The 72,089-nt window shown below is 35.8% G+C and overlaps 3 protein-coding genes and 1 non-coding gene across 5 annotated transcripts; 2 read left to right on the top strand and 2 right to left on the bottom strand.

Annotated features, from left to right (window-relative positions):
• Positions 1–19,092: 19,092 nt before the first annotated feature.
• On the bottom strand, positions 19,093–19,166 carry TRNAT-AGU (transfer RNA threonine (anticodon AGU)). Its single transcript has one exon. It is a non-coding gene; the product is annotated as a tRNA-Thr (tRNA).
• Positions 19,167–23,495: 4,329 nt separating this feature from the next.
• On the top strand, positions 23,496–25,807 carry LOC145001933 (protein DEHYDRATION-INDUCED 19 homolog 4-like). 2 transcript variants are annotated; one of them, XM_078961262.1, is made up of 5 exons: positions 23,496–23,784; positions 24,442–24,578; positions 24,684–24,761; positions 24,850–25,118; positions 25,557–25,807. In XM_078961262.1, the coding sequence occupies exons 1-5, from the start codon at positions 23,715–23,717 to the stop codon at positions 25,669–25,671; spliced, it is 669 nt and encodes a 222-aa protein (XP_078817388.1). In that variant the 5' UTR covers positions 23,496–23,714; the 3' UTR covers positions 25,672–25,807. The 2 variants fall into 2 exon arrangements, with proteins under 2 accessions (XP_078817388.1, XP_078817389.1); XM_078961263.1 differs by having other exon boundaries at positions 23,497–23,784; positions 24,460–24,578.
• Positions 25,808–30,039: 4,232 nt separating this feature from the next.
• LOC145002149 (heat shock protein, putative (DUF789)) lies at positions 30,040–32,551 on the bottom strand. The gene is made up of 6 exons (XM_078961446.1): positions 31,964–32,551; positions 31,293–31,504; positions 31,008–31,215; positions 30,834–30,919; positions 30,657–30,748; positions 30,040–30,530 (listed from the first exon to the last, which is right to left on the bottom strand). Exons 1-6 carry the CDS (start codon positions 32,210–32,212, stop codon positions 30,301–30,303), a joined length of 1,077 nt encoding a protein of 358 aa, XP_078817572.1. The 5' UTR covers positions 32,213–32,551; the 3' UTR covers positions 30,040–30,300.
• A 1,764-nt stretch (positions 32,552–34,315) lies between these two features.
• LOC145001712 (major strawberry allergen Fra a 1-2-like) lies at positions 34,316–35,042 on the top strand. Its single transcript, XM_078961060.1, has 2 exons — positions 34,316–34,531; positions 34,630–35,042. Exons 1-2 carry the CDS (start codon positions 34,342–34,344, stop codon positions 34,914–34,916), a joined length of 477 nt encoding a protein of 158 aa, XP_078817186.1. The 5' UTR covers positions 34,316–34,341; the 3' UTR covers positions 34,917–35,042.
• Positions 35,043–72,089: the final 37,047 nt, after the last annotated feature.

Raw genomic sequence — 72,089 nt, forward strand, 5'->3', positions numbered from 1 at the left:
TCATTCAAAATAATAAAATATCGTAAGCATGTTATTTCTTTTATGGAATTAAACAAAATTCTCTGGCTAACCACCTTAAAAGAATTATTCATATATACTATAATGTTATAGTATTAATATTCTACAACTTCCAAAACCTTTTCAAAAAGTAAAAAAGTAAAGTAAATACAATAAAATAAAACTAAAGTAAAAAGTAAGTCATAGACATGGATATACGGGAATCTACTGTGCATTTGAATACGTTATGTTGAATTTCTTTGTATAGAAAATGTTAGTATTAATAACATACTTAATCGTCTCGAGTAATATATGATATAAAACATGAATTGGAATGTTTTGTATACATATGAACAATTTTACGTATATATCCTTGTGTTGCATACGAACCTTTTGAATGGAATATGAAGATTATAACTAAAATCCTCATATGTTTGATGAAAGTACGATCATAATATATATATATATATATATATATATATATATATATATATATATATATATATATATATATATATATATATATATATATTAGTTTATAACCTGTGGAAACCACGGTTATAATATTAATTAAACTTTTATAGTAAAAACTTAAAATTATTAATCAACTATTTTAAATAAATTATTAATTAAGAGATGTTTTTATTCATTATATGAAATTATAATCGTTGATTCAAATAAATATGTAAAATTATTTTTTAATATATATTAGACATTTTTTATTTGTGAATCAATGAAAACAATAATATAAATTTAAAATTTAAATTTAAAATTTAAATTTAAATTTAAATTTAAAATTTAAATTTAAATTTAAAATAAAGAATAAATACATTGACAAAGAGCATCACATTAATAATGATGTCTAATAAATTTAAAATAGAGAATTAATAAACTGACAAGTGTCATCACATTAATTAGGATGTCTAATATGGTGACACATGACAAAAACAACTACTTTTTTATTAGTATATATATATATATATATATATATATATATATATATATATATATATATATATATATATAGGAAAAGGAAATATACATTACAGTCCCACCTAAGCTTAGGTACTAAACCTCATTAAAATACATTGCTTTACTATATAAAGATTACGGTTAATGGATTCACGATTAATACTTCAAGATGTAAATTCAAGATCAACACAAATAGGGTTCAGGGTTTAGGGTTTAGGGTTTAGGGTTTAGGTTTAGGTTTAGGGTTTAGGGTTTCGGGTTTAGATTTAGGGTTTAGTGTTTAGGTTCAGGGTTTAGGGTTTAGGGTTTAGATTTAGGGTTTAGGGTTTAGGGTTTAAATATAGGGTTTAGGGTTTAGGTTTAGGGTTTAATAATGTTCACTTGGGTGAAATAATAAACGATAATTGAGGAAAGAAAACATGGATGGTAAAACGATAATGAAAGAAAGAAATGTTGTGGAGGATGATATATTTACCCAGTGAAACCAAACAATGTATATCTAGCATGTTAAAACGATATATTTGGAAGTTTAGTACCTAAGCTTAGGTGGGGCTGTAATGTATATTCCCTATCCCCTATATATATATATATATATATATATATATATATATATATATATATATATATATATATATATATATATATATATTAGTTTATAACCGGTGGGAACCACGGTTACAAAATTAGTTAAACTTTTATAGTGAAAACTCAAAATTATTAATCAAATATTTTAAATAAATTATTAATTAAAATATATTTTTTTAGTTATATAAAATTATAATTGTTAATTTAAATAAATCTTATAATTGTATTAATTTTATTATAATGTTATTATTTTAATATAATTAGAGTGGGAAATTTAAAATTGAGAATTAATATGTTAATAAATGATATGCATTAATTAGGAAAACTAATAGGATGACACATGTCAAAAGTAGAATAGAATATATATTTATTAAAAGGCCTAATAAGATGACACATGTCAAAAGGAGATTAAAGCTATTCTTTTATTGTTATAAAATATTCATTTATGATTCCGTTCTTAGAATCAATAAAGGAAACAAAAGCCGCGATTTTCCAACCTGAAGTATCAGAAATATTCTTTCGCGATCAATTTTAATCAAATTCCCTGAAGCATAACGCGTGTGGATCCACCAATGTAGGGGATGACATTTCAACTCACAACTTGATGCAATTTCTTACTTTGCTTCCAAGGCCTGCCACAGAGGATTAGTCGTATCTTACCACCATGAGATCATCAATCATGGGTTGGGATAACGTTCATGATGGTCTCTTCTTACTCTGACTGCAAAGAATCATCTTTATCATAATCACAAATCTTCTTAAGCACTTGAAGCTTACTTTCCTTGAATATAAATTCATTTCTCCAAAGTTCCTCAATCCCATGGGTGGTTATCCACCCCTTAAGATGACTATTTTTACAAAGCTTGATTTACAGGAAGTTGCACGACTCCAGCTGGCCACGGTGGGTACTGTATGTTAGAAATGTTACACGCGTCATAACACTGCATATACATTATACACACCAAGTCTTGACTTCACCATCCAGTTTCCCGATTCACAAGTTGTTGCAATGAGTTCCATAAATGTCGGTCCTTTGAAAGATGTCCAAGTTTGTAATATCCATAAAATTCGAGCGAATTTAAAACTTTTTAAATCGTTTAAAACCATTTGGTTATTACGATTTGTTTTCAAAATAGTTTAAACATCAAAGTTCCCAGAAATCATAATCATCAATCAAGGAAGTGTACGGTCACGCCTTCGCCTTCCCGCGGTCATCCGTTGAACCTGAAACAATAAACTAAAACTGTAAGCTCGAAGGCTTAGTGGGTTACCCCCAAAATACCAACCTCGTATAACCATAATCATATCATATCAACAAATACAGAAGATCATGCATAATGAGCATTCAGTCTGACTGGACCTCCTCGCTGAGCCTACAGCCTATCTGGACCGCTCCCGAGCCTTCAGCATGACTGGACCACCTCGCAGGGTCTACAGCCTATTCGGACCACTTGTCGGGTATGTTAGCCTACAGCATAAAGCTGGACTGCCTAAACATAACCCCCAATCAAACAAACATGTTGTGACAACCCGAAATCTTCATTCGGTAAAACCCTAGAGTCAATCATTTCAAATTATAAGTCAAGTTCACTTTTATTGGTTTTTAGAAAATTTAAAGTTCGTTTGATTATTTTAATAATTAATCTTTAAACGAACGGGTGAAAGGATGTGCCAACTCGAGTCTTGAAATTTCAAAATCCGCGAATACCACGTAGCTTAGAAGTTCACGGCCAAACTTTTATGTTTGGGGCTTAATTTACCCCAAAAACTATAAACTCATGCTTAAGCATGAGTTTACTCCCCAAGACACTTCATTTCTCATTTGTAAACTCAAGAGTAAACTCCAAAACTCTCTCAAGTATCATCCATGTTTTTGTTCAATATCTTCAATCTAGTAAGTGTTTCGAGCTCTTTCAAGTTAGTATATCACTTAAACTAGTGATTTTACATCTTTTCATCCATCCATTTATATGTTTTTACTAGATTTCCAAAACACCAAGAACACACACTAGTGTTCTTGGGCCCTTAGCAACTTTTCAAGCTTCTAACTAGTAAGTACTCCAACCCTAGTGTATTGATCAGCTTATTAACTTATCATACATCAAGAAAATGTCCCAAAAACACCAAAATCATGGAGTTTACGGTCGAAGGAGTTCTTGGATCGTGAACCCCAAATAAAGGTGCTAAAGTGTGCCAAAGTGTGCTTTATCTTACCCTAAGCCTCGGGTATTAACTTAGAATCCTTCCGTGATGTGTATAGCACATGAAAACCACCAAAATCCCTCACTTATATGTGTTTACGGTTTGGGGATCTCCTAAAACCATAAACACCCCAAAGTGGGTATAAATGGCCCATACTCCTTCCTTTTGCCTAGAATCTAACCTAAGCTATTACCTTGAAGTGTTTAGAACTTGAAAACATCAAAATACCTTAGTCCATAAGAGTTTACGGTAGTAAACTCATGGAGAAATGGTCCATAGACCGTAAACTCCATTTAGGAGTGTATTGATGCCACAAAACACTTCCTAAGGCTTAAACATGAAGTATGAATGCTTGGATTGGCTTAGAAGACTTCAAAACAACAAATGGTCAAAAGATTATGAGCTTACGGCCGTAAACTCAAGAGTTTACGACTGTAAACTCAATGGGATATGGTCTATGGGGAGTAAAGTCATATTAGGGGTTCCCTTGAACCCTAAAACCCAATAGCCTTGCCCTACAACACTTAGGTGCACTCCATAGCACTTATAACACTTATACAAAGTGTTTATCATGCCCTAGGATGTCTTACCTTTGTTTATTAGTTGTTTAGAGACTAATTGGGTACACATGTGTGATATTATATGTTATCTACGATCATAGAGTGTGCACAAGTCTTCACTTGACACCTAGCAGTCCTACATCTTCAGTTCATCCGTACCACTCACTACATGTGAGTTCATACCCAATGTTTTAAATGTTTTTAAATACTTTTATGAGGGGGGGGGATACAAGTAGAATCATGCTAGTTATTATATCAATCACATGTGATTAATAAGCAGCATTCAAATGATTTACTACTCATTAGCTGTTTTACCAAACAGTTTTCTTCACATGATTTTCATAAACGTTTTATATGTTTAAAACTCCTTATTAAAATGTTCTTTATACACTGTATGTTTCATTTCAAACTCATTTACAATTGTGTTTCAAACGAATGTTTTTTTATACTTAAACTGTTTTATCAAACAAATACTTTCAACCCGTTTTATAGGTTGACATCAAGTCGACCTTTACTTCGATAGTAATCATGTTCAAAGGTGTTACAAAACTTTATTTTATGCTTTTATATTGTCAATTTCATGCCTATATATGTATAGTTATATAATAAATGTTTAAAGGACTTACGAAGGCTATCCGCTCAATTTCCTTTTCACCGTTGAGATGTGGTTTGGTGGGTATCAGGTATCCGTCCGAAGGTCGTTTAAATATTAGTTATGTATCATGTGCACATATATAGTCATAAAGGTTCATCCAATCAATTCAATACCCTTGGGTAGCAAGGGTATACTTCCATGTTCATACGTACATGTTATATTACTAGTACGCTACAGTAGGCGTAGTTTAGGGTTTTACTAATACTAATACTAGAACAATGAATCATACAAAGAGTCAGTTCATGCATGAGTCAATACTTGCTAGATAGAGAGAACACACAATACAGCTAGTATACATAGAACATTACAATACTTGCTAGATAGAGAGAACACACAATACAACTAGTACACACAGAACATTACAATACTTGCTAGATAGAGATAACATACAATACATCTAGTACACACAATACATTACAAGACTATACAGAGAGAACATACATGCTAGACAGAGGGAGAACATACAATACAACTAGCATACATTACATTCAGTTATGTGAGCCGTTAAAACGGTCATGGCACTACCTGCCATGACTGTTTTTGTATCCAGAATCTCCTTAATTGGGGAGCGTATGAGTTTGCGTATAGATCTATACTGGATTGACTATCGTACACCTTGTTGCTCGCTACAGTGGGACTTGCAAGTCTACGAGTGCCAAATGTCATTTCTTACGACGTCTTACATCGTCGTTTTACTATTGAGTCGGTGGCAGGATACAGGCCGATCACATGTTACTTTAAATTTCATTTGGTTTAAGGTAGTTAGTGCAGCAGTAATCACTTATTGTAAAACTATAGTACTTTATTATTTCCCCATTACATTCACTTCGTGAACATTCACATGATGCACGGTAATGTAAATACTATATTTTTGGTTAATGATAGTTAGATTTGGGAAAATACACACTCTTACAATAGACACAGTTAGATACTAGATGCCTTGGTAGAAGGCTACATTTAGTAGGAAGCATAGGGTTTTCTAGGTTATTTAAAACTTTTACATACTCAGTCTTACAAATACATTATTACAAATACAAACACTAAAATACTTATGATCTCACCAGCTTTAAAGCGGATACTCTCTTTCAAAATAACTTGTATCCTCAGGTCAACAGTAGACAGGTACCGATGCAAGGTTTAGAGAAGATGAAGCTCGTTCAAGACTCATCTTTCATTTTGATTTATACTGTAGTGTCTATTAAACAAGTCAGAACACTTGTATTAAAATTATATTATTAATGCAATGGATGATGTTGTTGCTTGTTTACTACTATTCATTGTTGTAATATTGTACATGACGTCCTCCGTCCCAAAACGTTTCCGCCGTCCTCAGTTTTGGGGTGTGACACATGTGCACATAAATATCATACGCTAGCTCATATCATATAACAGTCAAACTGATCTAACAGATCACTAATCATAGCAACATCCCAATGACAGAGATAAAGACCTAACCGGTCACTAACATAACATCATCCTATAACCAGGACACCGACCTAACCAGGTCACTAAGTATAAGCATATCACCATCCTAACTACCAGGGTGTAATCAATAAACATATCATGCCATAATCCGGATACAAATCCATAAAGGGTCGGCCTTGGTGCCTTATACCCTATTGATATAGTGAGGATAACTCATCTCGCACTACTAATCTGAACTGAAGAATCGAACTCCCGAATCGTTGCCTCACCAAAAATTCAGAACAACTGATCTCTCGACTCCCAAAGCTATCAATACCAAAATATCACTTAGTTCAAACAATAATCCTCCTTAGGGTAAAATGTCCATTTACCCTTAGTCCAACTTGGTCCATATATAAGGCTCAAAATCATAATATAAACAGCCCACCATTGGATGGGCTTCCCAAACCCACTAGTGGCCCACTAATGGCCTAATTTGCTAAATTAGGCCCAATCCCTCTTATGGGCCTTACTATAACATCCCAAAAACACAGTCTGAAAATTTCGTTTAATTAAATAACAAAAACCATAGTCGATAAACCTCATATAAAAATCATAAGCAATGTATCTCAAAATATTATAACAACTGTCAAGTATATCAGAGTATAAACATCCCATGCTGAACAAATGGTGTGTGCAATGCAATCTTCCCAGGCTTCTCTTTTGAAAACTGAGTACCTGAAACCAAAACTGTAAGCACAAAGCTTAGTGAGTCTCCCCAAACTACCACATACCATACAATAACATATAAAGCACATATTGGGCCTTGCCCACTGCATCAGACCAAAGTCTGAAACTAACCAGGGCATTGCCCTCTACATCGGACCGAAGTCCGGAACTAACTAGGACCTTGTCCCCTGCATCGAACCGAAGTCCGAAACTAACTGCATCGGATCGAAATCCGGGACTGACTGGGACCTTGTCCCCTGCATCGGACCGAAGTTCGGAAACTGACTGAGCATAAGATAGCATAACATAAACATATCAACTAGCATAAACACATATACTGCATACTGTATCAGACCGAAGTCCGGAACACATAACACAAAGACATGCTTGAATCACAAAGACATCAAGCACATTGAACTACTGCATCGAACGAAAGTCCGAAACTACTGCTAACTAGACGGGTCGACATTGTGGCCATAGACCCATTCCTACTGGAAGGAAAACTCACCTCACACTGTTGAAGTCCCACAGACTCAATCCCACACTGCTGAAGTCCTGCAGACTCGACTCCAGCTGCTAGATGACAGATTCTCGATCTGTCAACATCAAAATAACACCCAATTAATAATTGGGTTCCACTACATAACTATAATTACGTACTTTAAATCATTACTACATTACCCCAAGCTTGGCTTACCCAAGCCCAAGGTCCAATCCAAAGGCCCAAAGTCAACTAGGGATCAAAGCCCAACATATGGCCTGATTTTCTAAATTGGGCCCAAAACTCTACATGGGCTTCCCTTAAGGCCCAATTGTCAAGTCCAGTCCAGCATGTCCCATTCTAAGGGCCAAATATCATACAACTCTCTAGGCCCAAACTATGGCTCATCTATGGCCCAATTTTCCAAATTGGGCCAAATCCTTCATTAGGGCCTTACCCTAAAGCCCAACTAAATATTCTAGTCCATAATTATTCTTGGATGGCCCATTATTGGCCCAATTACCAATTACCCAATTGAAAAGCCCAACTTAAGGCCCATTTGACATTAGGGTTTCACATACAATGATAATTAGGGTTAAGTGTTTCTCACTTAACCCATTAAGGGCTTAACCCATAAAGGACTTAATCCATTAAGTCCATTATTGCTTAGATTAATTTATATCAATGATTATTATTTAATATTTCACTTATTAAATAATTCTCGTGTGTGTGTTCCATAAATTCTCAAATATTAGGATTTTCTCAACAAGCCCATTAAGGAATTGATCCATTAATTGCTTTACTCTACTAGATACATGGCATGGAATAATTTGGGTTTAATTCACAATCCAATCTCAATGGCCCAAAAGTGGGTCCAATAAGTCTAAGGCCCAAATACTCATAGTTAGGGTTTTCCACCCAAACATGGCCCAATAGGCCCAAAACCAATCTCTAAGCCCATTAGGGTTTGCTAGTGGGGCACCACCCACTACCACCTCGGGTAGTGGTGGTCAATGGCGGCTCACGGTAGCGACCACCACCTTATGGTGGTGGTTTTGAGTTTCATTTTTATTAAAACCTTTTCTAATTACAATTACAATGCCCAAATTCGAAATATCACACACACTAACTATCATGAACACACACACACAACCACCATAGTGGTGGTCGGCGGTGGCATGTGGTGGCAGTGGCCTTTCTGCAACTTCAAACTAGACAAAACACACACAACACACACTATCAATGAAAAAACAACCTCACACACACCTATGCACATAGTAACACACACACAAACGTTTCCTGCTTGCAAAACGAACTCAACCACCTCCTTTTTGTGGCACACGACAGCGATGACAATTGATTCACGCTGGCAGCCACCACCTCACGATGGTGGCGGTGGTTCATTTTTTTTTGCTCCCAATCTCGTAGCAACACACTCCAGTAGGCCGAAACCCATGAATCCGTGAAACACTTCATCAACGGAATCGACATCAACGACACTAAAGGCCAGATATGGCAGTAGAGATCGCTGAACGAAAGCCACTAGCAACGATAGAGTGGCGACAATTGACAGCAGTACCCCACCACGACCATGGTGGCATCACATCCTAGCAATACCAGCAACGTGGCTGACAGAGGAATATAAGAAGAAGGAGAACTTGCAGCAATGAACGACGGTCTTCACGTATTAACTCCAGCGGCGGTCCTCATACGTCCGACAGAAGGATATCACGGTGGTGTTGCGGTGATGACACCGCAGGCAGCGGTCGCTTGGCACGTCAACGATCGGAAAACGAGAGGGAAGTGGGTTGCGGCTGGAGGAGGGCACGAGGTGAAGGTGGCTGCTGGAGGTCTTCCGATGATGGCGGTTGCCTTCATGTTAGGGTTAGGTCTCAAATGATTCATCGTAATGCATATATACCCAATCCTTATTGCAACTCTCCCATAATTACATCTCCATCCCCTCCTTCTCTTATTCCTTTCAATCTAAGGCCCTATTTTACCCTTTCAACCCCATCCTCTAAAATTCTTTACAAATACACTCCAAAATTCCCTCATTAGCCCCTAATATATTTTTAACACCCCAAACTTTCAATTATTTATTTTGGGCTACTATTCGTTTATTAATTAATTTATTTATTTAATAAATAAACGGGTGTTACACTTACCTTAAGCCCAAACATCTTCTTGGCCTACATATCTGACTCCTGATGGCCCACTAAGGCCCAAAGGACCAAAACCCCCCTGTATGGCCTAAATCGAGGCCCAAAATCCATAAGGGCCATAACTGATGAGTACAATGGGCGTACTCCTATGTACGCTAAGCGTACTAGCGAAATGGTGCGTACGTTGGGCGTACTTGCTTGTACGCTCAACGTACTCCCCTGTTAAGTCATTTTCCCATTAAGTGCTTAATACTCAGATTCAGAAGCTACAATCACAAATCCAAGTCCTTTCCAACATCTTAATCCATAAAGTCACTGACTTGGTGACTTTGCATGCCCCAAACAAGTCCAAACTCCAAAAATGATATTCTACTTCCATGAAAGTGGTCTTAACTCTTGCATGAACCCATTAAGACCACCAAAATGACAACTTTCTAACCTAGGGAGTCATTTAGCACTAAAGGTGGCAACCATTAGCCTAGAAGCCGGATTTGGACTAAGAAGCTTCAACCTTTGGACCAAAATGACTTAAAACTAAACCACACTAGATCTAAGCACTCTTAGATAAAGTTTATAGCTTTATACCTCCAAGTGATCTGAAATGGAACCCCAAACTCAGATCTACTGCTTTCCCTTTGATCCACCACCTTGCTTTACTCTTCACTTGCTTGGAAATGGCTTCACGGTCACACAAATGCTCTCTAATGACCTCAAAAGCTCCAAGAACACTCAAGGGAGGGTTAGGGTTTTGTGGTGGCTGTATGAAGATGAGAGAGAGGCTGATAATTTAGGGTGTTATGTTCTTTATATAGCGACATGCTCTAAAAATCAGGGTTTAAGGTCTCTGAGAGTACGCTGGGTATACCTCTTGTATGCTGGGCGTACTCCTCCCTATACTCGCGATCATTTACTCCACTACATTGGGCGTACCCAACTGGACACATGGATGCTTCCCTTGCATGCATGGGACTTAGGGGTGGAATTGGTATGGTACCAATTTATTTTTCTCTAAACCGTATACCGTACCAACTATAATTGGTAACAAAAAACTGCTACCGGTACCGTACAAAGTATACTTGATACCAATATAGTTGACTACCAACAAGTTTGGTTGGTACAAATTGGTAATTGTATATATCAACTTCTTTCAATATCCTATTAGATCAAAAAATAAGCAAAGACATTGGGTAATTTTGATGTTTAATATAGAAAATAGTATGTAATTCTTTTAGTTTACAAAAGAATTATATTGAAGTAACGCTAAAGTAAAGTTTTCATTTTGTGCTTTAACATGGTAATAACTATTAACTAATGCGACCAAATAAATTGTATAATGTTCTTAAAAATGTAAACACTAAACACAATTAGCATTTGAAATATACGATATATATATATATATATATATATATATATATATATATATATATATATATATATATATATATATAATAAATGAATTGGTTGGTACGGTATTACCTTGGTATTCTAACTTTTATACCATTACCGTACCAATGTTACTCAATTGGTAAGGTACTAGAACCCAAACATGTTGCTACCAACTATATTGGCTACCAACTTTATTGGTTCGGTTGGTTAACATGTTGGTTGGTTTTTCATGGTAGAATTTACCAGCCCTAACGGGACTTGCTTGCCAAACATTTCCATTAGGGACAATTTATGCCAAATGCTTTATAGTGCTATAGTTTCTTCATTCGAAGTCCGTTTCCGACGAACTTTATATCCGCGAAAAGGTGGCAAGAAGCCCTACTTTTCTGACCACACACCCAAGCCTTAAAGCTTCCGAAATAATCCCGGGACCCTAAAAGACCGAATCGCTCATACCCTGGGCCTCTGAGACCGCCACAAAGTGTTTTTCAAAACGGGGTGTTACAAAGTCCCCTTGTAATAATCTCTTTAACTCTTCATGAATTGTCTCATCAAGGCTTTAAGTTCTCCCACGTCTTAATAACATCTTTCTTCCTGTTGTTTCATTAGTCATCCGACATGGGTCAAAGCTCTTCCAATGAAGTTGGCATTTCCTGCTTTTGAGTAGCATAGTCGCTAATCTCATTTCCGAAATGTCAACCATGACGTCAAGTTGTTACCATCTTTAGAGATCCGAATAATTAGTTTTAATAAAAGATTAATTTCAGTATTATCTTAAATTTACATTATAAGCCTCAGGTATAACAATTAAGAGTGCTATATATGTTTAAGATTTTAACCTAAGATTGCCAATTCAAGGTTAACCTAATCAAAACTAGGTCATTCGGTTTACAAGATCATAAAGGATGCTAAGATCAATGTCTAAAAGCATACAAATTTCTATTTCAAATTTACCAAATATTTATAAGGTGTTCACCAAAAATTTCGAGAGTTCCTAAGTGGTTTAAATTGTGATCTTCCTTGAATCTCCTAGAATCTCCAAATGTTTTAGTTTATCAACTACCATATCTAAATTTAGTTGTAAATCAGTCTAACCATAATTAAACATATGTGATCGATCTACGTTTAATTATGATTCAGCTCCTGTGCAACAAAACTCAACGAATCTATTTGACCTAAAACCTTACGTTGTATTTTCATCAAGGTTTCAAATATGTTTGGGTTTTACATTTATGTTCTTATCGTGGGTCAAAGTCTTATATATAACTCTATATCTTGTGTGTTGTTGTGTTCACATGTATTATTAATCTTTGTTTGCTACTTTAGGTCTAGCTATTAAGGCATCGACCAATTAGGACTATCCGATGGCATAATCATTTTGGTGTATAGGTTTTCTGAAATCCAGCAACCCAAGCGACATGTTTATCCTGTGACCGTTCCTGTAAGCAGTCCTTCAGTGGTATAATTAATATTACTTTGTATTTGTAGGTTTATAAGAATAAACTTACATATAGAGTCTCGTATGTTTAAAGAATAAATCTAAGCATAGGGTGTCGTAGTTTTATAGGAATAAACCTATTTATAGAGCTTAAGTCCTAGACTATAGTTGTACTTTCTTAAAAAAGTACTAATTCGTTATAGTCAATAGTTCTGATATGAATCTGTCACGCCGTTGATCGTACGGCTAATACATCAGATGGTACAATGTAGTAATGAATCATAGTTATTGAACATATATTCAACAATACATAATATAAACTTCTATTAGACTATTAGTACATAAATAGAAATTACAAATTAAGTTCGTTATAGTCAATAGTTTTCTTTTTATAATTTCACGAAAAGCAAACTTTCGAGTTTAAAAAATATGATTTTCGACATCCAAATTTGAAATGTAATATGCCCATTGAAATCAATTGTCACAATTAATAGTATGAAAAAAATTTAATCAAATGGAATTAATATAAAAGAGTTATTAAAGTTTTAAGGTGACAAAAAATTATGATTTTTACTGGTCACTTGCAAAAATGTTAATGGTTCAAGTAAAAGAAATAGTTTAGAATCAGTGTACAGACTATGCTATGTTTGCGTTATAAAAAAAATAAATAAATAAATAAAAAATAATAATAAAAATAATCGTTACTAAATACTGACAATTTTTACAAATTTTTAGTTAAATCTGGCAAAATGAAACGTGACGTGTTAAACTATAATACCGTCACGTGGTAATGTCGTTACTTGCTGACGTGGTCCATCACACCATAAAGATCCAATAAGCTACAGAGTATGTTGGGCCAAGACGGACACTGACGTGGCTAAGTCCATTATAGTGATGGGCTTTGGGACCACAATTTTCACCTTCATCCTTCATCACCTACGTGCTTGCTCCCTGGCCTAACAAAACAAACCCATCAACATCTCCATTTTTATTTATTTATTTATTATTATTATTATTATTATTATTATTATTATTATTATTCACATTAGAATGAAATATATAACTTAATAGTTTATTTGTTCTATTTTGTTCATCTTGTTAACGGATTGGTTTTTGCCTTTTAACTAATGGTAAAATAAAATATTAACATTACTTTTATATGTATTATTTTTTTTTCATTTAATAGGATTTTTCCCCTAATTAAATAATTAGAAGAAAATAGTTCAATACATATCGATTGAAGTCAAACGGGCAACAAGCTACGCCGCTAGTCTTTTCTGGATGGCAAGATCAATTCTTTTGAAAACAACATTTGTGAATCTATGATATATGACATTAGAATGCACGACCTGTTGGACTCTCTTGATAAGCTTCACCGCCTCTTGTGCAAAAAAACCAAATGTATCGAATGCAAAAGGTACAAACACATGTTGATTTTCTATACATGCATTCTCGTGTTTTACCACTTTGCACGCATCGACTTTCAAAGCGGCATGACCTGTTGTGAAACCCCGCTCCCCAAACCAACGAGAGGAGAGACGCCGGTAAGATCCACACACACATCCTTCCATCCTATCCATCCAAAAACTAAAATGTCATCCGGTCTAAGTGCGGACCTTCCATCCTACGGGTTCGTTAAAAAGTTCTCTGACACTTCATTCTTTGTAAAAATACCAACACGCCAACAAGCATCAAAGAGAACACCCCGAACCACATCATGTCTGTACTTGAAACCAGTGAGCTCTCTACAATGAACCGCGTGTTCCCCAAAGGTATCCAAATATGCCTTGCGGCAAACTGGGCATATCTCGTCAATTGGAAATATATGAATCATGAGGTGACACGAAGGATAGTTCCGTACTTCACAGGAGACATATGTTAGCCAAGACCATCAATAGGGATAGTTAGCAGAAAATCCTGAGCATGAGGTACCCGCAGACACTCAAAGACTGCTTTCTGTCTGACATTCATGTTGAAGTCGACTTCCATATCGTTTACGATTTTGCAAAAAAGGATACACGCCAATGCTTTTTGGGATTTATGGGGAGGGGGTGTCCTTATTAGTGTAACCTCTACGGTCAAATCCTGGAATCGTATCACGAAGACGAGTCATAACACATAGGTAATTTGAGTCCATATCACATACGCCACTATTACGTAAGATGTGGTTTTGTAATGCCCAAGATTGAGCCCTCAATGCTACAAATGCATAGGAGGAAACCTCGTATGCCGAGTACAAATCCAAACCACCGAAACGAATAGGTAAGGAAGCCAACCGCCACTGAATGTCTCCAAAGAAGGGGCCTCCACATACCACCATATCCTCGGTAGACCTGCACAATCCTTTTTTAAAGAACAAAGTTGCCTCTTCTATGTGTACTGGCTAGCGTGTCCTTAATAAAAAAAAGTTTTACAATACCCATACATGATCGAAGAAAAAAGAGCTCACTATGCGGGTCACATAGTTGTGGAAGAAGGCCCATCAAATCAACAACATTAACCGCTCTCTTCATGGTCAGCCCGCTAATAAACCCTGCGTCTCTGCTAACAACCCCCCTCCCCCCCCAAGGAGCTTCACCCCAAGGAAGGTATCCCTATATCCGTTGGGAATAAATCGACACAAAGCTTCCTACCATCACAAGAGGGCCAAAAAAATCTTCGTTTTCTTGATGTTCAACTCAAGACCCAAGCGTGGACCATGCAACTGAAGAATGTTAACACTCAAGCCACCTCCTCCGAATCCCCAATGACAGTCCCATCATCTAGATACTAAGAATGGAGAATAGGCTTACAATTGTCTCTAATCTTGTGCACAAGCGGGTGCAAAATGAGGGAAAAAAGAAGAGGGCCCAAGGGGTCGCCTTGTTGCACCCCAGTTGCAGACCATATATGTTGGTCTCCGATATAAAGTCTCGCTGCTTGCCCGTACGAGAAATTCTCTCAAAAAGAAATCGAATGACAAATCTTCTTAACCTCGTGGAGAAATATTGATCTATCCACCAGGTTAAAGGCATTCGAGAAATCCACAGTCAGCATTACAAGAGACCCATCAACATGGTGTTCACTCAATACCTTATTGACATTGTGTAACACAGCCTCAACACCGCCAAACACACCAACCCCGAACTGAAAATACTTGGCCATTTCTTTATCTACACCTTTCATGGCAACCTTAGAAACTAGATGCCTCCATATAGTGCCTACTGCAATTGGATGGATCCCGTTGTCAGAATGGTTGGACATCTTCCCGCTAACCATAAATTAACCACTGAAGTGATAGCACGTATGAGATTTGTAGCAATAGCAGACTCTTCTCCACAAAGGGCATCCGGTAAGTGTTGAGCCCTCAAGCCATCTCTCCCATAAGAAGTTCCTTTAGGGAAATATTTGATGAAACCAAATACACAATCAAAGTCTGCTACAAGGGGAGGTTTAGAAATTATGGGACTCGGTATGGATGGGGGTGGCCTGAAAGGGTGTTTGTCCTCCAAAGCTTTAATAGTATCACCATTATACGGTGCAACACCCGATTAGCATAACACTTTCACTGTTGCGGTAAAATGACTATCTGCAACCTTACGGAGACACTGTATGATGTTGGTGTTACTTGATGTAGACTCTTTCTAAAGGATGCCCCACACTGTCTTATGGCCCCAACCTCGGGATTGTTTAACATATTTTGAAGTAACTTCCTTATACCATCCTCTTTCCCCAATGTATCCAAGGACTTCAAGATGAAGCTTTGCTATAAGGATTTTCTATTCCCAGACTTGCATTATTGTCTATTTTTGGGTCTAAACACCTGCAGTGTGCAATGAGGAAGAAGTAACAAACAAATCCATGCCTCAACTGAACTAGGTTGGGCAATCACCTTGTAAAGAACAGTTTTTAAAGCCTGAAAGAAAGCAAGGCGACAACTATGGAGAATACTCTTGACAGTAGTGATAGGCTCTTTAAAAACACAATCAAGGAGCCTGACATCAAAAACCAAATCTCCAAGAGCATTTGTCACCGACTCTTTAGTAGATGGCTTTAGAAAACCGACAATGTAACGAATCGACCCGTCAGCCCCTGTAACAAACCTCACACGACCATCCGGGTGATGACAATAACGGCTAAGAGCATGCAAAGTTATATACTTCCCACACATCCATTAACCAAAGGCCTTTAAAGTTTTTTCCACTACCATTAATAAACCGACATCACTAGAAAGAGGTTTATGTAAAACACATTTACGATCTTCAGTAGGTAGATGATGCCTTTTGATGTGTGAAATCGTACGGCCAATCCCCTTACTTTCCACTTCACCATTTGGGCAACAATGAAATCTTCTGAACGGGCACAGACAAATATCACTCGAACTTGTGGAAGAAGAAGCCATACAAGAGAACAAGCCTCAAGATGAAGCAATACTTAACAAGGAAGGGGAAGGAAACACACTGTTGGTGTGCACAAGAAGTATCCAAACTAAGCAAACTACATTAGATTGAACAATAAGGCTGCAACACGAGAAAAACTGGTTTGGGCATTTTATCAAACACTTGGTGGGCAACAAAAATAACTTCTTAGAATTTCATCTTCTTCCATTGAAACATCAACCCAAAATCTCTAATTTAATGCTGAGAAAGGAAAGTCAAAGGATATTATATTTAATGTTGCTTATATCAGGAAGTAAAAACGCAAATGGTGGCAGGGCATTTAATATCAAAGAAACGTGCGAAAGGAAGTCTTGTTTTGAAACGTGAGTTAAAATTTCACTATATGTTGCATAGATCGGTCTGAGTTTTGTTTTTCTAATCTACTTTCCGAAAGAATCTACTGCTCTGGGACTTTTACATAATCTCAACCTCCCAGGTTACCTTCTTTCAACAGTCCCTCTTCTTCCGCTATCAACGGTCCCTCTTCTTCCACCATCCTCACTTTTAAAAAAAGATGGTAACACCATCCCCACACCAAGATGTGGCTTTTATGATATAAGATGAACAATTTATATTTATTAATTGGCTGAACTTGAAAGTATAATAATGTTATTTATAATTTTTTTTGTTTATATATATGACATGGAGAAATATATTGTCTGATCAATTTTATAGTTAAAAGAAAAACAATAAATAAAGTGTGTTATTTTAAACAATTAAAAATATTATACTATACTATGTTTGACATGCTAATTAAAAAATTCCATCACATATTCACTATACTATTATACAATTTTCGCATATCATAGCGTGACACTCTCTAACATGAAATGTTTTTGGTGTATATTCTTGTTTTTTGTCAAGTGACATCGTATTTATGGTGTTTTATTGGTTGCTAATGTGACATTACCATTTTCAGGGTTGTATATGTATGTGTGTGGGTGGGGGGGGGGGGGGGGGAGTGGTTCATTAGATCCATTCGTCTTGTTTCTTGATTCTCAAATGTATGATGTTGGAATCTATAGTCCTAACCATGTGATTGATTATCTGGAACTTCCACAATGGTATCATTTTTAGTGATAACAACATTGCTTTGGGTTTCGTGGAAGTAACCTGTTGATTGATTAACAACAGTGGAAGTAACCTGTTGATTGATTATTTCTATAATTGCTTTGGGTTTCGTGGCTTAAACCCTATTTTGGCTATTCTTTTGAAATTCTTTCTTAGCTAAACGGTAACATTTTTTAATAAAAAAATCAGTTGTTCGTAAAAAAAATCTTGAATAATCATTTTCTGTAGATATTTATGTATGAAATCATTTTGTTGTTGAACATTGTTAAAAATCATATATGTCGAGTGATTCTTTCAGATATATTTAAGAACCGTATATAATGTTGCATTGTATAATGGAGCACTATTGGAATATATGTTATGGAATAAAAAAATCAAGTGTAGCGAAGTATAAACATCCCTATAAATATTAATGAGTTTTCAAAATATTAATAATTAGTATGTATAGGATAAAAAGTCTACATGAATCCACCACCCAATTAAGGAATAACCATATCATTGTTTGACAAACTTTGACTTAAATAAAATATCGATGTTTTTGTAACCGATTAAAGAATAGTTTAAGTAATATTCATCAAATCCCTAGATTGGTCTTTCAATTAAGCAAATAATTCGATCTAGGGTTTCATTCTCTATGCTTTACACTACCATGGTTTCTAAATTCCTTACTATATTAGATATAAAAACTTTAATTCGAAACAAAAAAGATAAAATGCACTGTATTTACCAAAATCGATCTATCACGAAGCCCATCATTATATATTATTTACTTTTAAAACCCAAGTGAAACGAACATTATGTTTTTTCTAGATGAGTTGTCCAGATTCCAGAATGATTTATTCTTTATCTACATGTGTTGTAATTTTAAAAATTCTGAAAAAAAAATGAGACATTTTAAATATAAAATGTAATCTTAACTAAGTAAACATTCAGTTTGCTAATAAAATATAATTGAACTAAGAAAAAATAGAGCTCATTGGCCAAGTAAAAGCCCAAAAGATAAGTCGTAAACAATAGCAAAAAACAGTGTGCTCTCGTTGAGAGTCGAACTCAAGACCTCCCGCTTACTAAACGGGTGCTCTAACCAACTGAGCTACGAGAGCTAGACGTTTCTTTTCATCAGATCATATTAATAATATATTTTAGGTTTACCACAAAAAATAAAGAACCAAAATTCATACTTTAGAAGTTTTCATTATAATATATCTTCATTCAATACTCGGTATTTACTCAAACATATAGATTTTTTTTCTATCTATTTATTTCATTTCTTGAAATCACATTTAAGCCACTTTGTTGTTGGAACATGTACTTTTCAATATATTGTTTTTGGATTTGCATACTTCATCTACATTGGAATAAAATATTGTTTTTTATTATATGAAACAATTGTTAAGTTTATATTTTAAAGTTTTAAAGCACATTCCGTAAGACTACTGAATACCGTACCATTCTTAACACATTACTACAGTGTCACGTCATCGCCACATCACTTTTCATTCACCTTCTAAAACTGGTGGGTGTGATTTTGTCGGAAAAGAAAGTAGGTTTCAAGGGTTCATTAATTAGTACACCATTAGTGCTGGTAAGGTCAGGATTGTGGTCGTACGTCTCCGGTTTGCCGACATATTTTCTTTCTGAGATTGACAGCCAACTGGGTTGGTTTTGCTATTCTTTTCTTTGAAAGGAGTCGGCTGTCTGAGCGAGTCATCTTCTTCTAGACTCCGCTACACGACACAACATTCTCATTTAAACAAATAGATGTCGGTCGTACTTGTGATGGTTCCCAAGGATCCAATACAACCACTTCACTTAGGTCTACGTTGCCACGATATTTTTCTATGGAAGCAGGTGGTCTGTTAGATGTTTGGCACGCTTTTTTTTTTGTCGTGGGGGAAGGATTGACCTTTCTAACGCATATTCAGTCGTGTCGGCATGGCCCCACCGATTTCTTTTCGATCGGAGCATCCAACAGCGCAACCCGGTTCTACCTGAATAAGCCCGTGCTCGTCCAATGAGGGAGTTTGCTTTACTCAAAGCAAAAAAGCCCCTTCTATCTTATTAGTAAATCGCTAACACTTTTAATTTTTTATTTTTAAATTGAATGTAATTTAATAAAAATGAATTTTTTTAAAATTAAGAAAAGGAAAATATTTCATTAATTTAATTAAAACCATTACGATGATAAAACAATAATTTAAATAAAACGACTACATAGATAATACGACAATTACAATAAAACGACTACCAAATACGATTATTTGTAATATTTTTTTATGAATATTCGTTATAGCCCTTAAAGTCATTTTGAGATCGTTGCTGGTGAGATGATCAGTTGGTTTTGTTAAAAATTCAAAATCATGTGCTTCTTGTTTCTCCTCATGAGTTTTTTGTTTCGCCTCCCGTGTTTTTTTTTTTCTCTTCCATCTTTTCTTTCTCGAAATTCAAGGGACGTTCGAAACTCAAATTATAAATTTCAAAACTAGATGAGACATTTTGAATGTCAGAACCACTTCCAACACCCGATGTATTTGATGAAGACCCTTTCTTTTTCGCTCTATCTTGCCCCATTAGTCGAACTACTTTTTCAAGTTCGAGCTCATCCATTCTGTTCAAATCAATCCCAAAATGCGCATCCGATGAAGTAGTATAACTTGTCTCCGAAACTTTTGTTATTTTCTCACCAAATTCTTCTTCTTCCCTGTACTCTTTTATCTGTTTTGGAGATGCAGATAAAAATCTCCAAACATCAATAAATTTGAAACACTTTTTAATATCAACAAAATATATTTTAAGCTTCATCTCAAAATTTTGTTGATCGTTCCCCCCCCCCCCTTTCCATTGAGTAAGCAAGTTCTTGTAAATGCGATTGAATTTAGTAACCGACTTGTTCATCTCTCAAAACTTGCTACAACATTGGTGTTTTGTATGGTATTCCCCATGACCCATTACACTATAAACGACTCCATAATGGATCGCCAAAAGTGCTCATCTTTTTGCGCATTTTCGATTTGTGAATCCACAGAAATATTAACCCATGACTCGACTAATGTCATTTCTTCATCCGGTTGCTATTGTTTGAGCCGCGACCTTCTCTTTTACCAAAACTGATGCTTTTCCTTTCCCATGTTTTTTGCAGTTGATGGTTCGGCTTGTGGTTCGTGAATAACGTCTGGTTCGTTTTCGGTTACCGGTTTGGGTTCAGTTATTGGTTCGGGATCAGGTTGTGTTTCCCGGACAAATTCTACATCCGGGATATATTCGGGAAGCGAGGAAATTTTTTGAAACATATTTGAGCTTAGAGGTTACACGGGGCAATAGTAAACTTGTTGGGGATGGGGCAAAATCATGGATAAATCAAGTCAGGTTCGGTATACTAACATATCAAACGGTCGAACATTTGGACGTGATTTGCCTCGAGTGGTAAATTGAGGATTGCTTGGACTCATTTTTTTGGAAGAAAGAGGTTTGAAAACTTGTAGAATTGAAAATCTTGTGTGTGATATATGTGTGAGGTATGATTTTAATTTTATAGTTGAATTATTAGGAAAAAAAAATTGAAAAATTGATTTTTGTCAATGGTCAAAAGGCTAAAACGGTCCAAACCAATCGCGGTAAGATCACCACCTGCGGTAAGGATCTTGAGTGTGTTAGGGGGGGGGGGGGGTCGGAATTGTGTTTGCCGCACATTGCGACGCCAAATCAGCAACCCCAGTGTGCGGTAGAGGGGCAGTGCGGTAGAGGGTGTCCCGACCGGCCTTATTATGACTGATTAATATAATCTTTCAATAATTTTATATATGGGTGTATTATAATAAAATATGATACGAATATATATGAAATATGATTAAGATATTGATTTGTAAAAGTGATATTGAAATTTATAGGTGTATAAGTGTATTATAGTCGGTATTCCAATGTTTCCAATATTATAACTTACTTTTAAAGTTGAATAAGGTTTTGTGTATACACAAAAATATAAGGATTGAAATAATAAATATTTGTTAAAGTTGATTTATTGGATGCATCTTGCCTTTGAAACGAGATGTAGTTGACAAAGTTGATAAACATGTCATCATACTTTTCCACTTTCCTACTTATATACTCAAGTAAAGTTATATTCTTATTGGCAATAGTATTATTGTCCATTTTAATCGACTTAATCAACATAAATCTCCATCAATCCACTGTATGAGTAACATATCTTTTATCAAATTGTTATTTCATTTGTCTTCTTTTCCCAAATTGACAATTTATGTATATGTAATTAAAGTTAACCCAAAATGTTTAATTTTAACTTGATTTTGGGAATAAGTGTATGTTCATTTTGTTATAAAAAGGAAATGTACAATAGTGTGTCTGTATTACCAAAGTTTAATCCAAAATTTTATATATTCCTTAAAATAGCCATATATTTCACATTGCACATAAAAAAGACTATTCAATATGAAATTAGTCTCTTATATTTACGACATTTTTTTTCCTTATTTTTACATTAAAATTTGTAAATTTATTTCGACATAAGAGTTATTTGATAGTTACTAATTGAGTCAAGTTAATTTTGATTGAATCGGGCCCAACTTTTATTAGATCCAACAAAACGTATATCGATATATGTTAGGAAATCCCATCAAGCTTTATATTGCGAAAAAGCCTTTTTGATATGTTTCTTATAGGGCCTGATAAGAGGTTCAGTTTGACTCGGTTAAATTCAGACTGTTTAATATCATACTTAAAAGCCTATGATTCATTCCTATAACTATTGATATATCTTTTATCGGGGCTAATAGAGATTGAGTCTGATTTAATCAAACATTGATTTGACACAATCAATAACTATCAAACAACTCTTATGTTGAAAGAAATTTACAAAAATTAATGTAAAAAAATAAGATTTTTATAAGTATCCTAAGAGCACACATAAGAAGTATTAATTATGAAAAATATTAGTATAATTAAATGTGAAGTAAATTAATTATAAAGAATATTCATTATTGTAAAAATATGAAATACCATATATTTTGATATTTAATTATAATAATATTTCTTAATAGTTTTTCTCATATGTGTCCTTAAAATACAGGTTAGAAAATATTTTTTGTAAATATATAAATTATTTCCTGATAAGAACAAGATTAAGAGAAAATATCTTAGTATTAATCTTTTTAATATTTAAATTTTACAATATATCATTGCAAAATAAGAGAATATTTTGAAGAACATGTGAAAGTTTAGGCTATTTTATGAAAGTTTAGGCTATTTTATACCAGATTATATAGAAATTTGACTATTTTAGTATCTTTTTTCTCTATTAAAATTGCCATTGGACTCGAGTGAAACAACATTAAAACTTAAAGGGTCAAATATAACTTTCCTACAAACATGAGGGACTTTATGGTCTGTAAGAAGCTAACAATATATAACATTAACATACCCTGAGCAGGGGAGTTTGGTGGAGAGTTCCTCTGTGCTCTCTTTCTCTCTATCTCTAGAAATTACACAACTTTCTCCTCCGAAATCAAACCAATACATACACAAATTTGTGTTTATCGACGGATGATCAAACAGATTATCTGAATTTCCCTAAAAAATTCGGGATTTTTTTTCTTATTTGAGATAAATTTGAACATTCACGATTCGGATCAAAGGAAATGGACACAAATTCATGGACTCGTTTCTCTACTTCGAATTCTTCTCTAAGGCGGTATCAATCTCGATCAGGTTTGTGTTTTTTTTTGTTAATTTGATTTTTCTTTTGAGAAACCGCGTTAGAAATTGCAATGATTTTAGGAATTCACTATTGCTTACTTTAATTTTGAAGTACGTGTATATGATCAATTGATCATGCGATTGATTGATTCAAACTGTTAGGTTTACCTCTCTTCCGATAAATCACTAAGAAATGCATATGAATTATTTTGATATCCACCGACGTTTTTCTAAAAAGCGTGTTAGGGTTTAAAAGTTCCATTTTTCTGTTTTGCTTTTTTTTTTTTTTTGGGGGGGGGGGGGGGGAAATGATGCTAATTTCATATGCAGTGATCAACGATTGTGTTTTCGAAAAAATATGATCTTATCGTTCATCTATCCTTCTGCAAACTAGAGAAAATCTCAAAACAAATGATGAAAGACGAAGTAGAAATTTAAGATTTTTTCGATTTCTAGCCTTAGAAACCAAAATCTCTCCTTTTTCTCCAATACTTTGTTCTATATTCACGAACTATCTATCTCTCAACTTACACAAACAAACACAAACCCTAATTAAAGCTCATATAAGCATATCAACCAAATTAAACTCCCGTTATCTTTTAATCCTTCTTTATAGATTCCGATTCCATTGAAATCAGTTTCAATTCTAACATCCATGTTTCTAATCAGACGCATTTCATCTTGTAGAAGAAACCGATGATGAACCACGACCTGAGTACTTATGCCCATTCTGTGCTGAAGATTTTGACATCGTAGGTCTCTGTTGTCACATCGATGAAGAACACACAGTTCAAGCAAAGAATGGGGTATCATTATCATTATCATTATCATTATCATTTTCAGTTTTTCACCACTTTCTTCTTACATATAAAATATAATAAACCCCCAAAAATGTTAATATATACTTACAGGTATGCCCCATATGTGCAAAAAAAGTGGGAACTGGTTTAGTGAGCCATATTACAATGCAACATGGAAGTCTTCTAAAGATATCCTTTTTACTAATATCTAACATTTTGGATCTTTTTTTTTATTATAAAAATTATTTTATGTTGTTATTTCTTGACTTAATAAAACGTTCAACGCAAGAGGAGATTGCGTAGAGTTGGATCAAATTCAACTTTTTCAATTTTGAAAAAGGAATTAAGAGAAGGAAACTTGCAGTCTGTTCTTGGAGGTTCTTCATTTCTGATTCCATCATCATCTATGAACACAGAACCTGATCCATTGCTGTCTTCTTTTATTTACAATAATACCCCTGATGATGACGTGTCAAAAGATCAATCTCATTCCTCTACTGCAGCAGTTTCAATAGTGGAAGGCTCAAATAACGATTTCTTTACAAGGTAAGAAGCACTATGTCAATTCTTGCATTACAGCTTTAATTATTTCAGTTGCAAATCTTTATACAGAAAAAAAAAAATGTAATTGCATTTATTTAATCAACTTTTATATTTAAAAAAAAAAAAGAGACACACGTGGCTATCTTTTAATTTCTGGTTATTGAAATATATTTATTTCATTAAATGTTATCGTCAAGTAATCTTTTTTATTAAAAACATGACACGAATTGTATTCTCAAATAATCTTTCTCATTAAAAACATGACACGCTTTTTAAAAAAATGACAAATAGATGAAGAAAATTCATGATTATGAATAGGTTTTTGTTAGATAAAATCTGGTGTGTCTAAATAAATAAATAAATAAAAGTTTATAAATTAAAAAAGTATAAAAACCAAATTTACTTTTTGTTAGTGATATGAGGATTTAAATTTATGTTCAGGAGTGAGAAAGAGAAGGGTGGTATAGTTTCTGGTGAAGATAAGGAGGAGAAAAGTCGACAAAGTGAGTTTGTTCAGGGACTAGTATTGTCAACTTTCTTTAATGTTGATTTATAAGCAGTTTGTTACTGCATAAACATGAAGGGAAGAGAGCTACAGTCATGTAAACCAGAGGAACGCATATCTCTTTACTCATATTGTATTAAGAATCCAAATATATATAAATATATAATATAGTATATGCTTTGATCTATATTACATAATGATTCTAAACATGGTTTTGTTTGTTTTTGAGTTAACGAGCTTAATTAGTATATTATGAGTTAAGCACTTAATCTAGACAATTATAAAAATGGTATATGCTATTTGAAATAGTCTTTTTATTGTAATAGTCCTTTTAAAATAAAGGTTTTGTGTTGTTTTTGTAAAACACAATTATTTTAAGCAAAACAAATTGTAGATAAAGGTCCTAAACGGTAAAATCCTCAACTAGTTGAAAATGTTTGATGTGTCGGATGAATACAAGATGCCACAAAACGATGAAGACAAATATAAAGTAAACAACCTTATATAAATATCTTAATCATTTCGTCTTCTAAATGTCCAAAATGTTAAGTCTATCATGGTCTTCTACTAAGTCTATTGATCTTAATACATGACAAAACAAATAGTTAGGCTTGAAAATCTTAGTGATGTGTAATAACATCCAACAACCTCCTTAACTATATCAAGGAAAGTTTCAAAAGTTCACATATTCTCGGGTAATGAAGTCACCTCAAAGTGTAGACTACCTTCAATAAGCTCCTATGAAAAATCCATAATGTATAATAACATCCAACAAGCTCCTTAAGGTATATGAAGGGTTCATAAGCACGATATAATTCTTAATTGTGTAAAATATCATATTTAAAAAGAAAAAAAAAATGGTCAGGTAGGTAAGGTACGTTGAGGAGGGTGGGGTTAGTGGTGTGTTTATTTAAATAAATTAAAAAATCAAGAGAAAAATATTATTTTTAGGTAGGACAGAGACCAAGTGCGTAACAAAAACAAACATTAGAGACCTTCTGAGTTAAAAAAATAAGTTAGAGACCAAACGCACAAATTACATTAAACCATAGGAACCATTCGTGTAATTACTCAAACTAAAATATTGATTTCTACAAATGATTTTCATTTATGATTTGGAATGATGATGGCAATACCTAACTACAAAGCATAATTAGGTCTTATAAACATGATTTTGTCACAACTTATTGAGTTTATGAGAGATTCGTCCAATGAGCTTAAAAACTCCATTAAAGATCCTAGATCCATCATTGCTTCACTTCAAGGGTTTAACACCATATTTTAAACTTAAAATCATAAAACCTACATCTAAATCATATCATTAAGCTTAGACAATGATCAACTTCAAGTTTTACTAGATCAAATGATTGATTCATGTAGTTAGTGTTTTACAATCGCCATTGAAGTTTCATAAACTCAAATTGGTCAATGAGATGAACTTCTATCAATATTTTGGTATTAGAACACTTGAATCTAAAACAAAACAATATTAGAACCAAGTCAAATTTTAGAAAGTAACAAGACTTAAGTTGCTAATTAGTGAAAGTTTTGAACATTTAAACCTAACCTCTCTTCTTCCCCTCATTTGGACTTTTTCATATTGGATAACAAAGGGAATTTGGTTTGAGAGAATGTGAGCTGAATAGGAGAATTGAAGATCGATTGGAGTTCTAGTATCAAAATGAAGTTATGAACACCCAATAAATATCTCTAACTTCACAATTCCTACCTTAAACCTAGTTAGTTAATATATTGACATTTAAGGTCCAAGATCTAGTTAACAATGTTAAGTCAAAGTCATGCCTAAGTTTTCTTAATTAGCAAGATTGGGCCCTTAACATACATATAATATCCCAACACTAAATAACCTTTCTACCCTCTTATCTTCTAATTCAATGATAAAATTTCTTACGAATACATGCATATCCTAATTAAATGTGTTCATTTAAATTTCATTCCTCAATTTCTAACCTTGGAGCTTTTAACTTCAACTTTCACCCAATCAATTACAACTAAATTTTAATTTAACTATTTTTATATTACTTAACTTAAAACTTTTAAATACCTCGTTTTTATAATTTTTAATATATTTAATTTAATAAGAAAATTATTTCTATATAACTACACTTGAATATCAAAAGTTCTTTTTCTGTAGAATGACTTTTAGTGGAAGGACTTTTTGTAAAAGATGCTATTTAAAATGTGTTTGAATTACGCAAAATGATTTTTAATTAACTTTTATATGTAAAGTTACAAAAAGTTAGATTTCGTGACTTTTTGAAACCCTTTCTTTTACTCTTTGCAAAAAGTCATTTTAAAATAACTTTTCCATTATCCAAACATATTTTTTTTTTGTTTTTTTTTTTTAACTTTTTGAAAAAGTTAAAAATTAAAAAGTCAATCTAAAAACTATGCCAAACACCCTCTATAACTTCTGGTCACAAATTACATGTGTTACAAGTTTGCTTATTACTATCCCAATGCTATTGTGTCAAACTTACTATGATAGGGTCATAGTCTTGCACGAGAAGTAGGAAGGATGTGAAATTCAACGTCCAAGTGACATCTAGTTTTAAACATGACATACAACAAACGAGTCATGTTTGTAAAGGGCATGCGTTGCCTATATTGCGATTATGTGTTGCATGTGTTTTTATATACCTGAGTCGTATTTGGTAAATAAGTTTATATATCTTGTACTTACAAGTTGTATACGTTGATGAACATTAGTTATATACGTATGACATTTGCATTTGTGATCATTGGGGCATGCATGGTACTTCTGGTTCATCGGTGCATGTGAGATGAATTCATGTTGACAATTCCACGTGTGTCAAAAAGCTATTCACAATGATAAAAAAATCGAGGGATGCATATCATGTATTTCATTCACATATACCTTAAGTATACATTGCTATTACCATGGTGAATATCTTTATCATGACATTGGGTTTTCTATGCATTTTATCACGTTATAGGCATGTGATTCATTCGGGCTTGGCTTTATGATGGACTTTTCTTTTAGTGTTGTGCCTTACATGTCCCTTGAAAGGATTGGCAACGATCACAATAAAAAAAAGATATATGTTGCATTTAGTCAGAAAAATGAACCGTTTTCTGGAAAAAAATTTCAAGAAAAATGAAAATTTTGAAAATGCGTTTAGTTCGTCTATTTTTCTAAACTTTTCGCGGAAAATGAAAAGTTTCTGTTTTCTAAAATTACAAAGAAGGAAATTTTTGGAAAACCAATAATCATTGTTTTCTATATTTTTTTAATTTCAAATTTTTTCTAAAATATAAATACACCCACTCCCACCTCTATCTACCCTCACTTTAACACCCATAATCTACTACACCCACTCCGACCTCTATAAACACACCCTTAACCTACCCATCCCCACCCATTCCCCAGCCCACCCCAATCCCCACAAACACACACACACATACACACACCCATACACAACCACAAACACACACTTACATCCAACCTCACCCCCACAAACACACACTTACATCCAACCTCACCCCCACAAACACACAGTTACACTCACACAAACACACACACATACCCACCCTAACTTCCACCCACACCCACACAAGCACACACACACACATCCACCCCTACAAATACACACTCACCCCAACCCCCACCTACACCCACAACTCCACAAACACACATATCCCCACAAACACATCCACGTACAAACACACTCATCCATCCACCTAACACCACTACCAGAATCACCGACCTACCATCACCGTCACCACCACCGTCGCCGTCATCACCACCTCTGCCACAATTGCCGCCGCCGCCACTACCACCATCGCCATCATTGACACCCCCCCCCCACACACACACACACACAACCACCGCTACCGTTTTTTAAAAATAAAAACCGATAGAAATATAAACATCTAAACACATTTTCTAATTTTCTAAAACTAAAAATGAAAAATAAATAAGTTTTAATTAAATGCGTTTTCTAAATTTTCCAATGAAAAACGAAAACTGAAAAAACGAAAAATAGAAAATGAAAACTATCCGTAACCAAACGCAACCCTAATATTTCACCAGTTGAAGAAGTATTGAGAACTAATATAGTAAACTTGACTCGGAAAACATCTAAACTTTGTTAATGTTTTTTGACATGAAACTTATTTTGGAAAATTTAGAGTGATTTTCAAAGTTAGCACACCAATTACAACTCTAACAATTTTACAATAAATTTCACATTTAAATAACATAAATACACACCAAATTCAAGAAGTATTATACAAAGTTGGTAATAAGATTACATCTAAAGTTGAACTTCAAATTGATTTCCAAGAAATAATTTTACCTAGATTAGAATAACAATGGGTATATATGTCTATAACATTCTTTGAAAGACACAATTAACCATGACAACACACCAACAATTTGAAAACAACAAATCATTCCTAGAAATTAATTTAAAATTTACCACATTAGTTTACACATCCTACTATATAGTTTATACACTACAACATCCATATCATATCAACAAAGTTCCATCATTCCAAAACAAAAACCCTTCAAATCAAATCATCCAAAAGCCCCAACATGGACTCTCTCTACTCATTTCCTTAACCAAAAACATAAACATTTGTCAGTTTTTTTTTTTTTTTTTTTTACCTAATCTCTTTCACCACATCTTCTTCCTACCTCCAAAAGTCATGATTTTTAAAAAACACAAAATCCGGGTGATACGCATTCAAACTCCTCAACCAATTCTCAGTTGAATGCATCAAAGAATCGACTTTTTCAGCTCCATGAATCCCACTTTGTGTCCAATCAGAACTCTTGAACTTGTAAACAGCAAGCCCAAAAATCGGTAATGAAATCCCAACATCATGAACTTCAATCATACTTGACTTATCACCTTCCACACCTGAATCACAATATCACACACAAATCTTTTTTAAAAATTTAAAAAGATGTCAACTTTTTGTCTCTTTTGTACAAAAAAACTATGACCCATGTAAGTAAATAAGCAGATAGAAAGATTGAGGGATACTTTTTAATGGTGTTGAAAGAGAATGAAAAGTCAAGAAACTCGCATCAAGATTTTGTAAAGATGGGCCCACAGGGATTCTATATATAGGATACCTGGAAAAAAGTGGATAGAAATTAGGGAAAGATTGCAGGAAATAGGAAATTATGTGTAAAAAATTAAATAAAATAGAATATTTACCAAGCAACAGACACCCAACTTGATTGAGTTAAATCACAGCTTCGATATGATTTCAATTCTGGAAACTTTGATGCAAGATCTGATATCTGATGAGATCAATGACAATTGTAAAACTCATGAATCAATAACATTAGTAATCAAGTGAATTACCATAAATACCCTTGAAGGGTTTACCTTGTCGGCTAAAGGCGCACGATGATATGGTAAAGCACGTTCAAAATATTCAAAGATTAAAAGCCCAGGTGGGTTTCTAATCTCGTTTTCCTCTAAATTATCACTTCTAATCATGAGTTTATTGAAGTTTTTTGCAACATTGTTTTCATAGCTGCTATTACTACTTGTAGCTCTTGAAGAATCAGAGTCACTTTCACCAAATGGCCTTCTGTTTTTGTCAAAAAATGAGTGGAAATTTTAATTACGATATTGCCATTGGAGATGAGAAATTGAGAAGAAGCTCACCTTGTTGTGGTTAGAGGTGATGATGGATCTACATAGAGTTGAATAGCAGATAGAAATGGGACATAGTATTGAACAACAGAGTCACTTTCATTTAACACAAGAGGAACCCCAACTCCATATGCACTCCATTCCTTTAAAGATTCCCAAAGATCACCAAGTATGAAGTATGGGTGGTAATTGGAATCTTGATTCCTCCATCCCTTCATGCTAGTCTACATGATTGCAAGAACATTATCTCTTAGATCATAATTCAAATAAATAATTGATGTTAAGAATTGTGTTAGGGCTAAAATGCTAATCACATGTTAAGTCAATGACCAATGATCGATAATTACTCAAAATGTTGGCTTTCTTGTATAATCTAATCAAATACAGTACAAAACAAGTAAGAATCCACTAGGGTTAAAGCATAAACAAACGCAAACTAAATGATGAATTCATCTGTAAGTTTCACATTTTATCAATTTCCCAGAAATGGAAATGAGAAAAATGATGAATTTGAATAGGTTGTTAACGTAAATAAGTAATAAGATTGAAAATTAGCGATTAATCTAAAGCCACGAATTCAACATTATGTCGATTATCAATGTAATAAAGCATCAAGATAGACAGTGGAGAGGTTCAATTTCTTCATTGTGATTGGATTTTTTTCTTGAATGTTTATTCCATACCTTAGGGAAATGTTGAGCAGTGACAATTGGAGTCGTGTGCTTCATAAACCGATCCAAATTAGTTGTCACGACACTACTGCTGCTACTCATCAACGACTCCGATTGTTGCTGCTTTTCTTGCTGTCGTTGGGGTTGTACTTTCTGCTCTTCTTGTTGTACATGTTTCTGTTGTTGCTGATTGTACCTTCTCATCGCCGGTGGGCTGTAAAATCTGTCCTCCCGGACCCGGCTCCGACCCAAATTCGACATGCCCCACAACAAATTTGAGGCTTCGAAGTCGTGATCACGAAAACCAGATGGAATATATACAGATATATACTTTAAATGCGATACGATTATACGTATATCTATATAAGCGTTTTTCCTTGAAATTGATCGGTTCTGTGATCGAATTAAAGGGGTTATTTTTATTGGAATTAAGCAATTGGGATGTTCTAAGGTTTCTGGTGCGATCGAAGTTTTATGAAATCCTTTAATTAGGGTTTTTGAAGAGAGAGAGAGAGATATGGGTCTCTGTGAAGGTTATTGTTTTGACGAGTGGAAGACGAAGGGAATAAACCGACGAAATTTGAGGGTGCACCTTTACGAACGTGTGCCGTGTTCCACTGGAATATCATTTACTTCAGTTACCTAAATTGACCTAAAATCCTGATCAGGGGAACTAGCACCTGGTTTGCAATAATTACACAAATGGTCCTCCATCTTTTGCTTAACGTATAACTTTGCCACTTAAAAGTTTGCAATCTTACACTATAGTCCCCGAATAATTTGAAGGCGTTAGACTATTTATAAACTTATGACACATTAATTATTTGATTTAATATGATGTATAACCGTATATTATGTGAAGATGATTATGGAGCATACTGAAATAACCAATGATTGTAATGAGAATAAATACAGTCTAAATTTATTTATGGATAGTATACTTAGTTTTAATTTTAACCTAACACATGCATATATATAAACATAAATGTTTTTTTTAGAGCATACCTAGTATTTTAAAACAAGGTATGCACTACTAATATGGTGTATGACCAAAAAAACAGAGATATTAAATATGACAAAATAATACATAAAGAAACTCATGAATGTATAACCTAACCTTTTTGCGGAAAAGAACCTAGTATATACTTGTTGCATCATATGCATTAATATAATTAAGTATTATAAACATAATCTTATTTATTTAATATTATTGTAATATATATATATATATATATATATATATATATATATATATATTATATTTGTTACAACCAAATTAATAGAAAGGGTGTATATGATAATTTATATAAGTTGGAAGATTGCAATATAAATTTTAGGGTAAAAATGAAATAAGGTTGGAGATGAAATATTATTTACCTTATTTTTGGAGGAAAAATAGAAGTGTGTTAGAAATGGTTTAAATAACATCTTTCTTATTTGAACAAATGTCAAAACAATATGTTAGGTTTGGAGGCTAGTGATTCATCTAATCTTAAGTACTAAACCTCATGAAACTACATCATTTTATTAGCTAAAGATTGTAATTAAGGGATTCATGATTAACAATTGACATTACAAATTCAATATTATTGAAGCAATAATTTTGATAGGGAAGCAAAAATATTAATTATCTTTGACTTCCGTGATAGTGGAAGAAAATAATGTTCACTGAAATGAAATAATAAACGATCACGGAGGAAAGAAAACATAGATGATTAACCGATAATAAAGAAAAAAAATACAATGGAGTATTGTATATTTACCAAATGAAAACTGAACTGTTTATATTTACTAAGATAAAACTGTATAATTTAAAGATTTAGTATCTAAACTTAGGTGAAGCTGTAACATATATATATATATATATATATATATATATATATATATATATATATATATATATATATATATATATATATATATATATATATATATATATATATATATATAACATTACATATATCTATAAGAGAACCCATTTAAGTACTATTCACAAGGGATTGAAGTACTATTAACGTTAATGTAATAATGTTGGTGTAATCTTGTTTGGTTATAATGCAATACAACTTGACACAAACTTATCTATAATTGTTCTCCTTAATAAAGAAAACACATATAATGGGCATGCTAAAGGTTCCTAATAAAGAAATACAAATGGCCCATAAGGCTTTCAACTTTCAAAGCTATTAGGCTATTAGCAGCCACTTCAACAATAAAGTTTGACCAGTCAAATGTGTTCTGCCTAATCCCGAACATTACAACAACATAAGCACCATGTACAACTTCCAACATCACCCCAAAAAAGTCAACCACGATCCTCAGCTTATCTACCCTCTCTTTCAATTGCTATTTATATCGTTCATACAAGTAAATTGACATAACAAACAAATATGGCTAATGTTAGTAGTAGTTGGGAATTGGAGATCAAAAGTTCAATAGCTGCTTCGAAGGTCTTCCATGAATTCATCCTCAAATTTTTTGAATTTCTAGCACAAAATGTTATTCCAAAAGAATTTGGAATAACGTTCACGACATTGGAAGGCGATGGAGGAGTTGGATCCATCAAACTCATGAGCTTTTGTAATTAACTTTTTTATATTCTAAATTTATAATTCGAATGTTAATAGTTGTTTTCTTTTTATTGACTTTCATTTTTTTTTTTTTTTTGGAAAATGTAGTGGATGATCAGTTTCCAAGTGTGAAGTACAAAGTAAAAGGAATTGATTTAGAGAACTTTACTTACAATTTGGCGATGATTAAAGAGGAAAATGGGAATGAATATGAGTCAACTTTTAGTGAAATGAAGGTTATTTCGTCTACTGATGGAGGTTGTGTGTTTAAGCAGAAGAATATTGATTTTGAAGCAATCTCTGAGGATGAAATCGAAACCCAAAAAGAACAACTCACTCAATATTTTGAAGTTTTTGAAGCTATTGTCACTCAAGAAGATTCTACTGATTCTTAGGTTAATTCTTTGTATTTTGGCGCTTGAATACAACATTGCTATGGATTCTTGATTTGTTTTGGCTTCTAATGTTGTTGATATGAATATTATGAAATTTAGTTGGGCTTTGAACACCAAATTTCCCAATTGATGGAGAATGCTTATATTGTTTTATATAAATTGTAGTGATTCATATCTTATAATCCTTGTAACAAAAGAAATATTCTATTTTAAGAGAAAAATCTTGTTAAACCTAACTTATAAAAGTTCGTTTTGGAACATCCTTTAAGATGTTTTATAAAATATTTACGAAGATTTTGTATGCTAGAAGAGCTATAGTGCAATCGGATAAATTTTGTTAAAAAGGATCAAAATGATTTGTTATGTATCATATTCTATTTTTATTGCATTTTACTTTACAGTGATTATAGTTGTTTTATTTAATAAAACATGTTGTATGTATATTAGTCTTTATTTTTATAATCATTTTTTTAACGTCAGATAAAATATAATATAATGAAAACTAGAAAAAACCTAGAATATACAAGATAAAATAAGTTTAAATTTAAAATACACAATTAATTAAACATCAACCAAATCGAGCTTTACATCATAGGACAGGCAGGGGTGGATGTCATATCCTAATAAAATAATATAATCTAAAGTTTTATAAGAGAAATTAAATCTAACATATCATTTTTTTTTTATCTTCAATATTATTTTAAAAAAGAAATTAAATCCAACATAACATCCTTCCCAATATTATCAACTGAATGTAACTGTTGATCATGAGCATGGTTTTTTTTCATGATTACCCTGTCATTATAAGAGCTCAAATTAGCAATCATAATAATATAATTAATTAAAAATTACAAAATAAATACAATAACAATTAATGTAACTGTGGATCATGAGCATGGTTTTTAATTGGGGATCGGCACATTGCATTTAAGCTTATTTAAAGTAGCACATAAGTTTACTCGTATCCAATTGGGCTGTTGTTTTAAAATGAGATTCGGCTAAAATAACATCCTATATTACTATTTAGATACCCTATATAATTTTTAAGGTATTTTTATTGGTTAGAATTATTTTGTTTTTTGAAAAATATGATTAAAAATAGTTACATATATATTGACTTTTGATAAATATGTCTATAGGATGTTTAAAGGGTGTTTTAATACAAATACCCTTTAAAATTTAGATTTGGATGACTATATTTACACTTCAACAAAAATGGTTGGGGGAGTTGCATTTAGCAATCCCCTACTGACTTAGCCTCTGAGAATAGGATTGCAACACCAACGTGTCCGATACAATGGACATTCTTTCCTTTTTTGAGCATCGATCTACAAATGAGAATTTATACCTCATTTTCCAACTTCATGTGTATTGATATTAGAAATATGGAGTTTAAGATTTCAAAAGCTCCATATGATTGCCACATGATGTTAAGCCAATCTATCATGTCCTTTAGCTGTGTTTTTTCGGTCTGAGGTCATTGAGAGTGATGTAGTGATGTTCCTTATAATTTAGTCTTATTAATTATATTTTGTAAAAAGTAATCAGAGTTAAATTAAAATATTAATCCAAAAAACGTACGTAGTAAAATAAAAATATATAAGGGCTGTCTGAGGTGTACCCATGTGACAAATCTAAATATACAAGATGTTATAATATTAGCCCAAGGGCCCAAGCTTTTTATTTGATTTATAAATGGGCTAGTTGACCCATAAATCGGGAAAAAACCACGATAATAAATCCTGACAATTTATTTCATCAAATACTAAAGATGTAATGTATTAAATTAGAAAAATTCTTTAACCCAAACTTTTTCTAAAAGTTTTCAAGGCAAACAACCAAATAATGTCCTTATTTGACGTCTAGATTTTTATGATTTGTGATGAGATAATATAATTAATTAAATAAATTGATCAATATATCAATTACTTTCAATTTATTTTTACATATAAATAAGTTTCTTAGTTATATATTCAGGAAAAAACATTTGCTATTTTTATGAATTCCTTTTCGTGAAGCTAGTAAGCTACCAGCCTCCACCCATTCTAGGAATGAGGTAACTAGTTGAAAAAGGACATATTATATAGTCATTTCTAGTTTGATCTTATGTGGTTGGTTGACACTATACCTTTATGCATTTTTAGTCTGAGTTTTAAAATTTAGCACGATGTATCACTCATATGATGAATTAAAAAAACATTAAATATATTTAGATATATCAATACACCATTTTTTTTATAAGTTTTCTGGTATTAAATATTATAGTGCATTAGACATTTTTAAGTAGATTAAACTATTAATATTGTTATACATTGTAATATAAGAAACCGACTCAGTTTTAATATTTAAAAAAACTCAAAGCATAACTTTCAAAATGCATCATACTTTACATCCTTGTAATTTTCTGTTACGTCCAATATAAAAGTACTTTTTTTCTCCTTGGAACTAATTTAATAAAATCTATAAACTTCAGAGGCCTTTTTTGAAAATTATATAAAAAAACCCTTAATATATCTGCATAAATCGTCACTATTATGGCATCCACGATGCATTGAACTTCATACAATTCAATGGAGTGTCGCATCATCATTCACTATTTCTTACAACTTTTTTCATGTTTATCTCACAATGCATTCAATTCTATAAGTTCAATGGAACATATTAAAAAAAAAATTATTTAAAGATTTAAAGACCTTCTTTTTACCTATTGAAGAGTTCAATAGTCATTAAACTCTAAATCCATTGAATGTCAATGTGACATTTCGCAATGGTGGAGTTGTATCCACTGATGACAAGTGGTCATGACACCACATTCAACTCTTCCATTAAACTCCCTATTATGGATGTTCTTCGTTCCAATGCCACCCAATGTCTCCGTCGTTAGCCATAACTTCCATCATCGTCACAGCTCCAAAGCCATCAACTTTGGTCCCCGTCGTGCTCAACCACCTTATTTCTCTTCCTCTTTTTGACCACACAACCTTTTTTCTCTCTTAAATAAAACTGTTAATTCATTTCAGGATCGGTGTTTGATATTTCCATCGACATTTTGGTTGGGAAAACTGAAGTTTTAATAGTATAAATTAACTGAAATTAAGAACAAGGAAGAGAAATATAGGAGGAAAATAAAAAGAAATGGATTTGTGATGTTGTTTGCCTCATCGTTTGAAATCTAAACGATCAGGTGGTTATATGTCTCCACCTAACCATAGAAGAAACTTACCAATCAAACTTATTTGCTTGTGAATCTTCTTGAAACTTATAGCACAAGCCTTATACTTTATTTCTTTATTCTAGTGTGGTTACAGTGGGCATAAATAGCAGTGAGGATGGTAGAATTGAGGTTTGTTGTTAGCGAATGAGAGGATACATAGGAATGGACCAATAAGAGAAGTTGATGGAACTAACGGTTATGGTGCATTGTAGTTTTTGGTGGTAGTGTTGATGGTTAGAAATCGGTTTGGAGTTTTAGGAAGAGTATGAGAAAAAGAAAGGGGAGTATGGGCTTCTAAGATATAATATTAAATAACAAGGTTATTGTCGTTATAATCCAACAATTCTTACAAAATATTTTAAAAATGTTCCTTTATTTTATTACATGTATTGTAGAACCATAAACTACAAATGATCTTCCATAAAAAGGAAAATAAATTTTTGTATGCGATCTCCCGGTAATTGCTTCATGAAGATGTGGCGGCGTGGAAAAAATGATAGCCATGTATATTAATAATTTGACTACATAGACACCTTTGGTTTGATGTGGTGATGTGGATGAAATGATCACATAACTTCTTTAAGAAACTAGTTTTCGATCATTTCACTAGCTCAACACAAAGACATTGTTCCCATTTAACCCTGACGATAATTTTTCAATTATCCTAACTCGTTGGTAAAAATAACTAAGGTTTCCCTATTACAAACAATAGTGTTGATTTGTGATTTTAGTTATGAAGCTGTTTTGTAACAACCCAGAAATTATCATTGTTTACAAATAGTTTTCAAAACAGGTTTAACATCAGAGTTTTCCCAAAAATCATAAAACAAAACACGAGGAGGTGCACGATCACGTCTTCGCCTTCCCAAGATCCTCTGAGGTACCTGAAACATAATCTAAAATTGTAAGCCCAAAGCTTAGTAAGTTTTCCCCCAAATACAAATACACAACAAATAGCACATATATAATAAAAGCATGCAATGGGTCCACAACTAATAGATTAGATTACCCCTGAGCTCACAACATAACTCTGACTTGCCCTTAGCCCACAACTTATGTCTGGCTTGCTCCCCGGCCTGATCAGTCCTCAGACTGAACATCACTAAGTCCTCAATACGAGTTTGTCATGTCCTTCCCGACCCTCAACTCGCATCTGGAATGCCCATGAGCCCTCAGTATGAGTCTGGCATGCTCTCCCCCACCCTCAGCTTATATTTGGATTGCTCCATGGTTTGTTGGCTACAACACGGAGTAGTACAACCTCAACCCAACCCACATAATATGTCGACATATAACAGATAAAAACATACACATATAAACAGAAAGTATCACCGGTAGTCCTACATATCTACCAAACTAGCATGCATATCTACTCCATGTAACACCCATAAAAATCATGTCAAATTTAAACTTTTAAAAACGTTTCAATACCATTAATCATTACAAAACTTGTTTTCAAAATAGAATAATATCAGAGTATCCCAAAAACAAAGTCATAAAAACATGAGGAGCTGTACGATCATGCCTTTGCCTTCCCGCAATCATCTGATGTCCCTGAAACAAAACTGAAACTTTAAGCCCAAAGCTTAGTGAGTTCCCCCAAAATACTGATACATAACAAGCAGTACACATAATAACAACATGTAATGGGTCCACAGCTCTATAGACTGGATTACCCCCCCCCCATTGGGCCCACATTGTGAGTTTGGCTTGCCTTTCGGGCCCACAACTCACTTCTGGCTTGCCTCCGAGCCCACAGCATAAGTCTGGTTTGCTTTCGAGCCCACAGCTTATGACTGACTTACCCTCTCTTCAGTCTTAATACTGAAACATAACTGACCTACCCTCAGTACCAGTCTGGCATACCACTTGGTCCTCAATTCGTATATGGTATGCTAGTGAGTCCTCAATATGATTCTGGTATGCCTTCCCGACCCTTAGTTCATATCTGGCCTACTCTAGGGCTTGTTGGTCACTACACGAGACAATGCAACCTCAACCCTACCCACACAACATGTCTACATATACAACTAATTGCACATACAGATAGTCAAACGGTAACATAGGTAGTCCTACAGATCTACCTAACTGGCATAGCAAACTAGCATGTATAACTATTTCATACTCAACACATCATCAACTATTGGGATATCAAATCTAACGGGCCGGCCTTGGTGTCTTAGACCCCTTAGTATATTCATGATAACTCACCTCTCAACTGTAGAATCGAAGTGATAATCTCAAACTCTCAAACCACGGACACGAACTCCACCACCTATATTTACCATATGACCATTTTCATAAATAATTAACTAGTCAACTCTTGGTCAAATTCCAATTCAAAGGTCAAGGTTAACAGTCCATGTTGACCCGATTCGTCAAGTGTAGTTCACCGACTCGTCGAGTCCTTCCTGAACTAGAGAAGTCGTGAAATCCCCCGTTGACTCATCGAGTTTCCCTGCAACTTACTAAGTTCGTGCATGTTTAAAAGTCGGGAAAACCCTAGCTGACTCGCCAAGTCCATGAAGAAATCCTTGCACAACAATCTTCATCGGACTCGCCGAGTTAGCCATGCAACTCGTCGAGTCCCTTCAGTCCTTTCTCCATTCAGATGCTTTTTAAGCCATTCCAAAGCTCCATATTGCACATCAAGCTTCCCAAGGCATGTTTATCACGTAAACTTGCAAACTTTACGTGCATGCAAGGCTCTAAAGGCTTATAATGTCAATTCCAAGCTTATAATGGGGTTTAACTCAAAAGTAAGGGTTCATACTTGCTAAAGCTGGAGACTTTATAGTTATGGAGACCAAGATAAGCTCAGATCTGAAGTTAAAACTTCAGATCCTATCCCACACCTAAAAATGGCTAATATATATGCTAGAAAAGTCCTAATCTTCAACATAAAGAGATCTAGAAAGAGGGAAGGTCAAGGTAATGACTTGTTAACTTCAAACTGATGCCAAGAAGCAGAATAGTCAGATCCACTAGCCCCTCTTGCACTATTCATCTTATACTTCAAGTCTTCTTCTTGCAAATCACCTTCCAAGCTTAAAAATCACACAAGAATGGAGCACACACATGAATTAGGGTTTCTGGACTCACAAGGAGATGTAATGGGAGGCTAAGGAGGCTAAGGATCCTTTAAATAGGGTGTAAAACCCCAAAAATTAGGGTTTCATCCTCCAGCTCCAACTCGTCGAGTCACGCCTCCGACTCGGCGAGTTGGTCACTTAAACACGGGGCCAAAAATGTTCCTACTCGATGAGTTAGGGCATCCAACTCGTTGAGTAGACCTTTCAATATGAAAATAAAGTTATAAAATTAATACTTGAGAGTCAGGGCATTACATTCCATATTCAACATATCAACGAATATCAGGTTGTCAAACCAATGGGCCGACCTTGGTGCATTCGAATCGTAAGTACAGTGAGGAAAAACTCACCTCTCAAGCTGAACAAAATTGATAAGGCCCGAGTCCGAATCTCAGCTCTAAACTCAATGCCTACATCCACCAAGTGACCAATTCCATCAAAATCCCAGAATACCCTCAAAGTCAAATGCAGTCAAAATTGGTCAAACTCAAAGTTAACTGGTCAAAATCAATAAACCCACTGAGTCAACCCATCCGAGTCAACCCAACCAAGTAAACTCAACATGGGCTGGCCCATGCGAGTATGCGGGGAATACTTCAGAGGTACGCTCAACATACACGAGGTTGCACAGAAATCGGGGTGGTTGACTGAGTACGCAGGGAGTAGTCCAAGCTACGCGGGGCGTAACCTTGCAACCCCAATTTCTTCATTAAGTGCTTAATGATTTTCGCATTTAAGCCCAAACTTCAGATCCAAGGTCCAAAGGCATACTAAGGTCATAAAGTTTCCAACTTTATGACTTTATACGTCCATAAAGTACTTAACACAAGGTCTTAATCCATTAAGACCTTCTACAAGATGCATGAAGCCAAACTAGCTAAAGGGGCCTCATTTTTATGGTTAAGGACCTCTCCTAGGGTCTGGAAGGACAACTCGAAACAAAAAGAACCACTCATGCACAAAAATAGGACTTTTGGGACAAGAAGAGCAACATAAGGATCCCAAAATGAGATCTACTCAAACAAGATATCAAGGTGAATAGTTTTACCTTTTAGAGCTCCCTAGGAAGGTAATGATCCAACATCCACAAGCTTTCTTCAACTTTTAAGCTCCCTAATGCAACTCCTTCTTCCTTAAGCACACCAAAAACACACTTTTTAGCTCAAACACACTTTTGAGGGACTAGGGTTTGCCAAAAATGACTCAAAGGATTTGGAGGCTGAAAAGGTGGGGATAAATGAGCCATAAGGATGTTTAAATGCCCTTTAACCCCTAAAACTCAATGTGATATCCCAAAATTTAGGGAAAAAGTTATAACCCGCCATTTAACCGTGAATCTCGTGATAATCTAACTTATTGGGTTTTAGTGCATCTAATGTAAAATAAATAATTTTATTTCATTAATTATAAGATACCAGACGATATCTTACTTCCAAATATGTAATCTGGAAAATAAGTCAAACACCTCAAACTGCAACCATAGGAATGCGTCTGAAAAACTGAAAATTTGTGTTAAGCAGTTATGAGCAATACAAACATTTTAGTCTCGTAGTACGTGTTTCCATGATTTTGCAAATATAAAGGACGTCCAAAATAGAGTTCGTGTGCAAAAGATACAACCGTTTGAAGAATATATATAACCAGTATAATATTGATTTCTTAAAAACTATCAAAATTGTTTTTATCCGTTGAAGGACTTGCACACCTCAAATGGTGTTTCCGAAAATATTTTTGGACTCAGGTTATAGTCTATTATTTAATTTCACACTCAAAATAATTTTACAAAAATATTTACGGAAGTCGTGAAAACGGACACCGCGATCCGTTAAGATGCGATATTTCAAACGCAATTTCTTGAAGATCCGTAACTCCAAAAATTAATATGTTTGATGTTTTGGAATCCTTGAATTAAACACTATATAATGGTACTTTTGAAAAATTCTCGATGCTCGGATCCCAACGCATCCGGTTTTGTGTGTTTGTGGCATTTAATGGGGGTATAACCCCATATGGGGCCCACATATGACCTAAGAGGCAAAAATGAGCATATTTCTTTTCCTTGTACTTCTTCCCCATGTTTTCCTCATCTCCCCTCTCCTTCTTTGTGTGCAAGCTTCACCTAAAGGTACAAGAGTGAGTTGGAGGTATGGCTTCGTCAAGCTTGTATGTGTGCATTCTTGACTATAAAAGGAAGCTTATATCACCTCCAAAATCATACCTCAACCTCCATCTTTGTTCTCCATCTCTAAGATCTCCATATCTCTCTCTAAAACACTCTCTATCTGTAATAACTATCATTTTTAGCTAGGAAATTCTATTCTCATGCGAACATCATCTATTGTAAGGCATGTGCTCTAAGTGAAAATCATACTCTATGCTTAATCAAAACCATCCATTTGAATCCAAACTCTTGATTTAAGTTCAAAACCTAATCGAATACATCTCATATGGATTGAAAACCCTAGAAATCCCAGTTCAAGTTAATTTAGACTAGGATCCTGTTATTGGGCCTAATAGACCAATAAACATTCAATTTGACTACTTTGGGCCTAGAATAGTTCATTTTATCTATAATGGGCCATGTTGGGCCATAAATTATTTCATTAGCCCTAATGGGCCGTAAACTACTCCCTTGGGTTTCATTGGGCCGTGAACCACCCTAAAGGCCCAATGGACCGAAAAATATTATTTTGGGCCTTATGGTTTCAAACTAAGTTAAGGAATGGCCCAAACCATCTGACTTTCTTTTTCTCCTAGCCCATTCTCGGCCCAATTAAAACAAAAATAAGGGGGAAATGTTGAATAAATTCTAATCATGACACCTCATATTTGCATGGAGGATATCCATGCAAATTATCCCACAAATACTCATGCAATCACAAATATCCATACAACCATCCCATCACACTACTCTCTCTTCCATCCTTCTCTCTTCTTAATCTCGGCCTAAGGCCATTCTCCCTCACCAAAATCATTCAAGTTTCCTTTCACTTCCAAAAACCTCAAGAACTCTCCCATTTTCTTCATAAACCCGTGAGTGGATAAGATACTTCACTCTTAAGTTGGATAAATTCATCTTATGATTAGATCATCCTAAAAACATTACAAATCTCTTGTTTATAATACTAGTAAACAACTTTTCATTTTTTTTCAACACAATAAAACTCAAATGATATTCTCAAATCTCATGTTATCAAATGTTATCACAAATAAACATATCCCAGAATCTTAAAAAAACATAATCTTCTGCCAATGTGTACAAATCATGTCGGCACCTTCCCACGATCCTCGCTAGTACCTAAAACACATAACACATAACACAGTATGCATAAATGCTTAGTGAGTTCCATAAAATACCACATACAACACATAAGCCACTCGAGGCTATAACTCGGTATGACCCCCCGGTCAATGTGTCTCAGCGGGACCCTCTAGTCCCGTAGCTCGTTGGACCCTCCGGTCCGGTCTGTATCGTTGGACCCTCCGGTCCGGTCTATATCGTTGGACCCTCCAGTCCGATCTATATCGTTGGACCTTTTGGTCCGGTCTATATAACACTTAGCATATAAATAACGCAATGCCCATAAATCTCAAGCAGACATATACACATAAGACCCTCCAGTCTGCATATAGATACCACTCTAGGTAATGAATAGTGAGAAGACTCACCTCGGGTAATCTTAGAAAGTCTCGAACTCAAAGTACTGGTCTAGCCTCCGCCTAATCACATAAAGTAAGTTACGTATAATTAACAACGATTCTCAAAGGATAGACTAATCCATTCCTCTAGTCTATCAGAAGGGGAAAAGACTATTTTACCCCTCTAATGGTCCGAATGTCTAATTGTTAACCAAACCTTAAAAGTCAACGAAAGTCAACTCCAGTCCACGGTCTCACCTTAACCAGGCTCATCGAGTGCACTCGAGTGACTCGACGAGTCCATGCGTGTTCTCTGAATCCTCCTAAGGCCTCACTCGACCCATTGAGTTAACCTTTTACTCGATGGGTTACCATTGATCACGAATCGCGGAGCAACACGATCTGACTCGTCGAGTCCTCTCATGGACTCGACGATTTTCCTCCATGAAAATGTTCAAATGACCTTCTGAGGTCAGATATGTTTCTCTAACTTATAGATCTGACCTTCTAACACCCAAAAGTCACATAAAGGTCCCATATTTACGTTCATGCATCGCACATATGGCTCTATTTGAAGAAATAACTCATAAAATGGTAACCTAAACTCAAAACTCTCATGGGACTGCATAAAGCTAGTTGGTTGGGACTCACTGGACCTCTCAAGGTCCAGATCCAAAGTTTATTCCTCACTGGGACTCCATATGCTCAAAATCCCAACTAAAGAAGGGTAAAGAAACCCTAGATTCATGGGATCTACTATATACACGAAAATAAGCATGGATTCATACCTCAAACTGCAACCTTTGATGAAGTGATAGCAGATTTGAGCTCCTTAAACAACCTAGCTTTGAATCCCCTCCTTCTTCCTTGCAAGAATGCTCTAAGGTGGAGAAATTAGCTCCCACACTCTCTCTCTCTCTCTCTCTCTGTGTATATGCTCTTTGGATCAAAAGGTGTCTCTCAAGGGTATGAGTGGCCACAAATGAAGGCCATAAGGACCCTTAAATAGGGCACAAGCCCAAAGATTTAGGGTTTTTGTCCACAGCGCGGACTCGTCGAGTCGACTCTCCGACTTATCGAGTCCATTCATTAATCCGAGTCATCAACCGCGATCCTACTCGAAGAGTTTACGCGTCAACTCGTCGAGTTCCTCTTCTCATCTAAAAAACAAATACTTAAATTATGATACCTGGAAATCTGGATGTTACAACTAGAAACATCATATTTTTGAGGATCCTCTCAAGAAGCAAGCTATGCCGAAATCTCTCTCTTTCTTCATTCGAAAACCAAACCATAAACCCCAAGGTGAGTTCATACCCCCTATTTTTGGTTTTTTCTAAGTTTTGGTGGAGAATACAAGTTGTTTTGTGTAGATCTATGTGTATATGCATGACTATGTGTGTTTTCATGATTTATTTGGTGATTATGTGTTCTTTACTTCATAAATCTAAAAATATGTTAAAAATATGAAGTTTATCACTTAGATCTTCATAATAACTATGAGGAAAGTATATGTTGTCATGTAAACTTGTAGATCTGAGATTTATACACTCAAAATAGCAAAAACAAGTGTTGTGTTAAAAAATCTATAACTCAAACTCAAAAATCAGCTTTTAACATAAAAGTTTTGGTCTAGTTACGGACTGTTTTGACCAACTTGATGGTAATATTTTTCAAAACTGTTTTACATGCAAAAAGTTTAGCTTTATACTTTTAAAACGGTTACTCTCACGCATCCATACGATTTTGCTGCAATTTTTGGTGATTTTTACAAAACTGTCTATCATTTCAGGAAGGATTTTGGACCAGTATGTGAAGATGAACATTTGGACCAGTATGTGAAGATGAACATTTTCTCAGAATTGACGGATCCAAATTTCGACTTACAATGATTTTTCTATAATTTTTCTAAAAAAAGAGACATAAATGCCAAAAATCAGAAAATTGTTTTAACTTACTAAAAGTGTTTATACATTTGTTAGATGAGAGTTTATATGACTTATACATATTTTTAAATCATCTAGACATGCTAACCTATGTGCAGTTAATATATATATATATATATATATATATATATATATATATATATATATATATGATTAAAAAAGTGGTACTTTTATATCATTTTGGTAAATAATTGAGCTAAATCTAGCAATATAATAACAATCTGGCTAATTAGTTCATTCTCGTGTTTATTGGGCCTTAGTGGCCCATTAATATGTTTGACAGGTCCTGAATACTATTTATTTGTTTATTGGGCCTGAGTGACTCATTTACATGTACGACGGACCTTGGATCCTATGTGCGTGGTATTTGGGCCTATAAATATCTTACATGTGAAATGGGTCTTAGTTGTCCTTTTACATATATTTTGAGCCCATGTTATATAATCTCATTCCTTTCGAGCCTTGAAATGATTTACATGTTTAGTGGGCTTTAGTGTCCTTTTACATGCTCAGTGGGCCTTAGTGTCCTTTTGCATGTTTAGTGGGTCTTAGTGTCATTTTACATGTTTAGTGGGCCTTAGTGTCATTTTACATGTTTAGTGGGCCTTAGTTGTCCTTTTACATGAGTCATTAGGCCTGGAGTGTGCTTTATATGTGTTTCTCTTCGCGTAAATTTCGATTAAGGATCTAGTGAGACATGTCGGTTGACACCTATTGAGTGTATGATTGATATTTGCATATTTAGCCTTATATTAAGTATAGATTTTTATCATTTATTAACTAATTTATTGCATATCATGGACAAAAGATACTTAAAAATGTTTGAATTGTGTTTTTAGTCCAAAAGCAAAGCTCGGAAGTAAAAGGAAGCAGGAGAAGCGGTTGGGAGCTCGGGAGTTGAACAAAGAAGAAAAATGTTAAAAATACAAGGTACTCGGCGAGTAGGGTCGACTACTCAACGAGTCGCATCGAAGAATCGAGAAGATAAGGACTCTCTGACTTACGTGCATGGGAATTAAGTGATAGACTCGACGAGTCAGTCATGGACTCGGCAAGTCGGTGCGAATCTATAAAAACGACTACTCAGATCGACACAAATAGTTCTGGATCCCTTGGGGAGAAGCAAGCTGCGAATTAGAGTCAGGAGAGATCTGGAAAACAAAGATACAACCCTAAACCTAATCCCGAAGAAGATTTGAGGCATATCTACATCATTCTTACTCTAATCTATTGTTCTTCATCATGTTTAGACTTTTAGATTTCGTTTTTGTGCTGTTAATTACCTCAATCATGAGCTAAAACCTTTTAAGTTCTGTTTGGGGAGACAATATTGAAACTATGGTTTGATATATGGTAGGATTGATTTAATATTGGTGATTTTGTTAATTCTAGCTTGTTAAAGAACATTATGTGTGAATGATAACTATTTTTATGTTAATAGGAAGATAATTAAGTTGCATGAACATCTCTTAATTGTTACCTCATATAATTTATGTGACCACTTTATTATATGACTAGGATTAGCAACTGTGAAACTAGAATTAATAGAAAAATAGGTAAACTCATGTGTGAGCTTGTGTGATGACCATCAACAAGAGGTTAACTAAAGAACCAAATTAGTTAGCTATTACAAGTCTAAATTAACCCGAATAAATAACATAGTGAATTAAATTAAATTAGACAACTGGCCACTGTTTGAGTTAGTTTGTTCTCTAAGGATTAGTGTCGCGAACGTGAAGCTAATCACTTGAATCAGTAGCCAATAGAAGAATTAATCCATTGCACTATTAACATAATATCAACCATAGGATCAATTGAGTTGAACTAAACAGAAGTTCCCTTCGTCATTGAATTTTGTTGAATCTTTGCTTTTCTAGTTTTTAGTCGAAGTAATAGTTAGTAAGTTTCTAGTCTTGTAAAACTAGAGAAAACCCCTTTTTATTACTTAATTTTAGAAATTAGTTTTTAGTTTTTATTCTCCGTTCCTTGTGTTCGATACCATACTTATTTAGCTTTACCACAATTGATAGGTCCACTGCTTTTGTGTGTTTATTTTATAATTAAAAGTAGGTTTAAAACTAGTTGGCTTTACACACATCAATGATCGTAGCCTGTAGTTATAACCAGAGTCTTTTGGAGGGAGATCGGGGATTTATGTATAGATCTATACGGGGATGACACCCCACACCTGAGTTGTTCGCTACAGTTAGACTACATCAGTCTAGGGTGACAACAACTTTATTCTATTTTCCATCGGCATCCACAAACGCCAAGACAGGCGAAATTGTCATTAATTAGTATAGTTATGATGACTCACTTATAGGAATTAACATTATGAAATTTACAGAAGATTATTCTTTTTCTTCTTTTACAGGCAACATAGGGTTGTTTGGGGGCATTCTATTTACAATCTCTTTAATCACTTTTGACATTCTATTAAACAATAACACACATGCATTAATACTAGATCAGACACAAACATACTAAACTGTTTTAAGAAAATATAGGATTTTCTTGTGACTACAAAGCTATACCAATCATTTTCTCAAACATGCTTATGAACTCACCAGCATTTTTATGTTGACCTTTTTAAATTAACTTGTATTCTCAGGAAATCGTTGAACCAGGTTGCGCAAAACAAACTAATGGATATTTTGTCATATTTTGTTTCATCGTACTTTAACTATTTTGGCATGTAATATTCAAACACAATACTCGATGTAAAAAATGTATGTTGTTATATTACATGTGTGATAATGATGATGTTATGTTTCAATTATATACTATGTGATGATACTACAAGGATGAAGTCATGCGCAAGTCCCCGGACGCTGTCTGGTTCGGGGGTGTGACACTATCTCTCTCCCGGTATACTACTTAATACCACCCAAAAACCACCATTCTAACACCCTAAACCCACCACTACACCTCCCTTGTAACCCCCTTGAGCTCCCACATCACCCCACGCCTCTCTCCATTCAAAATACAACTCGAAAATAGGAGGAAGAACCAAGGAAACCACCCACTGCCACCACCCTATCCCCCACTGCCACCTCATTTATCTCGTCAGAAAACCACCCCTACCATTGATGTAAGATGCTTAGCAAACTTCCTCACCCCCTCTTCATCAAGACCAGTAGAGATAAACCAAAAAGGTGGCATAAGGTCCATCGGAGCTCCTCCTGCCACCCCGTCGCCCCCACCGTCATTGCTGCTAATCGCCGACTACCACCGCCAAACACCATCTCTACCATTGTAAGTAGTAACCCTTCTGCCTATTTCAAATTATTATCAAAATAACCCCAAGCCCATGAAACATTAAGTAAAATGGTCGAAACCTACCCCTATTTTGGAAAAGCCTTTCAATTTAACCCACTTTTAATATAAATTTATTTATAATTTATTTATATATTTTATTTATTTGTTTTAGATTAAATAAAACATTGGATTTTTAACTTTTACAAAATATTAATTACATCTTGGATTTATTTATAAAATTTGGAAAATATTAAATCATTTTAAATTAAAATTTTAAAGAAAATTTATTTAAATAAATTTTGAATTGGCAAAACTTATGAAATTATTCAAGGAATCATTATTATACCAAATCACATCCAAATATTAATGTATATCAAAATTTCTAGGAAATCAAATTAATCCCGAAGATCACGACCTCTCAACAACACTTCTTGGTTTTCAAAACAACTCGATAACCGCTCGATAAGGTGAGTGTTACAACCCCACTTTTACATATTTTCAGGGGGTAGGAGGGATACATGTACTACTTATATATAATATATTTCCTAAATGCTTTGTTTATACAAACAATGTCATCATTTCCATGTAATATAAATCACGTAAAAATGTTATTTACTACTCTACTATTTACGACATGAGGAATCTGGTTTAAAGGGTCACATAGGGTTGTTGGATTTCAAAATGGCTTAAATGCTAAAATGGTCCTGCCTTCCGGTGTTTCATGTCTGGCCCTCATTTGTACATGGTGGTACGTGTAGTAAATAATATTTATCATACAAAATACACATGAATTATCATTATTTTGTGTAAACACCTTTCTAGCTTGTGAAATATTTGTTTAAATACTTATATGTTATAAGTAAACTAAAACGTTTTAAACATCATTATTTATATATGTTATGCTGTTAAAATAATACAACTAATAAAAATAACATATACATTCCGATTACAAATGTGTTATGACTGTATAGACGGTTATCAACTTGGTAGTTTCAATATACCTCATACATACACAAAAATATATAGGTTTATATATTTATACAAGTTATAGAACTTGTATCTTAGGCTTATACATGTGCTTGTGAAACATACTTGTCGTTTATCCGGTTATCTGTATCTGCGGTTGTTAAGTACAACCTTGGTAGATACGTATATCTGTATGTCTGTTTATCCGTATCTGCGGTTGTTAAGTACAAGATTGGCATATAACTTTATCCGTATGTCTGTTTATCCGTTATCCATACAACCATGGGCTTGGTTGGTTTCAAAATGGTTTTTAAGTATGGAATTACTTATAGAACATAACGTTTTGGATTTCAAATATTCATTACAAACACGGTTTTAAGCATGGAAGTACTTATGGAACATAACATTTTCACTTTCCAAGATTCATTACAAACACAGTTTTATGTATCGATATACTTATACAAACTATACCTTTAAGAGTTTTAAAGACTCATTGCAAATAATGTTTTAACCATTGTCATGAATACAAAGAAAATACTTTTTGGACTTTTTGGAAGTATTATTGCGATTAGCAGAAAACCTGTAACGCTCACCAACCTTTATGTTGACCCTCAAACTGTCACACCCCCAAACCAAGGATGGCGGAAACGTCTGGGGGTGGAGGACTTCATGTACAGTATCACAACAACGTGTATAATAGTGCTCAAAGTAAAAACAACCACCATATATATAATTGCAAAAGTTACACCAAAGTATATGTTTATATGTTTCAAAAGCAATTACATTATGATGACAAAATAAATTGTTGACGGTTTAACGTCCCATCCTCAAAGCGATGAAGTTTTCCTGTTTCACTGATTTCCTGAGAATACAAGTAGTTTTAAAAGTGTCAACAATTAAGTTTGTGAGTTCATAAGAGTTTTTTTTGAAGTAGAAACCGTTTTCCTTGTAAAATCGATATAGTTTGATTTCCAGAAAATCCAATATTTTCTTAGTTAAGTGTGAATAGAAATATTCCTATATGATGCATTAATGAACCCTAGAATGACCCGTAGAGTTCCTCTATAATCGTCCAACGTATATAAGTTATATAAGGTTTAAATTAGATAAAACGTTGAATATAGTGGCTCTGCCCTAGGTCCACAATCCAACGAGGAACAGGAGATAAGGCGGGCACCACCAATTCTAGGCCAATCAAGACAAAATTCTTATAGGACTCAAACATGTACGCTCAGCGATTATAGTTGAAGTCTAACAGTTCTAGATGCAATATAGTTTTAATATCATAATAACTAACTTAAGTGAACCTGGTACTTTGTATCGGTACCCCCTTTCTTTATAGAGACCCGACACTTTGTATTTGTACCCCTTTTTGTATAGAGACCCGACACTCTGTATTTGTACCCCTTTTTGTATAGAGATCCGGCACTTTGTATTTGTACCCCTTTTTGTATAGAGACCCGGCACTTTGTATTTGTACCCCTTTTTGTATAGAGACCCGACACTTTGTATTTGTACCCCTTTTTGTATAAGTGTGTTGAGTGATGTATCATAAACTATACCTATTGTAGTTCATCTAAAATGTATATAATATGTATGAATTCTTTTATGGAAATGTATTAGTGTCGTGAATTTATCAAACTATACTTTTATAGTTACATAATACGTGTTCTAAATGAATGAATAATATTAATATGAATGACTTAGTTTCAGTTCATAATGATAAACTAGCAAGGAAATACATTCAAATATTAGAATTTATGATTATACACTTTGCTCAACATAATACAAAGTGTTATGATATTTACATGTTGTTGGCAAAATTTAGCAATTCTGCCCTGTTTTGGAAAAATCATAGAAAAATCATACAAAGTCGAAAACTAGATCCGTAAATTCTGAGAGTTCACAAAATGTGTCTAGTTTACTCATAATTTTTATCACGATTTTTAACGACCTCCAACCTGGGTGAAAAAGTCCATAATCACAGACTGGTCCGGATTGTTGTTTGAAATGATAGGCAGTTTTGTAAAAATCACCATAAATTGTAGAAAAATCGTATGGAGATGTGCAAGTAGTCATTTTAAAGCTACAAACTTTAACTATTTGCACCTTGTACAGTTTCTGATGAAGGCTGTTAGAAAAATTTAGTTATGTTCTTAGTGTTTTAACTTGTATTCCCCCCCTGAAAACTTGAGAAAACATGAAAATGTAGGGGTATGAACTCACCTTAAGTGATTTCAGTAGGTAAGTGTTGAAGAAGAGAAGTGTTCAACCCAAGAACACTTGAAGAATCACTTGAAGATTCGAAGATCTAACACAATTATGAGAGAGTTTGTTTAAGATATCCATGATTTGAGTGGAAATAAGTGAGATAATCATAAAGAGAATGGATTATGCTTACCAAATGTGGAGGAAAAACTCAAGATCAACCCTTGAATCTCGAATTTCTAGAGAGAGAAAGTGAGAGAGGAAAGAGTTTGATCTTCTTGTGAAATGAGAGCAAATGAGAGAAGTGAGGAGAGAGGATGAATATTCAGCTCTCAAAAACGTGGGAAAGAGTGATAATTGAGTGGAAAGGACATTGATATGACCTAGGTAAGGTGGGGAGGTGTGGCTGGTCATAGAGTGGGTGTGGGAGTGGTTGCTTGTGTTATAAGGTAAAGCAAAGTCAACACTCCACCTCTTTGTACTTTACCCACTTGCTTTCATTATCTAAATAAAGATTTTTATGAAAATATGATTAAATTGTGAATATTTAGGGTTTATTATGTTAAAATATGATTTTGGGTGAAATTCCCGCGTTAAAATAATTAAAAACGGGCCTTAAACGCAAAACTACGCGAAAACCGGGAGAAAATGAGTTCCCAGCGAGACCTCTCGGTCCTAGGCCGAGGTTCGGTCCCTAGGCCGAGACTTGGTCCATGCTGAGGTTTGTAGCCGGAAACGAACAGAGGGAAACGAAGGGGCGAGGAGGTGAGAAACGAGAAGGCGCGAACCGGAAGTGAGAGGCGAGGCGAGGGTTCGGTCCGGCGATGAAAGGCGAGAAGTCAGAACCGAACGGACTGTAGTGAACAGTACCTTCGGTTCGGTTAGTGAACAGTACCTTCGGTTCGGTTTCGGTTCCTTGCTCTCGGGTTCGGTTCCTTGCTCTCGGGTTCGGTTCCTCCTGGGCGAGGTTCGGCCCTGAGAGGACCTTCGGCTCAGGAGGGTTCGGCTCCTCCTTGCTCTTGGTCCCTAAGAGGACCTTCGGGTCCTAAGAGGCTTCTCTCTTGTTTTCGGTTCCTAAAGCCTATTTTTCTCGTTTTCGCCTCGTTTTGAGCCGTTTTTGACCCGGTTAAGGGTCGGAATGACCCGAATGATTCCAAAAAGTTACGGGAAGCTTTTGAGAGAGATTTGGGAGAGATTTCTCACAGTTGGAGAGATTTGGGAGAGATTTGACATTCTTGGAGAGATTTCTCATACAAAGAGATATTTGAGAGAGGTTTCACATACTTGAAGAGATTTGGGAGAGATTTGACATTCTTGGAGAGATTTCTCATACAGAGAGATATTTGAGAGAGATTTCACATACTTGGAGAGATTTGGGAGAGATTTGACATTCTTGGAGAGATTTCTATTACCGAGAGATATTTGAGAGAGATTTCACATACTTGGAGAGATTTGGGAGAGATTTGACATAGAGAGAGATAGAGTGAAAACGATTGAGAGAGGTTCCGTGTGGGACAGTTGTAAGTGTCCGACATCGCAATGCATGGTTCGTAAACTCTGTTAAGCCTCGTTTAAGGATCTTACACACTCCCGATGAGTAAGCATCATTGTTTTATCGGTTTGGCTCGCCACGTACTACAGTTTTTAGGTTAAAGAGATCTAGTTGTAACTACTTTTCGATTTATGTTTTCTTATCAGAATAGCGAGTTGTTTAGTAAATACTGAACGTAAGTCCAAGTACACAAGGGTTAGTTGAGCTGATCGGTTTGACTTGTTGACTTTATTTGACTTTGAATTAACCAGAATTTGACGGTTGTCACATCATTCCCCCGTTAAAGGGAATTTCGTCCCGAAATTTGCACTTCGAATGGGGATCCAGGGATTTAGGGGAAAGATGGGGATAACTTTTCGTAGTATAAGAATTTGATTATGGTGAGGAATAACTCGCCCGATGTCACATGATTACTACTATGCATGCTTTAATCGATGCTAGATTTAGCATATAAAGAAATTCGGGATTTAAATGTCGATGTTAGAAACACGTACTGATATTTGCGGGCAGTTCCGGAGTGATTTCTCCTGCGGTAGTGATCCTTAGTATCCTCCCGTCTGCACCAGAGTTCTTTATGATTGGACAGTCATTTCTAAGGTGTCCAATCTCGCCGCATTGATGACATATCTGGCTTGCACTAGCATTGGTGGTGGAAGTGAGGTGTTTAGTTAGAGTTACATGGACACGGGTGCCCTCTTCATTCATCCACTTCGAAACTTTCCTTTTATGGGGTCCGGTTTTCCCATCAACCTTGTGTGCAGGGTTTGTCCCGATACCAGGGATTTGAGGAATTGGTCGTGCTGCTGCTGAAGGGGCAGGAGTTGCCACTTGTTGCTGTTGCATGGCAAGTCTTTGGGATCGTTGACGCTTCTTTTGAGCTCGGCGATTTCGTTTCCTCTTCTCGGTTTTACGACTTTGTATGTCCGAGACTGTTGTCCTTTGTTGGTTTCCAAGATCGATACAACAATCGAAATTTTCAATTCCTTTGTCAGTCGTGATTGTGTCGTTAGTGTGGAGGTTTGTAAGGACAGCTGTCACAGCAACTGTTACCGCGGCTTGAAATGTTGCGGCGTCGATATGAAGGTTAGGGGCTTCATTGTTCGGCTGACTATTTACGGATGATGACATGACTCTGTAATACGAAAGACAAGGAATTTGTGAATGACTAAGGTTGGCTCTGTATTATTTTGGTTCTGACTAAGAGATAAGTTATTATACATGAAAACTTAGCTTATACACATTATGATATAACCAAGACTGGGCGGATAGTAAAATGTGTGATTCTCCTTTAGTTTCACATCCCAACGAGGAAAAGAAACTAGGTTAGAAATCTCACATTCTATTGTCTACCAAGTCTTCGTTATATATAACTGGGGAATGTATATGTGAGGAAATCATAACAAATAACATTCTTACTAATCCTTCTTGATGAACTAGAATTCCTAGTAAGGGCTATCATTGAACCTAGATGTATTTCGATTGTCCACCTATAGAGTAGAAGTAAGTTCAGAGAATGATCTAATGACGTTTGTCGTTCAAACCGGGTTCCATTGGTTGGTGAATAACATGATTCAACCTTTGAAAGAAAATTGGGAACGATCCCGGAGCTAGATTACTCTAGTCCAACAACTTGACTAAAGTGGGATTTAGGTAGACTCATTAGGAAGTATTTGAACAAAGAGTGTCACAGAATTCATCTGACTGAGAACGTCATTGATGTTTAAGATATAGCAAATTGGGGATAATTGACCTTGGAGAGGGTCTTACATCACATCCGGAGTAGGAGAGTTTTGGCCGCCTAAAGGCCTAACTAAAAGTACTTACAGTACAAGATGGTTTCATATAGAATGCCACATAGGACATAGATAGGGAAAAGAAAAAAAAATTCTTGTTAATAGGGAAAGGAAGTAAGGCATCTACTACTAGCGGCGATCATCCCTTTGGTGAACCCTCAGTTCAGCTCGTTGCCACTCCATATCAGGCGGGTGCCTTTTGTATACCCTCTGGCGCACTCAGAGTTCTATAACTTCGGTTCATGTTTCAGCCTGTGCTCGCAGCAAGGTTTTAGGGTCTCTCTTAGACAATTCACGAGTGTGTTCAAGGCGATTGGTGCGGATCGTATGTATTCTTGCATTTGCATCAACCTCTGCGATACTATGGAGAGTTGTTCTACCCTGAATCTCATTTCGGGCAACTCTATGGACCAGGATTGGAAAAAATTTATCTGCTGAGCTTCCTTCGTTTATGTTGTAGAAACTTCGTTCTCTATTAAACGACATATGTTGGTCTTGTTCTTCGCTCCAGGTTTCCAAGCACTCTACCCAAGGAGGCGCCGGGCCCTGAAAAGCCGGTCAAGGGTTGGGATTCGGAACAAGAGTCATCGGGGTTAAGTTCTCCACTTCAGGGTCGGAGTCAGAACCATCAGCATAGCCTTCAGCTTGGTGACCATCTACAGGGGTTGGGTAATCATTCTCTGGCTCCTCTCCGAGCCATTTGGTATTGTCGTGGTTAGGGTAATACGGGTCGTCGTGTGGATGGAAATCCAGCCATGATATTTTCACGAGAAATGGGGATATAAGAAACAACTAAGCAAAAGTACTAATTGGCTAATTATATGATGATCTTTATCAGGTACTTCAACATATTGTTTAGTGCATACTAGTTATATGTATTCGGGACAGGATAGACCTTCGAATAAGCGACCCTAACTCTAAATCCCCAATCCAACGAGAACAGGAAGTAGAGCAAAGATTCACAGATTCTAAGTCTATGACGTCCTGGATGCATAAAATTTTAATGTATCCACTTAAGCAACTATTGACCTATTGATAAAGATCTATTTAGTTCTCACATATGTAATTATAATGATGCCAAAATACCCCTATGGTATTTCATTGTGGTAGTGTTGGTAAGTTTTTAGACTTGTTGCCACATCACAACCATTCTTGGGCATATGCTAATCACTCCTCAGACCAGCATAGTTGATCAGGCTATGCCACTCCCAAGACTGACCATACATCCCCAGGCTTATCTGTGATATCCAACAATCATTACTTTTGTTTTGTCCTAAAATGATGCTGACCTTAGTATGTATGCATGCATGTATACTTTTAACAAAAGTTATTTATTCCTAAAGGTATAGTGGTTTTGAAATCTTAAAATCAGAGACCTTAGTCCCAATGCATTTATAGTTTGTATATCTTATGTGGTTCGATATACTTAGCTCACTATAAACAATGCTCTGATACCAATCTGTCACACCCCCAAACCAAGGATGGCGGAAACGTCTGGGGGTGGAGGACTTCATGTACAGTATCACAACAACATGTATAATAGTGCTCAAAGTAAAAACAACCACCATATATATAATTGCAAAAGTTACACCAAAGTATATGTTTATATGTTTCAAAAGCAATTACATTATGATGACAAAATAAATTGTTGACGGTTTAACGTCCCATCCTCAAAGCGATGAAGTTTTCCTGTTTCACTGATTTCCTGAGAATACAAGTAGTTTTAAAAGTGTCAACAATTAAGTTGGTGAGTTCATAAGAGTTTTGTTTGAAGTAGAAACCGTTTTCCTTGTAAAATCGATATAGTTTGATTTCCAGAAAATCCAATATTTTCTTAGTTAAGTGTGAATAGAAATATTCCTATATGATGCATTAATGAACCCTAGAATGACCCGTAGAGTTCCTCTATAATCGTCCAACGTATATAAGTTATATAAGGTTTAAATTAGATAAAACGTTGAATATAGTGGCTCTGCCCTAGGTCCACAATCCAACGAGGAACAGGAGATGAGGCGGGCACCACCAATTCTAGGCCAATCAAGACAAAATTCTTATAGGACTCAAACATGTACGCTCAGCGATTATAGTTGAAGTCTAACAGTTCTAGATGCAATATAGTTTTAATATCATAATAACTAACTTAAGTGAACCTGGTACTTTGTATCGGTACCCCCTTTCTTTATAGAGACCCGGCACTTTGTATTTGTACCCCTTTTTGTATAGAGACCCGACACTTTGTATTTGTACCCCTTTTTGTATAGAGATCCGGCACTTTGTATTTGTACCCCTTTTTGTATAGAGACCCGGCACTTTGTATTTGTACCCCTTTTTGTATAGAGACCCGACACTTTGTATTTGTACCCCTTTTTGTATAAGTGTGTTGAGTGATGTATCATAAACTATACCTATTATAGTTCATCTAAAATGTATATAATATGTATGAATTCTTTTATGGAAATGTATTAGTGTCGTGAATTTATCAAACTATACTTTTATAGTTACATAATACGTGTTCTAAATGAATGAATAATATTAATATGAATGACTTAGTTTCAGTTCATAATGATAAACTAGCAAGGAAACACATTCAAATATTAGAACTTATGATTATACACTTTGCTCAACATAATACAAAGTGTTATGATATTTACATGCTGTTGGCAAAATTTAGCAATTCTGCCCTGTTTTGGAAAAATCATAGAAAAATCATACAAAGTCGAAAACTAGATCCGTAAATTCTGAGAGTTCACAAAATGTGTCTAGTTTACTCATAATTTTTATCACGATTTTTAATGACCTCCAACCTGGGTGAAAAAGTCCATAATCACAGACTGGTCCGGATTGTTGTTTGAAATGATAGGCAGTTTTGTAAAAATCACCATAAATTGTAGAAAAATCGTATGGAGATGTGCAAGTAGTCATTTTAAAGCTACAAACTTTAAATATTTGCACCTTGTACAGTTTTGAAAACAAAAATGTTTAAGATGCCCAAAACAGTTCGTGAATGGAGTTGAACTTTTCTGATGAAGGCTATTAGAAAATTTTAGTTATGTTCTTAGTGTTTTAACTTGTATTCCCCCCCTGAAAACTTGAGAAAACATGAAAATGTAGGGGTATGAACTCACCTTAAGTGATTTCAGTAGGTAAGTGTTGAAGAAGAGAAGTGTTCAACCCAAGAACACTTGAAGAATCACTTGAAGATTCGAAGATCTAACACAATTATGAGAGAGTTTGTTTAAGATATCCATGATTTGAGTGGAAATAAGTGAGATAATCATAAAGAGAATGGATTATGCTTACCAAATGTGGAGGAAAAACTCAAGATCAGCCCTTGAATCTCGAATTTCTAGTGAGAGAAAGTGAGAGAGGAAAGAGTTTGATCTTCTTGTGAAATGAGAGCAAATGAGAGAAGTGGGGAGAGAGGATGAATATTCAGCTCTCAAAAACGTGGGAAAGAGTGATAATTGAGTGGAAAAGACATTGATGTGACCTAGGTAAGGTGGGGAGGTGTGGCTGGTCATAGAGTGGGTGTGGGAGTGGTTGCTTGTGTTATAAGGTAAAGCAAAGTCAACACTCCACCTCTTTGTACTTTACCCACTTGCTTTCATTATTTAAATAAAGATTTTTATGAAAATATGATTAAATTGTGAATATTTAGGGTTTATTATGTTAAAATATGATTTTGGGTGAAATTCCCGCGTTAAAATAATTAAAAACGGGCCTTAAACGCAAAACTACGCGAAAACCGGGAGAAAATGAGTTCCCAGCGAGACCTCTCGGTCCTAGGCCGAGGTTCGGTCCCTAGGCCGAGACTCGGTCCATGCTGAGGTTTGTATCCGGAAACGAACAGAGGGAAACGAAGGGGCGAGGAGGTGAGAAACGAGAAGGCGCGAACCGGAAGTGAGAGGCGAGGCGAGGGTTCGGTCCGGCGATGAAAGGCGAGAAGTCAGAACCGAACGGACTGTAGTGAACAGTAGTGAACAGTACCTTCGGTTCGGTTTCGGTTCCTTGCTCTCGGGTTCGGTTCCTCCTGGGCGAGGTTCGGCCCTGAGAGGACCTTCGGCTCAGGAGGGTTCGGCTCCTCCTTGCTCTTGGTCCCTAAGAGGACCTTCGAGTCCTAAGAGGCTTCTCTCTTGCTTTCGGTTCCTAAAACCTATTTTTCTCGTTTTCGCCTCGTTTTGAGCCGTTTTTGACCCGGTTAAGGGTCAGAATGACCCGAATGATTCCAAAAAGTTACGGGAAGCTTTTGAGAGAGATTTGGGAGAGATTTCTCACAGTTGGAGAGATTTGGGAGAGATTTGACATTCTTGGAGAGATTTCTCATACAAAGAGATATTTGAGAGAGGTTTCACATACTTGGAGAGATTTGGGAGAGATTTGACATTCTTGGAGAGATTTCTCATACAGAGAGATATTTGAGAGAGATTTCACATACTTGGAGAGATTTGGGAGAGATTTGACATTCTTGGAGAGATTTCTATTACCGAGAGATATTTGAGAGAGATTTCACATACTTGGAGAGATTTGGGAGAGATTTGACATAGAGAGAGATAGAGTGAAAACGATTGAGAGAGGTTCCGTGTGGGACAGTTGTAAGTGTCCGACATCGCAATGCATGGTTCGTAAACCCTGTTAAGCCTCGTTTAAGGATCTTACACACTCCCGATGAGTAAGCATCATTGTTTTATCGGTTTGGCTCGCCACGTACTACAGTTTTTAGGTTAAAGAGATCTAGTTGTAACTACTTTTCGATTTATGTTTTCTTATCAGAATAGCGAGTTGTTTAGTAAATACTGAACGTAAGTCCAAGTACACAAGGGTTAGTTGAGCTGATCGGTTTGACTTGTTGACTTTATTTGACTTTGAATTAACCAGAATTTGACGGTTGTCACACAAACTTACATGTATTCTCAGGAAATCATTAAACAAACGTTCAGATAGAAGATTAGTCATGGAATATAGATGACCTAGGTATCTAGTTTTTGTTATCTACTTACCTGTTTAAGGCAACTAATGTACTATTATTATATGTAAGAACCATGTATTCAAATTTACAATGGAATAAAATGTTGTTTTGTTTATCGTTGTACTTGTGTTATATATTCAGTTTATCTATGATCCATGAACTTAGTCACACTCCCGACATGTTCTGCCTTGGCCGGGGGTGTGACACTCAGGGTTTCTTTCGGACATGAGTATGCCTAGCGTACATATGTGTATGCCCATCGTACTAGGGCGCACCCTAGTACGCTCAACGTACCTACATTTATGCTTAGCGTACTCCTCCTGCCCCATAATTACAATGTTGTTACTAGGGCTTCTCATGGCTACTTCCTTCTAATAAAAGGACCAAAATGACATGAATTAAAGCACATAGATGAATTTGAAAATACCTAAAAACCAGGGTGTTACTGTTGGGTTTTAGCCATAAGAACTTTCCTATGTGCGCATGCAAAACCCTATTGCTTGGATCTAGGCTTTCTAATAAACATGCTTTTGAATCCAAGACTTCTAATGGCTAATTAGGTTAAACAACAACATCAAAACAGATCTAGAATCATACCTTTGAGTTCCTTGTTGATCTTCTTGTCTTGGAGCTTCTAGAGTCACAATTGTCACTCCTCTAATGGTTTACAAACACCAATAGCAAGCAAGATGATTTAGGAGAGAGGAGAGGGGATGGAATTCGACCAGAGGTTCCTTGCTTTAGGTTCTGAAAGGTTGTACACGAATTCCACATCCCAAGGGCCTATTTATACCTTTAGACTCCTTAAGGGTTTCACCCTAAACCCTAATTGGATAATCTTCACTTAAGGCTATCCAAATCCATTCATAGATATCCTTATGGACTATTTTGAGCTATCCTAAAGCTCTTAGAAACCGTCCAAAGTCCATCCTAATGGATTTATAGTCCAAAGTCTAACTATCAAACAATTGACAGTTTATACCCTCTTATTTAATTAATCTCTTTAAGTCACCAAATTAATACCAATTAATTTATGACTTATATTAATCAAATAGCTAAATATTATTCCTTATAATATTTACTCTCTCTTAACAAATCATCCTTCAAGTTGCTATGGTGAAGGCAACCCAAAAGGACCATGCACCACCGAATATAGTTATAGCCTTAGACACTATTCCAACAGTCTCCCACTTGGATAAGTCTAGTAACTATACAAGTATAATACGGTTTGCAATCGTAGCTCTCAAAGACGCTGTCAACTCTGATCTAATCAATCTTGTCCTTTAGATAAGGGATCGTACAGTCCTCTGTTAGATATCATGCTGACAATCCTATGGAATGGTTAGTCTAGCATTTAGATTTCTCGATCTTCGATTTATTTGACATAGAACTTAATCGAACACATCAATTCAGTTCTGACCGGGCCCGGCACATAAGTCAAATCAAATCATCGAGTGGCCAAGATATCTCTTCTACCCTCTTAGGATAAAATTTACAGATAAACTTTGACTTATATGCATTTACTTATTCATTAACCAACTACACACAACAATGCGTTTTATAACATCAAGTTACTGATGCGTTTTCGCATTATCAATGCACAATCAATTAACAAATAATAAACCATATATCTAGGTTTTAAGACCATATGATATTATCGTCTTGCGATCACCTTTTATATCGTATTCCATAAGGTGATTCCAGCAAGCGCGGGTTTATTCCAATGCTCAAAACCAGTTCGTAAGCACTCATGAACGTTGCAGCAACTCTTGCTATGTCTAACACCATTTAGACACTCTACACACCAATTCACGACAATCTTCATTCATATCTACTCCCAACATATGAACGATTGTGGACCATTTGAATAATTCGATTATTCCTAATAAACTCAATTATTCTGGAAGTCAAAACATGCAAAGTGAAACAATAGTTAAACAACTAACATGTGATAGTAACTTTACTCATAAATAAAACTTCTTTATTTAATCATCAAATGTTAATTACATTTATCTATTACATGTTTCTAATACTATCTATTCTATGCTAATATCATCCTTCAGCCCAATACTCCTAGCATGCTGTAAGTGCTTAACCCTACTCAGTCCCTTTGTAAGCGGATCTGCTGGGTTATCTTCTGATGATATCCTCTTCACTACGAGTTGTCCTTCTTCTACACGATGTCTAATGAAGTGATATTTTCTGTCGATATGTCGAGATCTACCATGATCCCTCGGTTCCTTGGTCAAGGCAACCGCACCTTCGTTATCACAGAAAATCTCCATGGGCTCCTTTATGGCCGGTACAACTCCAAGATCACCGATGAAGTTCTTCAGCCATATTGCCTCCTTCGACGCTTCGCTTGCTGTGATGTACTCTGATTCGCACGTTGAATCAGCTACGGTTTCCTGCTTGGAACTTTTCCATGTCACTGCTCCTCCATTTAGGGTAAAGACCCAGCCCGACTGCGAACGATAGTTGTCCCTGTCGGTTTGAAAGCTGGCGTCACTATACCCTCGCACCTTCAAGTCATCACTCCCTCCAAGGACTAAGAACCATTCTTTCGTCCTCCGAAGGTACTTAAGGATGTTCTTCACCGCAATCCAATGTGCTTTGCCAGGGTTCCCTTGATATCTGCTAACCATGCTCAAAGCGAAGGCTACATCAGGGCGAGTACAAGTCATAGCGTACATGATTGAGCCAACTGCGGAAGCGTATGGTACTCGGCTCATTTCTGCTATCTCGGCTTCGGTACTCGGACTTTGAGTCTTACTCAACTTGGCATTTCCTTGTATCGGTAGTTCTCCCTTCTTTGAGTTTTCCATACTAAAACGTTTTAGTACCTTCTCCAAGTAAGTATTCTGACTAAGTCCAATTAGTCTCTTACTTCTTTCTCTTACTATCCTTATTCCCAAAATGTAAGAAGCCTCTCCGAGGTCCTTCATAGCGAAGCACTTCCCGAGCCAGGACTTAACCTCCTGCAGAGTCGGGATGTCGTTTCCTATGAGTAATATGTCATCGACATATAGAACGAGGAAGCTTACTACACTCCCACTGGCTTTGACATATACACAAGATTCGTCTTCGCTTCGTACAAATCCAAACTCTTTGACTTTCTCATCGAAGCAAAGATTCCATCTGCGAGACGCTTGCTTAAGTCCATAAATGGACTTCTCAAGCTTACACACTCTATTCGGATGCTTCGGATCCACAAACCCCTCTGGCTGAGCCATGTAAACATCCTCAGCCAACTTTCCGTTAAGGAAAGCGGTCTTGACATCCATTTGCCAAATCTCATAATCATGAAATGCGGCAATTGCTAGCATCACTCTAATAGATTTAATCTTCGCAACTGGTGAGAAGGTCTCATCATAGTCAACTCCGGGAGTTTGAGTAAAGCCCTTCGCAACCAATCGCGCTTTGTATGTGTGTACGTTCCCATCCACGTCGTTCTTCTTCTTGAAGATCCACTTGCACCCTACGGTCTTACGTTCGGGCACGTAATCAACCAAATTCCAAACTTGGTTATCGTACATGGATTGGATCTCGCTATCCATCGCCTCTTTCCATTTTGCAGACTCCGGGCCTGCCATGGCTTCCTTATAGCTATTAGGTTCATCAAGATTTACTAGTGTACCATCACTAATATACGTGTCCCCTTCGGTAGTAATATGAAAACCATAAAACTGGGGATGAACTCTAACTCTATCGGAACGTCTAAGAGGTAAGGATTCGTCAATTGGTTCAACCGGAGATTCCTCCTCGGGTTGAACGCCAGCGGTAGAGGTTCCTTCATCTATCGACTCTTGAATCTCTTCAAGTTCGATTTGCCTCCCACTGTCTCCTTGGCTTATGAGTTCTCGCTCTCGGAAAACTCCTCTCCTCGTAACAAAGATAACATTATCTTTCGGTCTATAGAAGAGATATCCAAAGGAAGTTTGCGGGTAGCCGATGAAAATACATCGCTCACTTCGAGGTTCAAGCTTGTCGTGAGTATCTCGTCTTACGAAAGCCTCGCAACCCCAAACCTTGATATGTGCCAACGAGGGAGCTTTCCCCGTCCACATCTCGTGAGGTGTTTTGGCAACCTTCTTGGTAGGGACTCGGTTAAGGATATGGGCGGCAGTCTCTAAGGCATACCCCCAAAAGAAGATAGGTAGTGAAGCACGACTCATCATAGAGCGAACCATATCCAATAAGGTTCGATTACGCCTTTCTGCCACACCATTCAATTGCGGTGTCCTAGGAGGCGTCAATTGCGAAACTATTCCACACTCCTTGAGATAATCGTGGAATTCAAGACTTAGGTACTCTCCTCCTCGATCGGATCGAAGCATCTTGATTTTCCTGCCCAATTGATTCTCCACTTCATTCTTGAAATCTTTGAACTTTTCAAAGGTTTCTGACTTTTGCTTGATTAAATAGATATACCCATATCTACTATAATCATCGGTAAAGGTCACATAGAAGCGGTTCCCATCCTTCGTGGTTGATCTAAAAGGTCCACATACATCGGTATGTATTAGGTCTAATAGTCCCTCACCCCTTTCACAAGTACTCGTGAAGGGTGACTTAGTCATCTTTCCAAGTAAACAAGACTCGCATGTGTCATCTTCCCTAAGGTCGAATGACTCCAACACTCCATCCTTTTAGAGTTGGGCTATGCGTTTCTTGTTGACATGTCCAAGACGACAATGCCACAAGGATGCTTTATCCATACTAGTGGAAGAATCAATATTCAAAACATCATTTCCTAAGTTATCAACAATCATAACAGTTTCATATATTCCATTACACGGTATAGCTTCAAAATAAAAGACACCATTTAGATAAGCCAAAATAGAACCATTCTCATTATTAAAAGAAAATCTAAAACCTTGTCTATATAAACCATGAAATGAAATGATGTTTCTAGCCATTTCTGACGAATAGCAACAATTGTTCAAATCTAAAACTAAACTATTCTTAAGCACCAAAGAATACACTCCAATCTTGGTCACAGGCGACGATCTTCTGTTCCCCATGATTAGATTGATCCTTCCTTGCTCCACATCCCTACTTCTTTTTAGTCCCTGCACATTAGAACAAATGTGATAACCACAACCGGTGTCAAGAACCCAAGAAATAGCATGATTAGAATCGTTAGATTTTATTGCATAAATACCTGCGAAAGATGGCTTGATCTTTCCTTCCTTGATGGCTTGCAGGTAATCCGGGCAGCTTCTCTTCCAATGTCCTATCTTGTGGCAGTGGTGGCACTCTGCCTCCTTCGGGTTAGAGCAGGGCTTAGAGGGATCAACTTTGGTCCCACTAGAAGAGGAACCATCTCGGGCTTTCACCTTTCGATAGTTATTTGAAGAAGCTTTCCTCTTCTTTCCCTTCCCTTGACCAATAGCCAAGACAGGAGCAGCAGACGGATTGGGAGTTGGTGCAACAGACTTGTCCTTGAAATTGCTCTCAGCAACCCTCAAGAGACCTTGGAGCTTACTTAGAGTGACCTCCTCTTTGTTCATGTGGTAGGTCATCCTAAATTGATTATACATCGGAGGCAAAAAGTGAAGCACCATGTCGATCGCCAAGTCTTCGCCGAAGTCAACATTTAACTTGCGAAGGCGATCGACATACCTTTGCATCTTTGGCAAGTGCACGGTAAGAGATTCTCCATGACCCATCTTAGCGGAAATCATGTTAGTGAAGATCTCGTAACGCTCTTGTCTCGCGTTTTGGTGGTACCTCTCCAACAAGTCTTGATGCATCTCGTATGGATACATGTCCTCGTAGGACTTTTGGAACTCGGAGTTCATGGTGGCGATCATGATGCAATGTACTTTCGTCGCATCTCGCTCATGGGTTTCAAAGGCGGTGATTTCGGCGGGAGTAGCAATTTCTGGGTTGATTTTCTCGAGCTTCTCGTCGAGGACATACTCTTTATCCTCATAGCGAGCAATGGTGCGAATGTATCTTATCCATTCGCCAAAGTTCGTTCCATCGAAGGTGACCTTTTGGCAAAGGCTCATCAACGTGAAAGAACTAGCAGCAACGTTGTTTGCGTTTGACATCTATAGAAAGGACAAAGATAGATTAGAACAAGAATCCCTAATTATCACCCAATAAGAAAATTAGGGCTAGGATCCAACAATAACATTTACATACTAGAAAAGGGATGCCGTAATCCAACATGCAAATAAATTGAAGGTAAGTGAATGACGATTCACTAATTCTTCAAGACTTAAACTTTTAGTCCTAAGTGTTTTTGAGAATTCCTAGGTTCGGATGAGATTCATTGAACTATTCAATGGCATGTTTAAATCTCGATATGCCCCTCTTGTTTGTGACTGGGATGCCGAGGATCACAAAGCGGGTGTGAATTACCATGCAAATTTACATGGTGCCTTCATTGTTACGATCACCTATTCGATGTGCCGGTAAACCACACACGCTCCATCGAACTATGATAAACAATGAATCACCCTTCGCCACCTTCGCTTAGAACCAATTAGTGTGCCGGTAAACCACACACGCTCCACTAACATCTTAGCAAGGTGCAAAGTGTAATTTCATGGGATTGCATCAATTCACTTTTCCTAAAGTAACTAAGATTGGGAAATTTTTAAAAAAAGTTTAGTTACTTCGTATTTCTTATTATACTTTTAATGAGAGGATGAGGTTGCCCTATCCTACCCGTTCGGCTAACGACCCTCCACCAATCAAGCAAGCGGTGGGTGTGAGTGTACACCCATTAAGCGCCATTTTATAGGCCGCAACCTTATACCCACCTTATAGATCGGCTTCGTGAATGAGGCCTACTAGCGGTAAGACTAGCATTTAGTTATACATATATATATTATTCTAATAATATCATATAAGTATAGGGTTGTATTTTAAACTTTTCAAAATCTAGGGTTTGAAATTTAAGTTGTCTAAATTAAAGCTTTTAACCACAAATATAAATTTCAAAACTATAGGGTAGGTTTTAAACATTTAAAAACATGGAGGATCAAATAACAAATAATTTCAATTAACAATTAATATCTTAATTATCTTTATTTGATTTATCTTTGATTTCTTTGAGGATAATTACCAAAAAATAATCAAAATAGTTAATTAATTATCATATAGGGAAACTAAATATTTAATTAGTTGATAATTACCTTTAACTAGATCAAGATAACACTTATATTTATCAAGAAATCGGATTCATATTGATCTAATTAGTTTATGGAAAGTTTGGATAAGATAAACACAAAGAAATCCCGAATCTGGCCATTCCTGACGCCTAGACTCGCCGAGTGCACAAGGGGACTCGCCGAGTCAGGCCTACTCGACGAGTCCACCTTGGAACTCGACGAGTCAGTGACTCAAAACCCAAAAAATCGAATTTTGCAGGTTTGTTTCAGTTAATTAAGCAACAATTTAAAGAAAACCAATCTAGGCTCTGATACCACTGTTGGGTTTTAGCCATAAGAACTTTCCTATGTGCGCATGCAAAACCCTATTGCTTGGATCTAGGCTTTCTAATAAACATGCTTTTGAATCCAAGACTTCTAATGGCTAATTAGGTTAAACAACAACATCAAAACAGATCTAGAATCATACCTTTGAGTTCCTTGTTGATCTTCTTGTCTTGGAGCTTCTAGAGTCACAATTGTCACTCCTCTAATGGTTTACAAACACCAATAGCAAGCAAGATGATTTAGGAGAGAGGAGAGGGGATGGAATTCGACCAGAGGTTCCTTGCTTTAGGTTCTGAAAGGTTGTACACGAATTCCACATCCCAAGGGCCTATTTATACCTTTAGACTCCTTAAGGGTTTCACCCTAAACCCTAATTGGATAATCTTCACTTAAGGCTATCCAAATCCATTCATAGATATCCTTATGGACTATTTTGAGCTATCCTAAAGCTCTTAGAAACCGTCCAAAGTCCATCCTAATGGATTTATAGTCCAAAGTCTAACTATCAAACAATTGACAGTTTATACCCTCTTATTTAATTAATCTCTTTAAGTCACCAAATTAATACCAATTAATTTATGACTTATATTAATCAAATAGCTAAATATTATTCCTTATAATATTTACTCTCTCTTAACAAATCATCCTTCAAGTTGCTATGGTGAAGGCAACCCAAAAGGACCATGCACCACCGAATATAGTTATAGCCTTAGACACTATTCCAACAGTCTCCCACTTGGATAAGTCTAGTAACTATACAAGTATAATACGGTTTGCAATCGTAGCTCTCAAAGACGCTGTCAACTCTGATCTAATCAATCTTGTCCTTTAGATAAGGGATCGTACAGTCCTCTGTTAGATATCATGCTGACAATCCTATGGAATGGTTAGTCTAGCATTTAGATTTCTCGATCTTCGATTTATTTGACATAGAACTTAATCGAACACATCAATTCAGTTCTGACCGGGCCCGGCACATAAGTCAAATCAAATCATCGAGTGGCCAAGATATCTCTTCTACCCTCTTAGGATAAAATTTACAGATAAACTTCGACTTATATGCATTTACTTATTCATTAACCAACTACACACAACAATGCGTTTTATAACATCAAGTTACTGATGCGTTTTCGCATTATCAATGCACAATCAATTAACAAATAATAAACCATATATCTAGGTTTTAAGACCATATGATATTATCGTCTTGCGATCACCTTTTATATCGTATTCCATAAGGTGATTCCAGCAAGCGCGGGTTTATTCCAATGCTCAAAACCAGTTCGTAAGCACTCATGAACGTTGCAGCAACTCTTGCTATGTCCAACACCATTTAGACACTCTACACACCAATTCACGACAATCTTCATTCATATCTACTCCCAACATATGAACGATTGTGGACCATTTGAATAATTCGATTATTCCTAATAAACTCAATTATTCTGGAAGTCAAAACATGCAAAGTGAAACAATAGTTAAACAACTAACATGTGATAGTAACTTTACTCATAAATAAAACTTCTTTATTTAATCATCAAATGTTAATTACATTTATCTATTACATGTTTCTAATACTATCTATTCTATGCTAATATCATCCTTCAGCCCAATACTCCTAGCATGCTGTAAGTGCTTAACCCTACTCAGTCCCTTCGTAAGCGGATCTGCTGGGTTATCTTCTGATGATATCCTCTTCACTACGAGTTGTCCTTCTTCTACACGATGTCTAATGAAGTGATATTTTCTGTCGATATGTCGAGATCTACCATGATCCCTCGGTTCCTTGGTCAAGGCAACCGCACCTTCGTTATCACAGAAAATCTCCATGGGCTCCTTTATGGCCGGTACAACTCCAAGATCACCGATGAAGTTCTTCAGCCATATTGCCTCCTTCGACGCTTCGCTTGCTGTGATGTACTCTGATTCGCACGTTGAATCAGCTACGGTTTCCTGCTTGGAACTTTTCCATGTCACTGCTCCTCCATTTAGGGTAAAGACCCAGCCCGACTGCGAACGATAGTTGTCCCTGTCGGTTTGAAAGCTGGCGTCACTATACCCTCGCACCTTCAAGTCATCACTCCCTCCAAGGACTAAGAACCATTCTTTCGTCCTCCGAAGGTACTTAAGGATGTTCTTCACCGCAATCCAATGTGCTTTGCCAGGGTTCCCTTGATATCTGCTAACCATGCTCAAAGCGAAGGCTACATCAGGGCGAGTACAAGTCATAGCGTACATGATTGAGCCAACTGCGGAAGCGTATGGTACTCGGCTCATTTCTGCTATCTCGGCTTCGGTACTCGGACTTTGAGTCTTACTCAACTTGGCATTTCCTTGTATCGGTAGTTCTCCCTTCTTTGAGTTTTCCATACTAAAACGTTTTAGTACCTTCTCCAAGTAAGTATTCTGACTAAGTCCAATTAGTCTCTTACTTCTTTCTCTTACTATCCTTATTCCCAAAATGTAAGAAGCCTCTCCGAGGTCCTTCATAGCGAAGCACTTCCCGAGCCAGGACTTAACCTCCTGCAGAGTCGGGATGTCGTTTCCTATGAGTAATATGTCATCGACATATAGAACGAGGAAGCTTACTACACTCCCACTGGCTTTGACATATACACAAGATTCGTCTTCGCTTCGTACAAATCCAAACTCTTTGACTTTCTCATCGAAGCAAAGATTCCATCTGCGAGACGCTTGCTTAAGTCCATAAATGGACTTCTCAAGCTTACACACTCTATTCGGATGCTTCGGATCCACAAACCCCTCTGGCTGAGCCATGTAAACATCCTCAGCCAACTTTCCGTTAAGGAAAGCGGTCTTGACATCCATTTGCCAAATCTCATAATCATGAAATGCGGCAATTGCTAGCATCACTCTAATAGATTTAATCTTCGCAACTGGTGAGAAGGTCTCATCATAGTCAACTCCGGGAGTTTGAGTAAAGCCCTTCGCAACCAATCGCGCTTTGTATGTGTGTACGTTCCCATCCACGTCGTTCTTCTTCTTGAAGATCCACTTGCACCCTACGGTCTTACGTTCGGGCACGTAATCAACCAAATTCCAAACTTGGTTATCGTACATGGAT

The sequence above is a fragment of the Lactuca saligna genome, chromosome 6 (assembly GCF_052625555.1).
Source record: "Lactuca saligna cultivar CGN05327 chromosome 6, ASM5262555v1, whole genome shotgun sequence".
Taxonomy (NCBI): domain Eukaryota; kingdom Viridiplantae; phylum Streptophyta; class Magnoliopsida; order Asterales; family Asteraceae; genus Lactuca; species Lactuca saligna.

Excerpts from the sequence above, each read along its gene's own strand:
- LOC145001933 (XM_078961262.1), top strand. The coding sequence starts at position 23,715 with ATGGACACAAATTCATGGACTCGTTTCTCTACTTCGAATTCTTCTCTA. Across the intron at positions 23,785-24,441 it reads GCGGTATCAATCTCGATCAG|ACGCATTTCATCTTGTAGAA; the intron begins GTTTGTGTTTTT and ends GTTTCTAATCAG. Across the intron at positions 24,762-24,849 it reads AACATGGAAGTCTTCTAAAG|GTTCAACGCAAGAGGAGATT; the intron begins ATATCCTTTTTA and ends ACTTAATAAAAC.
- LOC145001712 (XM_078961060.1), top strand. The coding sequence starts at position 34,342 with ATGGCTAATGTTAGTAGTAGTTGGGAATTGGAGATCAAAAGTTCAATA. Across the intron at positions 34,532-34,629 it reads CATCAAACTCATGAGCTTTT|TGGATGATCAGTTTCCAAGT; the intron begins GTAATTAACTTT and ends TGGAAAATGTAG.
- LOC145002149 (XM_078961446.1), bottom strand. The coding sequence starts at position 32,212 with ATGTCGAATTTGGGTCGGAGCCGGGTCCGGGAGGACAGATTTTACAGC. Across the intron at positions 31,216-31,292 it reads TCACCTCTAACCACAACAAG|AAGGCCATTTGGTGAAAGTG; the intron begins GTGAGCTTCTTC and ends TGACAAAAACAG. Across the intron at positions 30,920-31,007 it reads GTGCGCCTTTAGCCGACAAG|ATATCAGATCTTGCATCAAA; the intron begins GTAAACCCTTCA and ends TGATCTCATCAG.